Below are 72089 nucleotides of genomic sequence, written 5' to 3' on the forward strand. Positions count from 1 at the left end.
GAGGCTAATGGAAGCCCATGAGAAGCTTGGGAAAACTCACTCTAAGCTTAAAAAGGCTCACTCCTCTCTCATTGAGCAAGTCAAAGTGGAGGAAGCCAAGAAGGAGCAAGTGATCATAACATGTGATGTGGGACTAACATGTGATCTTATTGATGAATCTTTTCATGAACCCATTATTGTTGCTCCTACTAACACTTCTTGTAGCATTACTACTTTCACTTCACCCTTGAGTGATGGTCTCACTTGTGATGCCTCACTTATGGTGGAAAATGAAACCCTCAAGAAGGAGGTGAATGAGCTCACTCGTGCCTTAGGCAATGCCTATGGTGGAGAAGCCCACTTGCTAAAGTGCTTGGGTAGCCAAAGATTTTCTCTCAACAAAGAGGGATTAGGCTATACCCCAAGAAAGGCAAGGCGGCCTTTGTCACTCCCAAAGCTAGCTTTGTGAAGGGCAATGGTCGGTTTTGCAATAGATGCAAGCAAGTTGGACATATAGAGCAAAATTGCAAGACTAACAAGAACAAGCTACCTAATGTATCCTCAATCAAATTTGATTCTTGTTACATGCTTTATAAGGGTGCCAATGGTGTGAAGGCTAAGTTCATTGGTACACCAATTGTGGGCCCAAAGACGAAGGCCATTTGGATACCAAAGACCTTGGTGACTAACCTACAAGGACCCAAGCAAGTTTGGGTACCTAAAAAGAATTGATCTTCTTTTGTAGGTAAATTATAAAGACGGAGGAAGGCATTGGGTGCTTGATAGTGGGTGCACACAACACATGACCGGTGATTCAAGAATGTTCAATTCAATCAATGAAAGCAAGAGCAATGGGATTGATAGTATCACTTTTGGTGACAATGGCAAAGGCAAGGTCAAAGGGCTTGGTAAGATTGTAATATCCAATGACTTGAGCATTTCCAATGTGCTACTAATAGAGAGCTTGAACTTCAACCTATTGTCGGTAGCTCAATTGTGTGATCTTGGTTTCAAGTGCATATTTGGTGTGGATGATGTAGAGATCATAAGTGTAGATGGCTCTAACTTGATATTCAAAGGATTTATATATGAGAATCTATACTTAGTTGATTTCAATGCTAGAGAAGCTCAATTGTCAACATGTTTGATCACTAAGTCTAGCATGGGTTGGTTATGGCATAGAAGGCTTGGTCATGTTGGAATGAAACAATTGAATAAGTTGATTAAGCATGACTTAGTTAGAGGCTTGAAAGATGTCACTTTTGAGAAAGATAAGCTATGTAGTGCATGTCAAGCCGGAAAGCAAGTTGGTAACACACATCCCAAGAAGAGTATAGTGAGCACATCTAAGGCATTTGAGCTAATGCACATGGATTTGTTTGGACCAACCACATATACTAGCATTGGAGGAAATAAATATGGATTTGTGATTGTGGATGATTTCACTAGATACACATGGGTATTCTTTCTTGGTGACAAGAGTGATGTGTTTGCAACATTCAAATCTTTTGTCAAAGGTATTCACAATGAGTTTGAAACAACAATCAAGAAAGTTAGAAGTGACAATGGAAGTGAGTTCAAGAACACTAGAATTGACAAGTTATGTGATGAATTTGGAATTAGACATCAATTCTTGGCCAAGTACACTCCTCAATCAAATGGGCTAGTTGAAAGAAAGAATAGAACCTTGATTGATATGTCAAGATCAGTGTTGAGTGAGTACAATGTGAGTCATTCATTTTGGGCCGAAGCAATCAACACAGCTTGCTACTATAGCAACCGACTCTATTGTCACCCTATGATGAAAAAGACACCTTATGAGCTATTGAATGGAAGAAAGCCCAACATAGCATACTTCCAGGTTTTTGGTTGTAATTGCTATATATTGAAGAAAGGCACTAGATTAAGCAAGTTTGAAAAGAAATGTGATGAAGGTTTCTTGCTTGGCTACTCCACTACTAGCAAGGCGTATAGAGTTTGGAATTTGGCTAGTGGTATTCTTGAGGAGGTTCATGATGTGGAGTTTGATGAAACAAATGGTTCCCAAGAGGAAGATGAGAATCTAGGTGATGTAAGAGGCACTCAATTGGTCAATGCAATGAAGAACATGGACATTGGTGAGTTAAGGCCTAGAGAGGTGATTGATATTGAAGATGACAAGAATCAAGTGCTCTCTAACTCAAATATGCAATCTAGTGGTTCTCATGATCAAATCCAAGCAAGCACTAGTAATGGCAATGTGTAAGATCAACAAATGGCTAGTTCATCATCTCAACCAAGTGATCAATCCAATGCAAGCAATCAAGTGCAAGTGCTTCAACCAACCAATGTTGCAAGAGATCATCCATTGGACACTATCATTGGTGATATTTCAAGAGGTGTGCAAACAAGATCAAGATTGGCTTCATTTTGTGAGTATTTCTCATTTGTGTCATCCATTGAACCTAAGAAGATAGATGAAGCTTTGAGGGATGTTGATTGGATCAATGCTATGCATGAAGAGCTAAACAACTTCACAAGAAACCAAGTATGGGATTTAGTTGAGAGGCCTAAGGATCATAATGTGATTGGAACTAAGTGGGTCTTTTGGAACAAGCAAGATCAAGATGGGATAGTAAAAGGAACAAAGCAAGATTAGTGGCTCAAGGTTACACTCAAGTTGAAGGTCTTGACTTTGGAAAAACATATGCCTCGGTTGCAAGATTGGAAGCAATTAGGATCTTGCTAGATTATGCTTGTGTCCACAATATCAAGTTGTATCAAATGGATGTGAAGAGTGCATTTCTCAATGGGTACATCAATGAGCTTGTGTATGTTGAGCAACCTCCTAGTTTTGAAGATGAGAAGAAACCCAACCATGTCTACAAGTTGAGAAAGGCTTTATATGGATTGAAACAAGCACCTAGAGCATGGTATGAGAGATTGAGGGATTTCCTACTCTCTAAGGGATTCAAGATGGGAAAGGTTGACACCACTCTCTTCACCAAGAAAGCTTGGGAATGACTTGTTTGTAATGCAAATCTATGTTGATGATATCATCTTTGGGTCAACAAATCAAGAATTTTGTGAGGAGTTTGGCAAGATGATGGCAAGTGAGTTTGAGATGTCCATGATTGGAGAGCTTAGTTACTTCCTTGGTCTTCAAATCAAGCAAATGAAGAATGGCACATTTGTAAGTCAAGGCAAGTATATCAAGGACATGCTCAAGAAGTTTGAAATGGATGAGAGTAAAGCTATTAGTACACCAATGGGGACAAGTGGAAGCTTGGATAGTGATGCTAGTGGCAACATGGTGGATCAAAAGATGTATCGGTCTATGATTGGAAGCCTACTCTATGTGATCCGCATCAAGACCCGATGTGATGTTTAGTGTATGCATGTGTGCTAGATTTCAAGCCTCACCAAGAGAAAGTCATTTGAAGGCAACAAAGAGAATATTGAGGTACTTGAAGCATACACAACATGTTGGATTATGGTATCCCAAAGGAGCAAGATTTGAGTTGATTGGATATTCGGATTCTGATTATGCGGGATGCAAAGTTGAGAGAAAGAGCACATCGGGCACATGTCAACTATTGGGAAGATCACTTGTATCTTGGTCATCAAAGAAGCAAAATAGTGTAGCACTTTCAACCGCCGAAGCAGGAGTACATTTCGGCCGGTAGTTGTTGTGCTCAATTACTTTGGATGAAGGCTACTTTGAGTGACTTTGGAATCAAGTTCAAGCAAGTGCCATTGCTATGTGACAATGAAAGTGCCTGTAAAGCTCACCAACAACCCGGTTCAACACTCAAGAACAAAGCATATAGATGTCCATCATCATTTCATAAGAGATCACCAACAAAAAGGGGACATTTGCATAGAGAGTGTGGGCACCGAAGATCAACTTGCCGACATATTCACCAAGCCACTTGATGAGAAGAGGTTTTGCAAGCTAAGGAATGAATTGAACATACTTGACTTCTCCAATATGTGTTGATGCACCCCCATTATATGACATGCCTCTCCTTCGAGCAATCCAAGGTAAAAGTTGATTGGCATGGCATACATCCTTGCTAAGGACATGATTAGTGCATCTAGACATATTTCACATTTGAATAGGCTCATTCATGAAAATCAAATGAATTTGATGCTTGTATGGTACCACTATTGCTTGTATGTTTGAAATGATCTAGTGGTAGCATATGACATGTTTGTGGGCTTGTAAACCTAGTGTTTGATTTAGAAAATGAGCTATAAGTGTTTAACTCAACATGGTACAAGATAACCCTTATTTGGAGGTGTGAAGAAGCTTGTCCTTGGATCAAACCGAGTTAAATATCTTTTGCAAGTAATCTAGATTGAACCAAATTGGGAAAATAATCCTCATTTCACATGGTCTCACCCCAACATATCTATAATTTGAGGCCACCTTTTGTAGCAAATTGTTGACATTATTCATCCTACCCTATCTATACTTTAAGCCTTTGTGGTCATTGATGACAAAGGGGGAGAAATAGTGTACAAAGATAGTGAAACAAAGGAGGAGAGATAATATATGACAAAAGAAGGGGATAATTAAAATTTTGAGCATACAAATAGGGGGAGCAAGCTCATAAACTTGTATGGTGCATTTGAATGAGCATTACATATGTTTGCTTGCATGACATAAGTTTTAATTTCAAATATCCATGCTTGTGTGGTGTATGCTAGTTGTAGGTTTGAATGTTGAAATGAAAAACTAGCATGCATAGGCTAAGTAACTAGACTTATGTTCATTCTATGGAAACTAGACCCTTGTATGTAATGTTGATCTCACTGGGGTATTCTAGTTCTTGTATATGTCTAGTTACTAATGGTGCTAAGGATGGTATATTGGTGCACTCCGATTGGTATCACGCTTCAAAGGTCCATCTCTTATACCTTAGCATCATTTGGTAGAAATTGACTCCTATATTTCCTATCTAATCATATGTGCAAAGCTTACAATCCAAACTCTTAGCACATATGTAGGGGGAGCAATTGCTATCATATGGAGTTCATGAAACTTGTCCATATCCTTTACACATGGTAAATATGCTTGGGCAAGCAACATGGATTCAAATGAACTTTAATTCATATCTTTGTATAAGGGTTGTCATCAATTACCAAAAAGGGGGAGATTGAAAGCTCTAGTTTGGTTTTGGTTAATTGATGAAACCCTAAGTGCTAACCTAGTTTATCAAGATGATTATGAGATAGGTAGCACTACTCCAAGTGATGAAGCAATGGTGAAGATCATGACAATGGTGATGGCATGGTGATGGTCAAATGCTTAAACTTGGAAAAGAAGAAAGAGAAAAACAAAAGGCTCAAGGCAAAGGTATAAAATGTAGGAGCTATTTTGTTTTAGTGATCAAGACACTTGGTGATGTGATCACATTTAGGATAGATAGCTGTACTATTAGAGGAGAGTGAAACTCGTATCGAAATGCGGTTATCAAAGTGCCACTAGATGTCTAATTCATTGCATATGCATTTAGGACCTAGTGAATCACTAACACCCTTGAAATGTTTGTGAAAATTTGCTAACACATGTACACAAGGTGATACACTTGGTGGTTAGCACATTTGAGCAAGGGTGAAGAAGATAGAGGTGATGCAGCGTCGATCGTGTGACCAGACGCTGGATCTAATTGCACCGGACGCTGACTGCCTACGTCCAGTCGCGCTGACCTAGCGCACAGTACCTAGGGTTAACACACCAGACGTTGGACTGTGGTCTGGTTAAGGTGGATCGGACGCGTCCAGTCAAAGAAATACGCCTCGGGGAGCTTACTGGAAATGACCGGACGCTGGGGCTCAGCGTCCGGTCAATTTTGTCAGAGCGTCCGGTCAGCTTCGTAGCCGTTGAAATCTGACGAACAGCGTTTGAAGCTAGTGACGCGTGGCGTCCATCGGGCGACCGGACGCTGAGGGCCAGCGTCCGGTCAGTCTGACCGGAGCGTCCGGTCAGCCCGCAGTTGTGCCCAGTGAAGGGGTACAACGGCTCTAATTGTTGGGGCTTCTATTTAAGCCCCATGGCCGGCTCAAGCTCAACTCTCTTGCACATTTTCATTGACATAGCAACCTTGTGAGCTTAGCCAAAGTCCTCCCACTCATCTCCATCATTGATTCATCATCATTTGTGAGATTGGGAGAGAATCCAAGTGCATTGCTTGAGTGATTGCATCTAGAGGCACTTGGTATTCGTGTTGCGCTGCGGATTTCGCTTGTTACTCTTGGTGGTTGCCACCACCTAGATGGCTCGGTGCAGCGGTGGAGGATCGCACGAGTTGGTGATTGTTCGTGGCCGTCTCTCGGTGATTGTGAGGGGAGTTGTACCTTCCCTAGCGGAGCGCGAAAGGTAACTCTAGTAAATTGCTCGTGTCATTGAGTTACCTCACTTGTGGGTCGGTTCTTGCGGTGTCCTATCATGTGGACGAGGTTTGTGAAACACCTCTTAGCCGCCGAACCACCAAGTGTTGGTCGACACAACGGGGACGTAGCGTGTTGGCAAGCACGTGAACCTCGGGAGAAAATCGATTGTCTCTTGTCTTTGGCATTCTCCCGGTGATTGGCTATATATTCATCTTGTGATTGGTTCATTCCCCTACACGTCGGTATAATCACCCTACTCACTTATTTACATTCTTGCAAACTAGTTGATACAAGCTCTTTAGTGTAATTAGAATTGAGAGCTTGCTTTATTATTTACATTCATCTAGTTGAGCTCTTTAGAGTAGCAAGGTTGAGAGCTCTTAGTGAGTAATTACATAGCAAGTTTGTGTGCCTAAGTAATCATTGCAACTAGAATTGTTGGATAGGTGGCTTGCAACCCTTGTAGAGCTAGAGCAAGTTTGCATTACGCTATTTGTCATACTAATCAAATTGCTCTAGTTGATTTGTAGATTTTTAAATAGGCTATTCACCCCCCCTCTAGCCATATTAGGACCTTTCACCGTTGTCACACGAAGGAGGACAATCAAGTTCTACAAGATACAATGGAATCAACAATCAGAAGAAGAAGCTACTTGGAATTCGAAGATTTCTTGCTAGAACAGTTTTCGGAGTTTCTTGCGTCGATATAGAATAATGTTAGTTGTGTTTTGTCTTTACAAACTATGTTTTGTAAAGGGACCTTAGCTATTTTATGGTTAGGTTTTGAATGTTTTGGCTTGACACATTTCCTTTTCCATTACTTTATCCTAGGACTTTTAAATCTCGAGACAGATTTCTTTTAGGGGGAAAGATTGTAACACCTCTGGTGTTTTAAACCCTAAAAGATGCCATGTCATCATATGCATTGCACATCATTTATGTGTTAGTGAAAACTTTGATATGCATTCACTAAAACAAGTTTATTTTATGATTATATGTGTTGACTTGTATGGATGGACCAAGTTCAAAACCTTAGCATTGAATTAGAATTTCCGAAACCCTAATTTCCAGCATTTAATATTACACTAGAAAACCTAATTCAAATCTAAGCACATTTTGGCATTGAGCCTAAAAGGAAAACTGTAGAGCTTGTCAATGTGTACAAAGTGGTTATTAGAGTTTTCAAAGTTGTTATGTAAAATTTGGAGTAATTTGAAAGGGGATAAATTTCTTTAAAGTGTCCCCTTTTGATTTCAAACTTGCATTTTCAAATCTAGACAGAATTTGGGTATGGCTATTAAAGCAAAGTTGTAGAACTTTGAAATTGGAACAACTTTTGTTTTTGGATATTTTTGAGTTACCTTACAAATTTGAGAGTAATTTGAGAAATGAAGCGAGTAGTGGCAATTCAGTAAATAGTTGGAACAGTGAAAGCAAGCAGACACCTCACTGCCGGCGAGCTTCCACTGGCTTCTACGCGCGCCCGCGGATGACACCTCTAGCTTCGATGTTTCTGTGCTATCAAGCGCACCTTTCACTGCTGCTCTTCGCGCGTCGATAAGACTAGAAGTGCTCTCCCATCGCTCTTTCCTCTTCCTCTGTTTTTCCTATCGCGTCGCCGTTGCTCCGTCGAGATCGCGCCGAAGTCACAGAGCTTCCCCAGCCTCAATTAGCATGTCACTTGCTCCGTATATACCTTGCGAACCCAGTAGCGACCAGTCTTAGACATCGAAGATCATCGAGAGACGCTGCGCGCCGTCTTTCTTCTTCGCGACCGGCCGCCAACGCTGTCGACCTTGTCTCTCCGTGGCCAGCCCTCTATGGTGCGTCTCTGCTCTTGCTAAGCATAGCTCCTTCTTCTCCATGTTGCCATGGTGCTCTATGGCCTTTTAGTTGATCTATTCATCCGTTACAGACGCCGGGACGCCCCCGTCGACGCCAGAACACCACCGTGTCTGAATTAATTGCCGTCAAGCTTCTCTGTTGCTCCTCGGTCATCCTTCAGCTCGAGCGAGTTTTGGGGTGAGCTACTGAGTCCTCCCAAGCCTTTAGTTTAATCGCTGATGGTCTTACTTCGCTGGCATAACGCAGTCGCGCCCGTCGTGGCCGCCATGGCCGACGTCGAGCTTGGTTTGAGCCTTTACTGATTCAATTAATGCCACCAATGGGTGCGCCTTGCCGTGGAGATCACGCCGGTACCTCGGTCGTGCGGAAGGAGACCTCGCAATGCGAGAAATTGCTGGTCAGAGGGCCTTGCCGCTGTGGCCAGTGCGGGCTGACCGGTGGGGTCACCCCTGTCAGTGACCGTTATTTGAAAATGATTTTTTCCTATTTTGCAAAATGTTTAAATAGTGCTATGATTTGTTTATTTTGGTAGAATTAAATAGAGCTCCAAAAATTATGAAAATTTTTGTGTGACCTCTCTAAGATGTAAAATATTTAGGAAAATTTAACCTGTACTTTGCCGTACATTTTGAATGTGATAAAAATGCTCAAATTAATTAATAAATGGGATTCCATGATTTTTCTAGGCTTAAATATTTATCCCAAAATTATGAAAATTGTTTTGCCACTAGTTATCATGTGATGAGCCTCACAAAAAGTTTTGAGCTCATTTGGAGAAAGTTGATTTATTTCATAATTTTGAATTAATTGTTTAATTCAATAAAAAAAATATTAACTCTTAATGACTTAGGTTTTGTTTGAATTGGGGATTGAGTGATGACCTTGGGTCATTAGCATAAAATGATCCTTGTTCTAAAGTAAGTGTTTGAGTTTATGAAAAGGTTTAGTCAGTTGTAGGTCTTTGCAACTGTACCGCGAAGGAAATTGTATTCAAGTTATTAACCTTTGCATCCATCATCAAGCATCATGTTTTATATCTCGCCATCATTTTTAAACATGGCATTATTACTACGTGTGTGAATGAAAGTGAGAACATGGTAGTCAACCAAGTTATTAAGGAAGTTAATCCACCTGTAGAGGTCGGGTTTGATATCTGTGGAAGGCAAGCCCTGGATGCATTTAAACCTACCTTGTGTTTTACAAATTTATATCGCTTTTGCTTTTAAATATTGCATTAAGTGATTAGGAGTTGGGTGGAAACCTAATTGGTGTATTACCAACCTTGCTTTTCCATATCAACCTTGTTACCAGTTTCAATTCGGGAATGACTACTTATGCTTAGCCATGCTTAAAAGTCGGGTGATTACCTGTCACCTGCGAGATATAAATGGATTTTTGATACGGCTGGTTATTTATGTTATCATGAGATATAATCTTGTGCGGTAATAAATCTAGACCAGACAGACTCGGTGTATGAGAGCCACAAGACATGGATGTCTTGTGAGCGGGTTCTTTCCGCCTGTGTCGGTTAAGAACCGTCCATTGTTGAATTGCATGAGGTGAGACTTTGTAGTACTAGCCATATACTCCGGTAAGCCTTAACTTGGCTATTCGATTACGAGAATGGCTACTCACGCACTAGGAGTGGAGAGATGGTGAGAGTAGCGTGTACCCACATGGCAATGGGCTAGATTGGTGGAGTACTATATTCTCGGGTGTCATGGACCCATTCTTATTTTAGAGGATCTGACGGTAGGTTGGTATATGTAGGTCAGGGACCTGCATATGTCGTGTGGTTGGGAATCCCCAGCTGGGTTATAATTGGTTCAAATCGTCGTTGCTCCTCGGTTATGGAGACTCAACTCACTGTTCATCATCGTAGTTAATAAATGAAACTTGAGGAAGATTTGAGAAAGGGGTTGATATTAAGTTCATGATCTCAATACGGATCATGGCAGATTCATATAGGATCTTGATAAGGGTTATATGTTGAAAGAAAGAATCTTATGATAGAGCTTTTACGCAAAAGAACTTTGATTCTTGCTAAAGCCTTTCCTTGAATCCCCGAGCCTGCATTCTTGAGTTTTCTCTATTTATACGTCGGTTTAGTCTTGTTGAGTACTTTTGTACTCAGGGTTCTTTAACTCTTGTTGTAGGTGAGCCTCATGGGTAGGTCTGCCTTGGACCGTGCTGCATGACGGTTGTTCAAATCGAAGATGACAAGTAAATGTGTGGCCCTTGGGCAGGGCACCTTATTGGTGTTTTGTTTTTTATGTTACTAAGCTACTCCACTACTATGGTTTGTAATAATAATCGTACTTAGTTTGTGAAACAACTATTTTGTAACTAAGTTATTGTAAGACTTCCGCTATTTTACTCTGATGTATATTAATGAATAAACTGTTGTAATACTACAATGACTCTGTAATGGATCCTGCTCGGAAGAAATTGTGGATGATTCAGGGTTCCCGAGGACACCCGACAGGCTTCTTAAGTTTCCGAGAACATATGTATAGTCGTCAGAGGTCATTGGACAGTGATAGGTGCATATGGGCCCTATATTTAGGAGGTTCTGCCACAAACTTTGATTAAATATATATTCAAATATATTAATATTTATGGTACACAATTAGTTTCATTGGAAAGATCCTTGAATCTAGTTTTTTATAAATTTATTTGGAGGTATAAATATTGCACATATTTTCTACAAATCGAGTCAAACTTACTTCGAGGTACAAATATTACACACACTAACGATGACAGTTATTTTAGGACAGAGAGAGTACCTAAAAATGATGAATAATGAATTAATGGATGAACTGAAAATGGCTTCGAGTCCAAGGAATGATGTGGGGCAGAGGCGAGAGGGATATCCAAGCGCTGCGCCAATAGGAACGAACGAAGCCGCGGGCAAACGGGACTCTATCCACCATGCCTCCCTACATATATGTCATCGATAGTTGCCATGTGTTCATTCTCACAAATCCAACAATGCATGGTGGTGGTGGAAAGCAGCGGTGTGGGAGGCCATGATCAGAGCATGCGGAGTCTGTGAGGAACTCTTCTAGGCATGCCGTTGGATCTGTGAGACTGAACATATAGCAGCTATTTATAGCATATATGCAGGGAGACACGATGCATACAGTTTCTACCCAATTTTTTTCCGAGCAAACAGGCCTGGCCGTGGCGACCTAGATAAGCTTTTGCATGCGTGGCTGCGTGGACGCTCTTGTGGGGGCCACGTGGTGGCTAGCTCGCGGCCAGCCGTCCGGCTGGCATGTCTAGCGGCCTGGTCGGGTGGAGTGGCGCGCAAGCTACCCCCGTGTTAGCTGGCTCACACAGCAGAGTCCCCTACACCCTACCACATTGTTGCTACTATTGGGTGCACGCCAATCTACTACGTAGTGTACACAACTTGCGGCTTGCGAGTGTTACCGTTAATGGACGCGTTTAGTTCCGCTAAGGCCTTGTTTGGCAACTCTGGAATCATTCTCCACCATTATTCATTCCAAGACAGGATTAAGTAGTTCCATCCATGTCACTCAAACCAGGTGGAAGATTGAATCTAGACCTACGATGGTGCGGCTCTGTTCTAGGCCAAAAGGGAGGGGGAAAGACCAGGATCGAGCAAATTTCGTTATGGGCCAGACCTAACCGAACGACCATTCCACTTCTAACCCGATTTCGAACCGAGCCAGATCATTCCAGGTGGAACAGGCCACCTTCTAGGCCGTTCCTATCGAAATGAATGAGGCCTAAATGTAACGCAATCCGGTAACTTACGGGATTAGATGGCAATACAGCACTTGGTTCGGCATGGCCCATTATAAGATACCATGTAATCAGATAACTATCCGTTCATTTGTGAAACCACCCCTCCCCGACCATCGTCTGCATGCATGTAGGGTTATTACCTTTGCCAAGTGCAACCAACCAAAATCAAAAAATCACTAGTCCCCACCACTCCCTCCATCATCTATTACCATTTCTGTTAACATTACTGGCCAGGGAACCAAATGCCATCTTCGGTCGGATCAAGGAGTCTGTCCTCGGATGTAAGTAGAGGTAGCTTGGCATATTAGCATAGCTATAGCTAGAGCACAAACCATTATAATTAGACTATATTCTATTGGAATGCAGGATCTAAAATGTAGGAATAGGGAAAAAAGGCATGATTAAAGCTGCATAAACCTCATAGTCTTATGTAATTTCAAAAGTGCAGAAATTTTTTGGATTGAAACCTTTGGACACAAAATAGAAAAAAAACATGGGAATTTCTAGAGAAAATATGGACACAAAGTAAAATTTCATGAGGGATGACCCCAAGCTAGTTTTTCTCCAAAATCCTTAGGTTCCCTTCGGAACAAATGATTAATGAGGAGAACTATGTAGGATTTTGGCCTGTTATAAAATACCTAAAAGGATCAAGATGTCTAAGAGGAGGGGGGGTGAATTGGGCTAATTCTAAAATTCTTTGCAATAATTAAACCTACACTTAGCCCACTCATCCCTGGTGCCTAGAATGTGTTCCTATTGATCTAACCACACAAAAGTTTTGCTCCTTAGGTTCCAATCCTACTCTAGCATGGCAATTCTAAAGAATGTAAAGGCAAGAAATGAATTGCTCAAATGTAAATGCTTAAAGTAAAGAGAGGAGAAGGAACACGCGATGTTTTGCCGAGGTATCGGAGAGTCGCTACTCTCCACTAGTCCTCGTTGGGAGCACCCACGCAAGGGTGTAGCTCCCCCTTGATCCGCACAAGGATCAAGTGCTCTCTATGGGCTGATTCTTTGACACTCCGTCGTGGTGAATCACCCCACAACCACTCATAACATGAGTTGGGTCATCCATAAGCTTCATCGAATGATCAACCAAACTCTCGATCACCACTAAGCCATCTAGGGTGATGGCGCTCACCAAGAGTAACAAGCACAAACTCTCACTTGACCACAACAAGTCCTAGTGAGAACGGTGGATGCACACTTTCTACTCTCCTTGCACAAATGAAGCCTTAATCTGGATTCTCAAATCTCAATCACCTCACTAGGCTCTTGCTCTCCTTTGCACTCTCAAGGGTGTTTCATAGCTGAACAAATGGGCAAGAGTCCTCCCTTGGATGAATAGATGAAGTATTTATACCCCCCTCATTCAAAATGAACCGTTAGGAGGTTAAGTCAGCACTCTATGGGGTGATGGATGTTCTGGTCAAGGTGACTAGACGCTCTGATCAATTATCCCTACCACAGAGCCGTTAAGTTGTGACCGACTCTCACCTACGTCCGATCAACACTAACTAGACGCGTCCAGTCATAAAAACTGCTCTCTGGAACCTTACTGATGTTGACCGGACACGGGAACCCAGAGTCTGGTCACTTCGCTATTTAGCATCTGGTCAGTAACCGGATCCTAACCAGTGTTCGATCAGCACTGATAGGACACGTCTGATCAGAAAACTCCCTCTTTGGAACCTCACTGGAGTTGACCAGACTCTGGCACCCAGCGTTCGGTCACTTTTCACTCAGCGTCTGATCACAACCAAACGGCTCCAGTTGATCAAATGAACTGACCAGACTCACCCTTCAGCGTTCGGTCACAATTAGACCAGCGTTCGGTCAGTCATTTGACCCTCCATTCACTTCCAACTCGAAATCATATGTGAATGAAGTTTACTCTAATGGATCTTAGGGCTACTCCTGAGCTACCTGGTGCTAGATTTGACAAGTGTACACCATAGCTAACCCACTAGACTCACCTAGGTCAAGCTACTAGTCCATACCCCCCTTGATAGTATGGCCAAAGGAAAAACAAAGTCCTAAACTACTCTAAGTATCTCTTCAACACCAAACGACACTTAGAACTAGTCCATCCTTAACCTTGTCGTCCATCCTTTGAAAACTAAAATGATTTCCATTGTAGGGGCATGACAACCATGATTGCCCAATCAATTGTCATTGCCATGACCTAACTTAATTACCTCTATAAAATACACATTAGTCATAGTAATCTTGTATTATCATTAATCACCGAAACCCATCTAGGGGCCTAGATGCTTTCAATCTCCCCCTTTTTGGTGATTGATGACAATACAACCTCGAGTATGTGTAAGAGATGAGGGTTTTCAACATGCTTGGTTCATATAAGCTTTTGACAATAAGAGCAAAGGAGTTAAACATGTTTATATGACCCAAGCCAACATGGTGTACTCAATAGATATGAAATACGCATGAGTACAAGAAATAAAGCTCATTTGAATTGGAGTAAAACATAGAAGCAAAGCAAATGAGCATAATGAAGTGACATGACATATATATGGATCGAAGTAGATAGCACACATGTCACATATCACATAAGTATCACAATCACACATATGTAGTTCAATGCATGAAAGTAAACGTGAATGCATAATAATGTATCACACATAAAAAGCCAAAAGTAATCAATCATAAGCTCCCCCTAGATATAGCGCTCTCCCTAGATCTAACATACTCAATCCCTCTCCCCCTTTGGCATCAAACACCAAAACCTAAGGGTCGGTCGGTGGGGCAGGAGCAGACAAGTCGGGCGCTGAGGTGCGGTGAGTGATCTGAAATTGTGTAGCATCATCCTCTGATCCAGAGCTCTAAGCTGTTTGACCCTCTGTCATAGAAAGTGAAGCTGAAGCGGTCTAGGTCTACTCTAGGACTGGCGTGGCCTATGAGTTTGGAGGTATCACTATAGTAGGTGGCTCTGATGATGCAACAGATGATGGGAGCGTCTCTGTAGTCCCAGTAACTGGAGCAATGGTGGGAGGTATAGGTACTTGCAACTTAGGCGGTGTAGGCTGCCCTATAAGCTCACTGAAAGTGGCATCGAAGCTCCTGGAAACTAGGGTGTTAGTCATAAGCACTGAGGAGCTCTGAGCCAGAGTGAAGCCCATAACAATAGGTGTGAAGTGAGGACCCTAGGCTATCACTGGCGAACAAACCACTAGGACACCTACTCTATAGGTAAAGCAAACTGAGTAGTTGGCTATCCCTGACTCTGAAGCCCACTGGGCTATATAGCTAGAGTCACTGAAGTGGTGGCAGGCTGGCCGATCTGAGGTGTAGACTATGTCGGTACAACCCCAATAACAGTGATGACATGCTACATAAAACCAAGTAGCTATTACTGGATCAGGAGCTGGTGCTACTGTATGGCCTGCTGCTGTCTCTAGAACTCATCCTATCTAGCCTGAACCTATGCTAGTGTAGCTATGATCTCCTAGGCCTAGTGTGCCTAATCCGCTCAAGAATAGCTAGAAGAGCAGGGTCTGTCTACAGTGGCTATGGAGCTAAGTTGGAGCCACTGGCCTCTCTGTCATGTGGTCGAGGAGGCATTTGAGGAATAGCCTGATAATCATCATTAGAACTGTCACTAGGGTCGCTCTCGACCACACCCTCCTGCTGAGCATCTAGCTTCTCCTCCTCTGTCGCTACAATGCCCCTGATAATCTCATCCTGCTGGGCTACAGTCTCTGGCACCTCTGGGCGATGGCTTGATTGACTAGGTGTCCTCGCACTACTATGACGAGGCATCTAGGTCATGTTGTACGGAGGAAACTCAGTAGTAGCACCATTATATTCTGCCATCATCTCTAGAGACTTCACTATAACTGCCTTGCGAATCAGGAATGTGATCCAGTGAGCATAGGGCAATTATCGGTGACCTCTGAACCCCTTTGCAAGAGTGTCCTCCATCTCTAAAAGAATGACATCCCAAATATCAAATATTGTCTGCTACACTAGAGAGTTCACCAACCATAACTGGATGCAAGTCAATCCCTCATGGTAACCCGTCCTCGAAAGTAGGGTCATCCTCATGATAGCATCAAGAAGGCGAACTATAGGAGTAAGGTCCCATAGTGTCTTGCTTGACCCCTCGCCAAATGGCCCTGTGAAGCAAGGTGGGACTAGATCTGTAGGAGGCACAAGACCACCATGAGGGCATTTGGGAGGCTCTGTCTGACCATAGCAAACCTCATGATGGTGAATGGGTGACTCTGGAATCATGAGAATCTCTCTAACCCTCGAGCTCTATAGGTTGTAGTCATGGGCTCTAAATGCGAAGTATATGAATCTATGCCCCAGGTCAATCTAAAGTGAAGAGTAGAACTCATAGACCCATGATGGAACATATCAGCTAGTCTGTCCAAGTAGGTCTATCAACCCTGGTAGATATGGGAGGTGAGTGCAAATTTGCTCGCCTACTGCTACTACAAGTGACTCAATAGAACACACTCTCTGTGATCCAAAAAGCAACTCCACTGTTTAGATATGCATGATAGAAATCCTCCTATAGTGGTGTATAGAAGTGCTCAGAAGCACGCTCATCTCGCCTCAGTGGAAACCACTCCTCAAACTACACAAAATAGAGCTGCTACACGTCGGTATAATCACCCTACTCACTTATTTACATTCTTGCAAACTAGTTGATACAAGCTCTTTAGTGTAATTAGAATTGAGAGCTTGCTTTATTATTTACATTCATCTAGTTGAGCTTTTTAGAGTAGCAAGGTTGAGAGCTCTTAGTGAGTAATTACATAGCAAGTTTGTGTGCCTAAGTAATAATTACAACTAGAATTGTTGGATAGGTGGCTTGCAACTCTTGTAGAGCTAGAGCAAGTTTGCATTACGCTATTTGTCATACTAATCAAATTGCTCTAGTTGTTTTGTAGATTTTTAAATAGGCTATTCACCCCCCCTCTAGCCATATTAGGACCTTTCAAGTGGTATCAGAGCCATGGTCACTGTTTGATTAAAGGCTTAACAACCTCGGTGTCAAATTATGGCTCAAGTTGTGTTCAACCATGTGGGGGGCAAACCATAGTTCTTTGATGACACATGCTATGATTATTGGAAGAGAAAGATGAGGATGTATCTTGGTTCAATCAATGATCAAGTATGGGAAGTGACCGAGAATGATTATGCTATCATCGATCCCAACAATCCCAGCAACCAAGACAAGACTAACAAGCAATGCAACACAATGGCTCTCAACACCATATACAATGCCATTGATTCCAAGGTGTTTGAGCAAATCAAGGATTGTGAAAGAGCTAATGAGGTGTGGACAAGATTGGAGGAAACTTATGATGGCACACCGGAGGTGAAGAGTGTCAAGTTGTATATTCTCAAGGACAAGTTGACAAGCTTCAAGATGAAAGATGATGAGAGCATTCTTGAAATGTTCCATCGGTTACAAGTAATTGTGAATGACTTGAAGGCTTTGGAAGAAGAGATCAAGAATGATGATGTCTCTCACTAGTTCTTGATGTGCCTACCTCCAAGGTTTGAAATGTTGAGGTTGCTCATCATTAGAGGAGGATTGAAGGAGATCACCCCTAACCAAGTACTAGGTGATGTCATGACACAAGAGACATACCATGTGGAAAGGGAGGGAGATGACAAGGAAGACAAGAAGGAAGAAGAAGACAAGAAGAAGAAAAGCATAGCATTCAAGGCTAGCTCCTCATCATACAAGAACAAGGGCAAGTCCAAGAAAGAATCAAGTGATGATGAGGATCTTAGTGATATTGATGATGAAGCTATGGCTCTCTTTGTTCGCAAGATGGGCAAGTTCATGAAGAAGGGCTATAGTTCAAGAAAGAGAAGAGATCACACTAAGAGCAAAGAATATGTGAGAAGATGCTATAATTGCAAGAGCCCTGATCATGTTGTAGCAAATTGTCCTTACAATAGTGACAATGATGAGGATGAGAAGAAGAAGCACAACAAGGATAAGAAAGAAAAGAAGGAGAAGAAGGAAAAGAAGATGACCTTCCAAAAGAAGAAGAAAGGTGGAGGCTATGTGGTCACATGGGATAGTGATGGCTCTTCAGATGTTGATAGCTCTAGTGATGATGACAAGAAACATCTCAAGAGAGCATTAGCAAGCATCACCATCAACAAGAAGCTATCCATCTTCGACACTCTATCGACATGCCTCATGGCAAAGCCTACCAAGGTAAAATATGATGAGAGTGATGATGAATGTGAAAGTGATTCTTGTAGGGATGATGATGATGATGAGGAGTACACCAAGGAGGAGCTCTTGGACATGTGTGAGCAAGTGCACGCTTGCAATGAAATGAAGAGAAAGGAGTGCAAAGAATTGCGTAAGAAACTAAAATCTCTTGAGCAATCCTTTGATGAGCTCAATGCTACTCATAAGAGGCTAATGGAAGCCCATGAGAAGCTTGGGAAAACTCACTCTAAGCTTAAAAAGGCTCACTCCTCTCTCATTGAGCAAGTCAAAGTGGAGGAAGCCAAGAAGGAGCAAGTGATCATAACATGTGATGTGGGACTAACATGTGATCTTATTGATGAATCTTTTCATGAACCCATTATTGTTGCTCCTACTAACACTTCTTGTAGCATTACTACTTTCACTTCACCCTTGAGTGATGGTCTCACTTGTGATGCCTCACTTATGGTGGAAAATGAAACCCTCAAGAAGGAGGTGAATGAGCTCACTCGTGCCTTAGGCAATGCCTATGGTGGAGAAGCCCACTTGCTAAAGTGCTTGGGTAGCCAAAGATTTTCTCTCAACAAAGAGGGATTAGGCTATACCCCAAGAAAGGCAAGGCGGCCTTTGTCACTCCCAAAGCTAGCTTTGTGAAGGGCAATGGTCGGTTTTGCAATAGATGCAAGCAAGTTGGACATATAGAGCAAAATTGCAAGACTAACAAGAACAAGCTACCTAATGTATCCTCAATCAAATTTGATTCTTGTTACATGCTTTATAAGGGTGCCAATGGTGTGAAGGCTAAGTTCATTGGTACACCAATTGTGGGCCCAAAGACGAAGGCCATTTGGATACCAAAGACCTTGGTGACTAACCTACAAGGACCCAAGCAAGTTTGGGTACCTAAAAAGAATTGATCTTCTTTTGTAGGTAAATTATAAAGACGGAGGAAGGCATTGGGTGCTTGATAGTGGGTGCACACAACACATGACCGGTGATTCAAGAATGTTCAATTCAATCAATGAAAGCAAGAGCAATGGGATTGATAGTATCACATTTTGGTGACAATGGCAAAGGCAAGGTCAAAGGGCTTGGTAAGATTGTAATATCCAATGACTTGAGCATTTCCAATGTGCTACTAATAGAGAGCTTGAACTTCAACCTATTGTCGGTAGCTCAATTGTGTGATCTTGGTTTCAAGTGCATATTTGGTGTGGATGATGTAGAGATCATAAGTGTAGATGGCTCTAACTTGATATTCAAAGGATTTATATATGAGAATCTATACTTAGTTGATTTCAATGCTAGAGAAGCTCAATTGTCAACATGTTTGATCACTAAGTCTAGCATGGGTTGGTTATGGCATAGAAGGCTTGGTCATGTTGGAATGAAACAATTGAATAAGTTGATTAAGCATGACTTAGTTAGAGGCTTGAAAGATGTCACTTTTGAGAAAGATAAGCTATGTAGTGCATGTCAAGCCGGAAAGCAAGTTGGTAACACACATCCCAAGAAGAGTATAGTGAGCACATCTAAGGCATTTGAGCTAATGCACATGGATTTGTTTGGACCAACCACATATACTAGCATTGGAGGAAATAAATATGGATTTGTGATTGTGGATGATTTCACTAGATACACATGGGTATTCTTTCTTGGTGACAAGAGTGATGTGTTTGCAACATTCAAATCTTTTGTCAAAGGTATTCACAATGAGTTTGAAACAACAATCAAGAAAGTTAGAAGTGACAATGGAAGTGAGTTCAAGAACACTAGAATTGACAAGTTATGTGATGAATTTGGAATTAGACATCAATTCTTGGCCAAGTACACTCCTCAATCAAATGGGCTAGTTGAAAGAAAGAATAGAACCTTGATTGATATGTCAAGATCAGTGTTGAGTGAGTACAATGTGAGTCATTCATTTTGGGCCGAAGCAATCAACACAGCTTGCTACTATAGCAACCGACTCTATTGTCACCCTATGATGAAAAAGACACCTTATGAGCTATTGAATGGAAGAAAGCCCAACATAGCATACTTCCAGGTTTTTGGTTGTAATTGCTATATATTGAAGAAAGGCACTAGATTAAGCAAGTTTGAAAAGAAATGTGATGAAGGTTTCTTGCTTGGCTACTCCACTACTAGCAAGGCGTATAGAGTTTGGAATTTGGCTAGTGGTATTCTTGAGGAGGTTCATGATGTGGAGTTTGATGAAACAAATGGTTCCCAAGAGGAAGATGAGAATCTAGGTGATGTAAGAGGCACTCAATTGGTCAATGCAATGAAGAACATGGACATTGGTGAGTTAAGGCCTAGAGAGGTGATTGATATTGAAGATGACAAGAATCAAGTGCTCTCTAACTCAAATATGCAATCTAGTGGTTCTCATGATCAAATCCAAGCAAGCACTAGTAATGGCAATGTGTAAGATCAACAAATGGCTAGTTCATCATCTCAACCAAGTGATCAATCCAATGCAAGCAATCAAGTGCAAGTGCTTCAACCAACCAATGTTGCAAGAGATCATCCATTGGACACTATCATTGGTGATATTTCAAGAGGTGTGCAAACAAGATCAAGATTGGCTTCATTTTGTGAGTATTTCTCATTTGTGTCATCCATTGAACCTAAGAAGATAGATGAAGCTTTGAGGGATGTTGATTGGATCAATGCTATGCATGAAGAGCTAAACAACTTCACAAGAAACCAAGTATGGGATTTAGTTGAGAGGCCTAAGGATCATAATGTGATTGGAACTAAGTGGGTCTTTTGGAACAAGCAAGATCAAGATGGGATAGTAAAAAGGAACAAAGCAAGATTAGTGGCTCAAGGTTACACTCAAGTTGAAGGTCTTGACTTTGGAAAAACATATGCCTCGGTTGCAAGATTGGAAGCAATTAGGATCTTGCTAGATTATGCTTGTGTCCACAATATCAAGTTGTATCAAATGGATGTGAAGAGTGCATTTCTCAATGGGTACATCAATGAGCTTGTGTATGTTGAGCAACCTCCTAGTTTTGAAGATGAGAAGAAACCCAACCATGTCTACAAGTTGAGAAAGGCTTTATATGGATTGAAACAAGCACCTAGAGCATGGTATGAGAGATTGAGGGATTTCCTACTCTCTAAGGGATTCAAGATGGGAAAGGTTGACACCACTCTCTTCACCAAAAAGCTTGGGAATGACTTGTTTGTAATGCAAATCTATGTTGATGATATCATCTTTGGGTCAACAAATCAAGAATTTTGTGAGGAGTTTGGCAAGATGATGGCAAGTGAGTTTGAGATGTCCATGATTGGAGAGCTTAGTTACTTCCTTGGTCTCAAATCAAGCAAATGAAGAATGGCACATTTGTAAATCAAGGCAAGTATATCAAGGACATGCTCAAGAAGTTTGAAATGGATGAGAGTAAAGCTATTAGTACACCAATGGGGACAAGTGGAAGCTTGGATCGTGATGCTAGTGGCAACATGGTCGATTAAAAGATGTATCGGTCCATGATTGGAAGCCTACTCTATGTGATCGCATCAAGACCCGATGTGATGTTTAGTGTATGCATATGTGCTAGATTTCAAGCCTCACCAAGAGAAAGTCATTTGAAGGCAACAAAGAGAATATTAAGGTACTTGAAGCATACACAACGTGTTGGATTATGGTATCCCAAAGGAGCAAGATTTGAGTTGATTGGATATTTGGATTCTAATTATGCGGGATGCAAAGTTGAGAGAAAGAGCACATCGGGCACATGTCAACTATTGGGAACATCACTTGTATCTTGGTCATCAAAGAAGCAAAATAGTGTAGCACTTTCAACCGCCAAAGCAGAGTACATTTCTGCCGATAGTTGTTGTGCTCAATTACTTTGGATGAAGGCTACTTTGAGTGACTTTAAAATCAAGTTCAAGCAAGTGCCATTGCTATGTGACAATGAAAGTGCTGTAAAGCTCACCAACAACCCGGTTCAACACTCAAGAACAAAGCATATAGATGTCCATCATCATTTCATAAGAGATTACCAACAAAAAGGGGACATTTGCATAGAGAGTGTGGACATCGAAGATCAACTTGCCGACATATTCACCAAGCCACTTGATGAGAAGAGGTTTTGCAAGCTAAGGAATGAATTGAACATACTTGACTTCTCCAATACGTGTTGATGCACCCCCATTATATGACATGCCTCTCCTTTGAGCAATCCAAGGTAAAAGTTGATTGGCATGGCATACATCCTTGCTAAGGACATGATTAGTGCATCTAGACATATTTCACATTTGAATAGGCTCATTCATGAAAATCAAATGAATTTGATGCTTGTATGGTACCACTATTGCTTGTATGTTTAAAATGATCTAGTGGTAGCATATGACATGTTTGTAGGCTTGTAAACCTAGTGTTTGATTTAGAAAATGAGCTATAAGTGTTTAACTCAACATGGTACAAGATAACCCTTATTTGGAGGTATGAAGAAACTTGTCCTTGGATCAAACCGAGTTAAATAACTTTTGCAAGTACTCTAGATTGAACAAATTGGGAAAATAATCCTCATTTCACATGGTCTCACCCCAACATATCTATAATTTGAGGCCACCTTTTGCGCAAATTGTTGACATTATTCCTCCTACCCTATCTATACTTTAAGCCTTTGTGGTCATTGATGACAAAGGGGGAGAAATAGTGTACAAAGATAGTGAAACAAAGGAGGAGAGATAATATATGACAAAAGAAGGGGATTAATTAAAATTTTGAGCATACAAATAGGGGGAGCAAGCTCATAAACTTGTATGGTGCATTTGAATGAGCATTACATATGTTTGCTTGCATGACATAAGTTTTAATTTCAAATTTCCATGCTTGTGTGGTGTATGCTATTTGTAGGTTTGAATGTTGAAATGAAAAACTAGCATGCATAGGCTAAGTAACTAGACTTACGTTCATTCTATGGAAACTAGACCCTTGTATGTAATGTTGATCTCACGGGGTATTCTAGTTCTTGTATATGTCTAGTTACTAATGGTGCTAAGGATGGTATATTGGTGCACTCCAATTGGTATCATGCTTCAAAGGTCCATCTCTTATACCTTAGCATCATTTGGTAGAAATTGACTCCTATATTTCCTATCTAATCATATGTGCAAAGCTTCAATCCAAACTCTTAGCACATATGTAGGGGGAGCAATTGCTATCATATGGAGTTCATGAAACTTGTCCATATCCTTTACACATGGTAAATATGCTTGGGCAAGCAACATGGATTCAAATGAACTTTAATTCATATCTTTGTATAAGGGTTGTCATCAATTACCAAAAAGGGAAAGATTGAAAGCTCTAGTTTGGTTTTGGTTAATTGATGAAACCCTAAGTGCTAACCTAGTTTATCAAGATGATTATGAGATAGGTAGCACTACTCCAAGTGATGAAGCAATGGTGAAGATCATGACAATGGTGATGGCATGGTGATGGTCAAATGCTTAAACTTGGAAAAGAAGAAAGAGAAAAACAAAAGGCTCAAGGCAATGGTATAAAATGTAGGAGCTATTTTGTTTTAGTGATCAAGACACTTGGTGAGTGTGATCACATTTAGGATAGATAGCTGTACTATTAAGAGGAGTGAAACTCGTATCGAAATGCGGTTATCAAAGTGCCACTAGATGTTCTAATTCATTGCATATGCATTTAGGACCTAGTGAATCACTAACACCCTTGAAAATGTTTGTGAAAATTTGCTAACACATGTACACAAGGTGATACACTTGGTGGTTAGCACATTTGAGCAAGGGTGAAGAAGATAGAGGTGATGCCAGCGTCGATCGTGTGACCAGACGCTGGATCTAATTGCACCGGACGCTGACTGCCTACGTCCAGTCGCGCTGACCTAGCAGCACAGTACCTAGGGTTAACCACCAGACGTTGGACTGTGTCTGGTTAAGGTGGATCGGACGCGTCCAGTCAAAGAAATACGCCTCGGGGAGCTTACTGGAAATGACCGGACGCTGGGGCTTCAGCGTCCGGTCAATTTTGTCAGAGCGTCCGGTCAGCTTCGTAGCCGTTGAAATCTGACAAACAACGTTTGAAGCTAGTGACGCGTGGCATCCATCGGGCGACCGGACGCTGAGTTCCAGCGTTCGGTCATTCTGACCGGAGCGTCCGGTCAGCCCACGTTGTGCCCAGTGAAGGGGTACAACGGCTCTAATTGTTGGGGCTTCTATTTAAAGCCCCATGGCCGGCTCAAGCTCAATCCTCTTGCACATTTTCATTGACATAGCAACCTTGTGAGCTTAGCCAAAGCACTCCCACTCATGTCCATCATTGATCCATCATCATTGTGAGATTGGGAGAGAATTCAAGTGCATTGCTTAAGTGATTGCATCTAGAGGCACTTGGTATTCGTGTTGCGCTATAGATTTTGCTTGTTACTCTTGGTGGTTGCCACCACCTAGATGGCTCGGTGCAGCGGTGGAGGATTAGCATGAGTTGGTGATTGTTCATGGCCGTCTCTGGTGATTGTGAGGGGAGTTGTACCTTCCCCAGCGGAGCGCTAAAAGGTAACTCTAGTAAATTGCTCATGTCATTGAGTTACCTCACTTGTGGGTCGGTTCTTGTGGTGTCCTATCATGTGGACGAGGTTTGTGAAACACCGCTTAGCCGCCGAACCACCAAGTGTTGGTTGACACAACGAGGATGTAGCGTGTTGGCAAGCACGTGAACCTCGGGAGAAAATCGATTGTCTCTTATCTTTAGCATTCTCTCGGTGATTGGCTATATATTCATCTTGTGATTGGTTCATCCCCTACACGTCGGTATAATCACCCTACTCACTTATTTACATTCTTGCAAACTAGTTGATACAAGCTCTTTAGTGTAATTAGAATTGAGAGCTTGCTTTATTATTTACATTCATCTAGTTGAGCTTTTTAGAGTAGCAAGGTTGAGAGCTCTTAGTGAGTAATTACATAGCAAGTTTGTGTGCCTAAGTAATCATTGCAACTAGAATTGTTGGATAGGTGGCTTGCAACCCTTGTAGAGCTAGAGCAAGTTTGCATTACGCTATTTGTCATACTAATCAAATTGCTCTAGTTGATTTGTAGATTTTTAAATAGGCTATTCACCCCCCCCTCTAGCCATATTAGGACCTTTCACCGTGTCACACGAAGGAGGACAATCAAGTTCTACAAGATACAATGGAATCAACAATCAGAAGAAGAAGCTACTTTGGAATTCGAAGATTTCTTGCTAGAACAGTTTTCGGAGTTTCTTGCGTCGATATAGAATAATGTTAGTTGTGTTTTGTCTTTACAAACTATGTTTTGTAAAGGGACCTTAGCTATTTTATGGTTAGGTTTTGAATGTTTTTGCTTGACACATTTCCTTTTCCATTACTTTATCCTAGGACTTTTAAATCTCGAGACAAGATTTCTTTTAGGGGGGAAAGATTGTAACACCTCTGGTGTTTTAAACCCTAAAAGATGCCATGTCATCATATGCATTGCACATCATTTATGTGTTAGTGAAAACTTTGATATGCATTCACTAAAACAAGTTTATTTTATGATTATATGTGTTGACTTGTATGGATGGACCAAGTTCAAAACCTTAGCATTGAATTAGAATTTCCGAAAACCCTAATTTCCAGCATTTAATATTACACTAGAAAACCTAATTCAAAATCTAAGCACATTTTGGCATTGAGCCTAAAAGGAAAACTGTAGAGCTTGTCAATGTGTACAAAGTTGGTTATTAGAGTTTTCAAAGTTGTTATGTAAAATTTGGAGTAATTTGAAAGGGGATAAATTCTTAAAGTGTCCCCTTTTGATTTCAAACTTGCATTTTCAAATCTAGACAGAATTTGGGTATGGCTATTAAAGCAAAGTTGTAGAACTTTGAAATTGGAACAACTTTTGTTTTTGGATATTTTTGAGTTACCTTACAAATTTGAGAGTAATTTGAGAAATGAAGCGAGTGGCAATTCAGTAAATAGTTGGAACAGTGCAAGCAAGCAGACACCTCACTGCCGGCGAGCTTCCACTGGCTTCTACGCGCGCCCGCGGATGACACCTCTAGCTTCGATGTTTCTGTGCTATCAAGCGCACCTTTCACTGCTGCTCTTCGCGCGTCGATAAGACTAGAAGTGCTCTCCCATCGCTCTTTCCTCTTCCTCTGTTTTTCCTATCGCGTCGCCGTTGCTCCGTCGAGATCGCGCCGAAGTCACAGAGCTTCCCCAGCCTCAATTTAGCATGTCACTGCTCCGTATATACCTTGCGAACCCAGTCGACCAGTCTTAGACATCGAAGATCATCGAGAGACGCTGCGCGCCGTCTTTCTTCTTCGCGACCGGCCGCAACGCTGTCGACCTTGTCTCTCCGTGGCCAGCCCTCTATGGTGCGTCTCTGCTCTTGCTAAGCATAGCTCCTTCTTCTCCATGTTGCCATGGTGCTCTATGGCCTTTTAGTTGATCTATTCATCCGTTACAGACGCCGGGACGCCCCCGTCGACGCCAGAACACCACCGTGTCTGACTTAATTGCCGTCAAGCTTCTCTGTTGCTCCTCCGGTTCATCCTTCAGCTCGAGCGAGTTTGGGGTGAGCTACTGAGTCCTCCCAAGCCTTTAGTTTAATCGCTGATGGTCTTACTTCGCTGGCATAACGCAGTCGCGCCGTCGTGGCCGCCATGGCCGACGTCGAGCTTGGTTTGAGCCTTTACTGATTCAATTAATGCCACCAATGGGTGCGCCTTGCCGTGGAGATCACGCCGGTACCTCGGTCGTGGCCGGAGACCTCGCCAATGGCGAGAAATTGCTGGTCAGAGGGCCTTGCCGCTGTGGCCAGTGCGGGCTGACCGGTGGGGTCACCCTGTCAGTGACCGTTTATTTGAAAATGATTTTTTTCCTATTTTGCAAAAATGTTTAAATAGTGCTATGATTTGTTTATTTTGTGTAGAATTAAATAGAGCTCCAAAAATTATGAAAATTTTTGTGTGACCTCTCTAAGATGTAAAATATTTAGGAAAAATTTAACTGTTACTTTGCAGTACATTTTGAATGTGATAAAAATTGCTCAAATTAATTAATAAATGGGATTCCATGATTTTTCTAGGCTTAAATATTTATCCAAAAATTATGAAAATTGTTTTGCCACTTAGTTATCATGTGATGAGCCTTCACAAAAAGTTTGAGCTCATTTGGAGAAAGTTGATTTATTTCATAATTTTGAATTAATTGTTTAATTAATAAAAAAAATATTAACTCTTAATGACTTAGGTTTTGTTTGAATTGGGGATTGAGTGATGACCTTGGGTCATTAGCATAAAATGATCCTTGGTTCTTAAAGTAAGTGTTTGAGTTTATGAAAAGGTTTAGTCAGTTGTAGGTTTGCAACTGTACCGCGAAGGAAAATTGTATTCAAGTTATTAACCTTTGCATCCATCATCAAGCATCATGTTTTATATCTCGCATCATTTTAAACATGGCATTATTACTACGTGTAGTGAATGAAAGTGAGAACATGGTAGTCAACCAAGTTATTAAGGAAGTTAATCCACCTGTAGAGGTCGGGTTTGATATCTGTGGAAGGCAAGCCCTGGATGCATTTAAACCTACCTTGTGTTTTACAAATTTATATCGCTTTTGCTTTTAAATATTGCATTAAGTGATTAGGAGTTGGGTGGAAACCTAATTGGTGTATTACCAACCTTGCTTTTCCATATCAACCTTGTTACCAGTTTCAATTCGGGAATGACTACTTATGCTTAGCCATGCTTAAAAGTCGGGTGATTACCTGTCACCTGCGAGATATAAATGGATTTTTGATACGGCTGGTTATTTATGTTATCATGAGATATAATCTTGTGCGGTAATAAATCTAGACCAGACAGACTCGGTGTATGAGAGCCACAAGACATGGATGTCTTGTGAGCGGGTTCTTTCCGCCTGTGTCGGTTAAGAACCGTCCATTGTTGAATTGCATGAGGTGAGACTTTGTAGTACTAGCCATATACTCCGGTAAGCCTTAACTTGGCTATTCGATTACGAGAATGGCTACTCACGCACTAGGAGTGGAGAGATGGTGAGAGTAGCGTGTACCCACATGGCAATGGGCTAGATTGGTGGAGTACTATATTCTCGGGTGTCATGGACCCATTCTTATTTTAGAGGATCTGACGGTAGGTTGGTATATGTAGGTCAGGGACCTGCATATGTCGTGTGGTTGGGAATCCCCAGCTGGGTTATAATTGGTTCAAATCGTCGTTGCTCCTCGGTTATGGAGACTCAACTCACTGTTCATCATCGTAGTTAATAAATGAAACTTGAGGAAGATTTGAGAAAGGGGTTGATATTAAGTTCATGATCTCAATACGGATCATGGCAGATTCATATAGGATCTTGATAAGGGTTATATGTTGAAAGAAAGAATCTTATGATAGAGCTTTTACGCAAAAGAACTTTGATTCTTGCTAAAGCCTTTCCTTGAATCCCCGAGCCTGCATTCTTGAGTTTTCTCTATTTATACGTCGGTTTAGTCTTGTTGAGTACTTTTGTACTCAGGGTTCTTTAACTCTTGTTGTAGGTGAGCCTCATGGGTAGGTCTGCCTTGGACCGTGCTGCATGACGGTTGTTCAAATCGAAGATGACAAGTAAATGTGTGGCCCTTGGGCAGGGCACCTTATTGTGTGTTTTGTTTTATGTTACTAAGCTACTCCACTACTATGGTTTGTAATAATAATCGTACTTAGTTTGTGAAACAACTATTTTGTAACTAAGTTATTGTAAGACTTCCGCTATTTTACTCTGATGTATATTAATGAATAAACTGTTGTAATACTACAATGACTCTGTAATGGATCCTGCTCGGAAGAAATTGTGGATGATTCAGGGTTCCCGAGGACACCCGACAGGCTTCTTAAGTTTCCGAGAACATATGTATAGTCGTCAGAGGTCATTGGACAGTGATAGGTGCATATGGGCCCTATAATTTAGGAGGTTCTGCCACAAACTTTGATTAAATATATATTCAAATATATTAATATTTATGGTACACAATTAGTTTCATTGGAAAGATCCTTGAATCTAGTTTTTTATAAATTTATTTGGAGGTATAAATATTGCACATATTTTCTACAAATCGAGTCAAACTTACTTCGAGGTACAAATATTACACACACTAACGATGACAGTTATTTTAGGACAGAGAGAGTACCTAAAAATGATGAATAATGAATTAATGGATGAACTGAAAATGGCTTCGAGTCCAAGGAATGATGTGGGGCAGAGGCGAGAGGGATATCCAAGCGCTGCGCCAATAGGAACGAACGAAGCCGCGGGCAAACGGGACTCTATCCACCATGCCTCCCTACATATATGTCATCGATAGTTGCCATGTGTTCATTCTCACAAATCCAACAATGCATGGTGGTGGTGGAAAGCAGCGGTGTGGGAGGCCATGATCAGAGCATGCGGAGTCTGTGAGGAACTCTTCTAGGCATGCCGTTGGATCTGTGAGACTGAACATATAGCAGCTATTTATAGCATATATGCAGGGAGACACGATGCATACAGTTTCTACCCAATTTTTTTCCGAGCAAACAGGCCTGGCCGTGGCGACCTAGATAAGCTTTTGCATGCGTGCTGCGTGGACGCTCTTGTGGGGGCCACGTGGTGGCTAGCTCGCGGCCAGCCGTCCGGCTGGCATGTCTAGCGGCCTGGTCGGGTGGAGTGGCGCGCAAGCTACCCCCGTGTTAGCTGGCTCACACAGCAGAGTCCCCTACACCCTACCACATTGTTGCTACTATTGGGTGCACGCCAATCTACTACGTAGTGTACACAACTTGCGGCTTGCGAGTGTTACCGTTAATGGACGCGTTTAGTTCCGCTAAGGCCTTGTTTGGCAACTCTGGAATCATTCTCCACCATTATTCATTCCAAGACAGGATTAAGTAGTTCCATCCATGTCACTCAAACCAGGTGGAAGATTGAATCTAGACCTACGATGGTGCGGCTCTGTTCTAGGCCAAAAGGGAGGGGGAAAGACCAGGATCGAGCAAATTTCGTTATGGGCCAGACCTAACCGAACGACCATTCCACTTCTAACCCGATTTCGAACCGAGCCAGATCATTCCAGGTGGAACAGGCCACCTTCTAGGCCGTTCCTATCGAAATGAATGAGGCCTAAATGTAACGCAATCCGGTAACTTACGGGATTAGATGGCAATACAGCCACTTGGTTCGGCATGGCCCATTATAAGATACCATGTAATCAGATAACTATCCGTTCATTTGTGAAACCACCCCTCCCCGACCATCGTCTGCATGCATGTAGGGTTATTACCTTTGCCAAGTGCAACCAACCAAAATCAAAAAATCACTAGTCCCCACCACTCCCTCCATCATCTATTACCATTTCTGTTAACATTACTGGCCAGGAAACCAAATGCCATCTTCGGGTCGGATCAAGGAGTCTGTCCTCGGATGTAAGTAGCGGTAGCTTGGCCATATTAGCATAGCTATAGCTAGAGCACAAACCCATTATAATTAGACTATATTCTATTTGGAATGCAGGATCTAAAATGTAGGAATAGGGAAAAAAGGCATGATTAAAGCTGCATAAACCTCATAGTCTTATGTAATTTCAAAAATGCAGAAATTTTTTGATTTAAACCTTTGGACACAAAATAGAAAAAAATCATGGGAATTTCTAGAGAAATATAGACACAAAGTAAAATTTTCATGAGGGATGACCCCAAGCTAGTTTTTCTCCAAAATCCTTAGGTTCCCTTCGGAACAAATGATTAATGGAGGAACTATGTAGGATTTTGGCCCGTTATAAAATACCTAAAAGGATCAAGATGTCTAAGAGGAGGGGGTGAATTGGGCTAATTCTAAAATTCTTTACAATAATTAAACCCTACACTTAGCCCACTTCATCCCTGGAGCCTAGAATGTGTTCCTATTGATCTACCACACAAAAGTTTTGCTCCTTAGGTTCCAATCCTACTCTAGCATGGCAATTCTAAGAATGTAAAGGCAAGAAATGAATTGCTCAAATGTAAATGCTTAAAGTAAAGAGAGGAGAAGGAATACAGCGATGTTTTGCCGAGGTATCGGAGAGTCGCTACTCTCCACTAGTCCTCGTTGGAGCACCCACGCAAGGGTGTAGCTCCCCCTTAATCCGCACAAGGATCAAGTGCTCTCTATGGACTGATTCTTTGACACTCCGTCGTGGTGAATCACCCACAACCACTCACAACATGAGTTGGGTCATCCATAAGCTTCATCGAATGATCACCAAACTCTCGATCACCACCAAGCCATCTAGGTGATGGCGCTCACCAAGAGTAACAAGCACAAACTCTCACTTGACCACAACAAGTCTAGTGAGAACGGTGGATGCACACTTTCTACTCTCCTTGCACTAATGAGGCCTTAATCTTGGATTCTCAAATCTCAATCACCTCACTAGGCTCTTGCTCTCCTTTGCACTCTCAAGGGTGTTTCATAGCTGAACAAATGGGCAAGAGTCCTCCCTTGGATGAATAGATGAAGTATTTATACCCCCTCATTCAAAACGAACCGTTAGGAGGTTAAGTCAGCACTCTATGGGGTGATCGGATGTTCTGGTCAAGGTGACCAGACGCTCCGATCAATTATCCCTACCACAGAGCCGTTAAGTTGTGATCAGACTCTGACCTACGTCTGATCAGCACTGACTGGACATGTCCAGTCATAAAAACAGCTCTCTAGAACCTTACTGATGTTGACCAGACGCAAGCACCCAGAGTCTGGTCACTTCGCTGTTCAACATCTGGTCAGTAACCGGATCCTAACCAGTGTTCGGTCAGCACTGATAGGACACGTCTGATCAGAAAACTCCCTCTTTGGAACCTCACTGGAGTTGACCAGACTTTGGCACCCAGCGTTTGGTCACTTTTCACTCAGCGTCCGATCGCAACCAAACGGCTCTAGTTGATCAAATGAACTGACCAGACTCACCCTTCAGCGTTCGGTCACAACTAGACCAGCGTTCGGTTAGTCATTTGACCCTCCATTCACTTCCAACTCGAAATCATATGTGAATGAAGTTTACTCTAATGGATCTTAGGGCTACTCCTAAGCTACCTAGTGCTAGATTTGACAAGTCTACACCACAGCTAACCCACTAGACTCACCTAGGTCAAGCTACTAGTCCATACCCCCCTTAATAGTATGGCCAAAGGAAAAACAAAGTCCTAAACTACTCTAAGTGTCTCTTCAACACCAAACAACACTTAGAACTAGTCCATTCTTAACCTTGTCGTCCATCCTTTGAAAACCAAAACGATTTCCATTGTAGGGGCATGACAACCATGATTGCCCAATCAATTGCCATTGTCATGACCTAACTTAATTACCTCTACAAAATACACGTTAGTCATAGTAATCTCGTATTGTCATTAATCACCGAAACCCAACTAAGGGCCTAGATGCTTTCAATCTCCCCCTTTTTGGTGATTGATGACAATACAACCTCGAGTATGTGTAAGAGATGAAGTTTTCAACATGCTTAGTTCATATAAGCTTTTGACAATTAGAGCAAAGGAGTTAAACATGTTTATATGACCCAAGCCAACATGGTGTACTCAATAGATATGAAATACGCATGAGTACAAGAAATAAAGCTCATTTGAATTGGAGTAAAACATAGAAGCAAAGCAAATGAGCATAATGAAGTGACATGACATATATATAGATCGAAGTAGATAGCACACATGTCACATATCACATAAGTATCACAATCACACGTATGAAGTTCAATGCATGAAAGTAAACATGAATGCATAATAATGTATCACACATAAAAAGCCAAAAGTAATCAATCATAAGCTCCCCCTAGATATAGCGCTCTCCCTAGATCTAACATACTCGATCCCTCTCCCCCTTTGGCGTCAAACACCAAAACCTAAGGGTCGGTCGGTGGGGCAGGAGCAGACGAGTCGGGCGTTGAGGTGCGGTGAGCGATCTGAAATTGTGTAGCATCATCCTCTGATCCGGAGCTCTGAGCTGTTTGACCCTCTGTCATAGAAAGTGAAGCTGAAGCAGTCTAGGTCTGCTCTAGGACTGGCATGGCCTGTGAGTTTGGAGGTATCACTGTAGTAGGTGGCTCTGATGATGCAATAGATGATGGGAGCGTCTCTGTAGTCCTAGTAACTGGAGCAATGGTGGGAGGTATAGGTACTCGCAACTTAGGCAGTGTAGGCTGCCCTATAAGCTCACTGAAAGTGGCATCGAGGCTCCTAGAAACTAGGGTGTTAGTCATAAGCACTGAGGAGCTCTAAGCCAGAGTGAAGCCCATAACAATAGGTGTGAAGTGAGGACCCTAGGCTATCACTGGTGAAGCAAACCACTGGGACACCTACTCTATAGGTAAAGCAAATTGAGTAGTTGGCTATCCTTGACTCTGAAGCCCACTGGGCTATATAGCTAGAGTCACTGAAGTGGTGGCAGGCTGGCCGATCTGAGGTGTAGACTATGTCGGTGCAACCCCAATAATAGTGATGACATGCTGCATAAAACCAAGTAGCTATTGCTAGATCAGGAGCTGGTGCTGCTGTATGGCCTGCTGCTATCTCTAGAACTCATCCTATCTAGCCTGAACCTGTGCTAGGGTAGCTATGATCTCCTAGGCCTGGTGTGCCTGATCTGCTCAAGAATAGCTAGAAGAGCGTGGTCTGTCTACAGTGGCTATGGAGCTAAGTTGGAGCCACTGGCCTCTCTATCATGTGGTCGAGGAGGCATATGAGGAATAGCCTGATAATCATCATTAGAACTATCACTAGGGTCGCTCTCGACCACACCCTCCTGCTAAGCATCTAGCTTCTCCACCTCTGTCGCTGCAATGCCCCTGATAATCTCATCCTGCTGGGCTACAGTCTCTGGCACCTCTGGGTGATGGCTTGATTGACTAGGTGTCCTCGCACTACTATGACGGAGCATCTAGGTCATGTTGTATGGAGGAAACTCAGTAGTAGCACCATTATACTCTGCCATCATCTCTAGAGACTTCACTATAACTGCCTTGCGAATCAGGAATGTGATCCAGTGAGCATAGGGCAATTATCGGTGACCTCTGAACCCCTTTGCAAGAGTGTCCTCCATCTCTAAAAGAATGACATCCCAAATATCAAATATTGTCTGCTACACCAGAGAGTTCACCAACCATGACTGGATGCGAGTCAATCCCTCATGCTAACCCATCCTCGAAAGTAGGGTCATCCTCATGATAGCATCAAGAATGCGAACTATAGGAGTAAGGTCCCATAGTGTCTTGCTCGACCCCTCGCCAAATGGCCCTATGAAGCAAGGTGGGACTAGATCTGTAGGAGGCACAAGACCACCATGAGGGCATTTGGGAGGCTCTGTCTGACCATAGCAAACCTCGTGAAGGTGAATGGGTGACTCTGGAATCATGAGAATCTCTCTAACCCTCAAGCTCTATAGGTTGTAGTCATGGGCTTTGAATGCGAAGTATATGAATCTATGCCCCGGGTCAATCCAAAGTGAAGAGTAGAACTCACAGACCCATGATGGAACATATCAGCTAGTCTGTCCAAGTAGGTCTGTCAACCCTAGTAGATATGGGAGGTGAGTGCGGATTTGCTCGCCTACTGCTGCTACAAGTGACTCAATAGAACACACTCTCTGTGATCCAAAAAGCAACTCCACTATTTAGATATGCATGATAGAAATCCTCCTATAGTGGTGTATAGAAGTGCTCAGAAGCACGCTCATCTCGCCTCGGTGGAAACCACTCCTCAAACTACACAAAATAGAGCTGCTACACCCTGCTTGGCTATGGCTGCCCTCAAGTCAAGGTGAGTCACCGAAGGCAGACCCTATGGTCTAGGAGGCAGACGAGAACCCCTCCTTTGTGTCTCAGGCCTCGGTGTCACCTAAGCATGAGTACGACTAGAGCGTCATAACTGTGGCTGAGGTGCCTACTTTGTCTCCTCGATCTGCTCTGTCTACTTAGCCTGCTGAGTATCCTCTGACTGCACTGGTGGCTATGCCTACTACTGTGTCTCCTCCTGAGGCTGACTCTCCTCTATAGCGACACGCCATCCTCCAAGCATGACAGTCCTAGCTGGACTACCATGAAGACTCTAAACCCTCTCGACGGTGGCCCTCTGAGCTGGTGAAAGCTGATCTACAATACGAAAACCACTCCAAGCCCCTCCTCTCTCTACACGCTCTGTGGCCACTACCACTGCTGCTACTCTCTCAGTATCAGCATCTACAAACTTACGCTTCTTTGTCGTAGTCTTCTTTGCCTTGCTTTTCACCTCAGCAGACAAGCGAGACGGAGGCCTCGGATCCTCATCACCAGGACCACCTCTGGCATTCTTGACTCATGCCATTGCTAGAGCTAAAATAAACTGCTGCCACAGACAAGAATCAACTGTCACTAACACTCACGAGGCATGGCCCCGAGTTCACTAATAACTACAAAGAGAACCACAAAAGCACCGACTCGCTGCACGATAGAATAGATAGGATATATGAATAATTACAAAATACATCTAGAGATGCGAAACCCTAAGAAGCAAGCAATGGATACGAAATTAGAGGCGATGGCTTGCTACCTAACAAATTTAGACGACCCAATGATGAATCAGCAGAGGAACGGATCACGGGGCACCACTAGAATCAGTAATCGAACATCTAGGGTTAGGGTTTGTGATGCGAAGTGGTGCTGTGGCCGAGCAATGCAATGTAGATGCGGTGGATGGGTCAACTTGGCATGGCTAGGGCATGGCGAGGTAGATGTGCTTGCATGGTGGCAATAGGGAATAGGCATGTGGTGCTGCTGCGTGGCGCGGTGGCGTGGAGCAAGGCATGGCGTGGGTGAGACAGCGTGGTGACTAGGGCTGGTGATGCGGGCATGGCGCGAGCAGTGCACGGTGGCGTGAAGCAAGGTGTGGCGTGGGCATGGATGCGAGTAGGCGGCGTGGGCCAATGGCGCGGGCAAGTGGAGACACGGCGGCACAGGTGTGAAAACTATTTATGGTGGCCCCCACGCGACGGATAAGGAAAGAAGTATTAGATCCACCCATTTTCTATTGATCAGACGCTCCGGTGGCAACAATCGGACGCTACCACCCAGAGTTTGGTCGACTACAGAGAGGTCCAAATCCCCTCAAGTCACGATCAGACAAGTCTGGTTACCCTTGACCGAATGCAGCCAGAGTCCGGTCGGTCCTGTGTTCATCTTCTTCGCTTGACTAGACGTAGGGACACCATCTGACCAGACACAGGAAAGGTACTGTTTTAGTGTCCGATCACTCCTTTGTGCTTTCTATTCACCTCCTGTGGACTGACCGGACGTTGGAATCTAGAGTCCGGTGCAGTGTTCGGTCGCCCTTTTTCAGCAAATCATCAATGTTCCTTTACGCTGCCTGTTCCCAATCAAGTCCCAACTTCAATAAGACCTAAATAAACACCAATTGGGACTAATGTGAGTGACCTCTCTCAAACCCTCAAAATTTTCAAAATATTTTGCCTTAGGCTATACTTCTTTTTAAGAAAATAGGCAATAAAAGGGTAATCAAAAGGAAACGACAAAACAACACACATGCATATGCAATGTAATACTTGAAAGTAATTATAGTTGCTTGTCAAGTTTGATCCAAGGTTAAGCTTCTTCACATGTTTTTTGGTGGTTATCTTAACCATGTTAGACAAGCCCTAAATGCATTACCAAAAATTAAACATGTTGTATATTACAATGCAATGCAAGGGACAACACAAGCTCATTTTCTAGCGAAGTTACTAAAATTAAGCACATTGAGCTCATTCCTCAACCGACAAAATATAGCCTCATCTAGTGGTTTAGTGAAGATATCCGCCAATTGATCCTCGGTCCTTACACCTTCTAATGATATATCATTCTTAGCAACATGATCTCTAAGAAAGTGATGACGGATATCTATGTGCTTAGTGCTAGAATGCTGAACCGGATTATTAGCAAGCTTTACCATGCTCTTATTGTCACACAAAAGAGGCACTTTTTCTAGAACTACACCATAGTCTAGCAAAGTTTGCTTCATGTAAAGTATTTGTGCACAACAAGCACCCGTGGCAATGTATTCCGCTTCTACGGTGGACAAAGCCACACTATTTTGCTTCTTGGAGGACCAAGACACTAGTGATCTACCAAGCAAATGGCACCCTCCGGATGTGCTTTTTCTATCAATTTTGCAACCGGCATAATCCAAATCGGAATAGCCAACTAGTTGAAATCTAGCTCCTTTGGGATACCAAAGGCCAATGCTTGGTGTGTGCTTAAGGTACCTAAGGATTCTTTTAATGGCAACCAAATGAGCTTCCTTAGGATTAGCTTGAAATCTAGCACACCTACACACACTAAACATGATGTCGGGCCTAGATGCGGTCAAATATAACAAGCTACCAATCATAGAGCGGTAGATAGTATGATCAACCATTTTACCTCCCTCGTCTACATCGAAATGTCCATTAGATAACATTGGTGTCTTGATTGGCTTACATTCATCCATATTGAACCTCTTAAGAAGATCATTTGTATATTTCTCTTGAGAGATGAAAATCTCTTCTCTCATTTGCTTGACTTGAAAACCAAGAAAGAATGTAAGCTCTCCAATCATTGACATCTCAAACTCATTCAACACCAATTCACCAAACTCTTTGCAATAATCTTTATTTGATGATCCAAAGATGATATCATCAACATATACTTAACAAATGAAGATATCTTCATCAAGCTTTTTGGTGAATAGTGTGGTATCGACCTTCCCAATGGTGAAGCACTTCTCAATGAGGAAATCTCGAAGGCGCTCATACCAAGCTCTTGGGGCTTGCTTAAGCCCATATAGCGCCTTGGACAACCTATAAATATGATTAGGATATCTAGGGTCTTCAAACCCGAGAGGTTGATCAACATAGACTAGTTCATTTATGAAGCCATTTAAAAATGCACTTTTAACATCCATTTGATATAATTTCATTTCATAATGGGATGCATATGCAAGGAGGATACGAATGGCTTCAAGTCTTGCAACCGGTGCAAAGGTCTCTCCAAAATCCAACCCTTTAACTTGAGAGAACCCCTTTGCAACTAGTCTTACCTTGTTCCTCACTACAATGCCTTGATCATCTTGCTTGTTGCAAAACACCCACTTTGTTCCAATGACTCTTCCACTTTGTGGTCGCTCTTCAAGAGTCCAAACTTCATTACAAGTGAAGTTGTTCAACTTTTCATGCATGGCATTAATCCAATCCAAATCTTGAAGAGCTTCTTCTACATTCTTAGGTTCAACACAAGAGACAAAAGAGTGATGTTCAATGAATGAAGCAAGTTTTTTAGATTGAGTCATTACACCCTTTGAAGGACTCTCTATGATGAGATCTTGTGGATGAGCTTGTAGTAGAGGTGAATTTCTTCTATCAACCACTTGAGGGGGAGGTTGTGGAGCATCAACATCTTGAGATTGTGCCACCATTTGATCATGAGAGATATGAGTATCTTCATTTTCTACTCTCCCATCTTTATCACCATCTTATGGCACATTTGATGAAGAAGGTGGATCAATCACTTGTACATCATCTTCGTCATCTTTTGGCTTGATGTCACCAACTGGAATGTTCTTCATAGCCTCTCTCAATGGTTCATCACCTATATCATCAAGATTCTCATGTGCTCCTTGGGAGCCATTAGATTCATCAAATTCCACATCATATGTTTCTTCAACCAAGCCGGCAGCATGATTAAATACTCTATATGTTTTAGACTTTGATGAGTAACCAACAAGAAAGCCAATATCACAATGTCTTTGAAACTTCCCTAGGTGTTGCCGCTTCTTGTAGATGTAGTATTTGCAACCAAACACCCAGAAGAATGAGATATCCAGCTTCTTCCCATTGAGCAACTCATAAGGTGTCTTGCCGAGAAACTTTTGAAGGAATAGGCGGCTGGATGCATAACATGCGGTGTTGATAGCTTCCGCCCATAGAGCTTTGGGTGTGTTGTAATCATCAAGCATTGTTCTTGCAAGAGTGATAAGTGTCCAGTTCTTTCTCTCTACTACACCATTTTGTTGAGGAGTGTATGTTGTGGAGACCTCATGCTTGATTCCAACTTCATCATAATAAGTTTCAATGTTTGTGCTGTCAAACTCTTTTCCATTGTCACTCCTTATCTTCTTGAGCTTCACTTCAAACTCATTTTGTGCTCTCTTGGCAAACTTCTTAAAATATGAAGCAACCACGGTCTTGTCATGAAGGAAGAACACCCATGTATATCTAGAGTAGTCATCAATAATCACAAGACAATAAAGATTTTCTCCCAAACTCTTGTAAGTTATTGGTCCAAATAAGTCCATGTGAAGGAGCTCTAGCACTCTTGTTGTTGACATGAACGCTTTTGTAGGATGAGTGTTTGCAACTTGCTTGCCGGCTGGACATGCACTACAAAGCTTGTCCTTCTCAAATTTCACATCCTTCAACCCTCTCACTAATTCATTCTTCATAAGCTTCTTGAGTGAGCTCATCCCAACATGAGCAAGTCTTCTATGCCATAGCCACCCAAGTGATGTTTTGGTGAATAGGCATATCTTCAAGTTAGCATCTTTGGAGATGAAATCCACTAGATATAGGTTGTTGTATCTAAATCCCTTGAATATAACTTGATCATCATCTTTCTTAGATACAACCACTTCCTTCTCGGTAAACAAGCATTAAAAGCCAAGATCACACAATTGACCAACGGATAACAAGTTGAAGCTCAAAGAAGCAACATATAGCACATTTGAGATTGAATGATCATTTGATATTGCCACTTTGCCCAATCCTTTAACTTTGCCCTTTGAATTATCAACAAATGTAATTCTTTCTTGACCATCAACTTCTTCATCTAGTGAGGTGAACATACGAGGATCACCGGTCATATATTGAGTGCAACCACTATCAATTACCCAATGACTTCCACCGGTCTTGTAGTTCACCTACATACAAGAGATCAAGCTTGTTTAGGGACCCAAACTTATTGAGGGCCCTTGACTTTCTCAACAAGTGACTTTGCAACCCAAATTTTCTTAGGCCTATTCTTGTTGGGAGGTCCTAAGAACATAACTTTCATTTTTCCACTAGAGTCCTTTCTAAGCATGTAATGAGTATTGAAAGCAAAAGGTCTAGCATGCTTAGGCAAGGGTTGTGGTGGTGGAGTTTGACACTCATGGGTAAAGTGACCTTCTTGTCCACACTCAAAACACCTCTTTGGCTTTGGCTTTGACTTGTGTTGTTGTTGGTGTTGAGCTTGAGACTTCTTCTCTTGATGTGCCAAATACCTAATTCCACTTCTATCCACTTTGAATATGTTGACCTCTTGTAAACTTGCTCAAGCCGGTCTTGAAATGTTCTTTTTCCAACTTGAGCTTCTTGTTCTCTTCTTTGAGTTCTTCATGATTTTTCTCCATCTTAAGTTTCTTGTTCTCTTCCTTAAGCTTCTTATTCTCAAGAGCTAGATCACTATCATGGTCAAGGTTCTCTATCACAATGGTATTGGTGGTTGATAGATTTTCAAGATCTTTCTTGAGCTTCTCATTGTCATTCTTGATCTTGACATACTCATCATAGTTATTGGACTCAACCACTTGCTTGCCTTTACTACTAGAACCTTGCTCAATGCTCTCAATAATCAAATCATCACATGATATAGCTATATCAATCTTAACAACATGGTTAGTAGCATCATGTGGCTCATTGGATAATAGCTCATGAGAAACAACAAGATTATCATGATTGATCTTGAGATTTGTATATTCTTCTTTTAGCATATTGTAGCTAGTGATGAGCTCATTATGTATCCTCTCAAGTTTATTATGTTTTTCTTTAAGCTCCTTCTTAGAAGATTTGAGCTCCTTTAGTTTGGATGACATAGCTTCATTTTCTTCTCTAAGCTCAACACTAGCTTTTTCCGCTAAGTCACATTTAGCTAAAAGTGAATCATTCTTAAGTTTTAGCTTTTCACTTTTAGCTCTTGTCTTTCTAATAATTTTAGTATATTGGTTAAGCAACTTGACAAGATCATCATAAGAAGGTGATTTAAATTCATCATCACTATCACTTTCATCATTGCTAGCATGATCATCACCACTAATATCATCATCATTTGATACCTTTCGTTCACCCTTGGCCATAAGGCATAGGTGTGTAGAGGATGATGGCGGTGGTGTCGGTGAAGATGATGATGAGTCAATCACAATAGCGGCCACCTTCTTGTTCTCGCTATCATCATCGGATGAGCAACTTGATGAATCAATATTCGTGAGCCAATCACCGATGATGTATGCCTTGTCATTTTTCTTCTTCTTGTGGAAATCCTTCTTCTTGCCATCCTTCTTCTTATATGGCTTGTTTTTTTCTTCTCATCATCATCTTCATTGCTTGAGTCATGTTTCTTGCCCTTGTACTTCTTCTTGTATTTGTCTTTCTTTGGCTTGGGGCATTGATGTGCTAGATGACCAAGTTCTCCACAATTATAGCAATCCATCTCGGAGATTGGCTTCCTTCTATTGCTAGTGAAGAACTTCTTCTTTTTGTCATCAAACTTGACACCGTTCTTGTTGAGCTTCTTAAGAATCTTGGCGGTTCTTCTCTTGACTATGAAAGCAAGACTTGCATCATCAATTTCATCATCACTTGAGCTCTCATATTCAACTCTTGCTTTGCCCTTCTCTTGACTAGCCTTGAATGCCAAGTCTTTCTTCTTGGTGGAAGAAGAGTCATCTTGTGGTGTGATGTGCATATACATCTCATGTGCATTGATCTTTCCCAATATTTGAGTTGGTGTAGCGGTGGAAAGATCACCTTGATGAAGCATGGTCACAATGTGCCTATATTTGTCAATGGGGAGGACACTCAAGATTTTCTTACAACATCGGATGGTTGCATTTGTGTGAGTCCAAGCCTATTGACTTCCTCTACAACGACATTCAAGCGTGAGTATATTTCATTAGCACTTTCTTTCGGAAGCATCTCAAATTAATTAAGCTTTTTCATAACTAGATGATAGCATTCCTCATGCTCACTCTTTGTTCCCTCATGGAGCGCACAAATGTCTGACCATAGTGCATGGGCGTCCTTGTGGTTCCGCACACGGTTAAACACATCTTTGCAAAGGCCTCTAAAGATGGTGTTTCTAGCCTTTGCATTTCATTTCTCATAATTGACTTCATTGCCTTGAAGGTGTGCAGGATCCTTAGGTTTTGGGAAACCTTGAGAGGCGGCTCTAAGAATTCCAATATCTAGAGCTTCTAAGTAAGCCTCCATGCAGATTTTCCAATAAGAAAAATCATCTCCCTCAAAGATAGGAGGAGGTCCATCCTCGTGGGAAATCTTTCTCTAGACGGTTAGTCCTAATTTAGTGAGCATGAGGCTCTGATACCAATTGAAAGGATCAAGATGCCCAAGAGGGGGGGTGAATTGGGCTAATTCTAAAAATCTTTGCAATAATTAAACCCTAAACTTAGCCCACTTCACCCCTGGTGCCTAGAATGTGTTCCTATTGATCTACCGCACAAAAGTTTTGCACCCTAGGTTCCAATCCTACTCTATCATGGCAATTCTAAGAATGTAAAGACAAGAAATAAATTGCTCAAATGTAAATGCTTAAAGTAAAGAGAGGAGAAGGAACATGGCGATATTTTGCCAAGGTATCGGAGAGTCGCCACTCCCCACTAGTCCTCGTTGGAGTACCCGTGCAAGGGTGTAGCTCCCCCTTGATCCGCGTAAGGATCAAGTGCTCTCTATGGGCTGATTCTTTGACACTTCGTCATGGTGAATCACCCACAACCGCTCACAACTTGAGTTGGGTCATCCACAAGCTCCGTCGGATGATCACCAAACTCTCGATCACCACCAAGCCATCTAGGTGATGGCGATCACCAAGAGTAATAAGCACTAACTCTCACTTGACCACAACAAGCCTAATGAGAAGGGTGGATGCACACTTGCTACTCTCCTTGCACTAATGAGGCCTTAATCTTGGATTCTCAAATCTCAATCACCTCACTAGGCTCTTGTTCTCCTTTGCACTCTCAAGGGTGTTTCATAGCTGAACAAATGGGCAAGAGGCCTCCCTTGGATGAATAGAGAAAGTACTTATACCCCCCCATTCAAAACGAACCATTAGGAGGTTGAGTCAGCACTCTACGGGGTGACCGGATGCTCCGGTCAGTTATCCCCGCCATAGAGCCGTTAAGTTGTGATCGGACTCTAACCTATGTCCGGTCATGAAACTGCTCTCTAGAACCTTACTGATGTTGACTGGACGTTGGCACCTAGAGTCTAGTCACTTCGCTATTCAGCGTCCGGTCGGTAACTAGATCCTGACCAGCGTCCAATCAGCACTGACCGAACACGTTCGATCAGGAAACTCCCTCTCTGGAACCTCTCTGGAGTTGACCAGACTCTAGCACCCAATGCTCGGTCACTTTTCACTCAGTGTCCGGTCGCAACAAGATGGCTCCAGTTGATCAAATGAACTGACCGAACTCACCCTTTAGTGTCCAGTCACAACCAGACCAGCGTCCGGTCAGTCATTTGACCCTCCATTCACTTCTAACTCGAAATCATATGTGAATGAAGTTTGCTCCAATTGATCTTAGGGCTACTCCTGAGCTACCTAGTGCTAGATTTGATAAGTGTGCACCACACCTAACCCCCTAGACTCACCTAGGTCAAGCTACTAGTCCATACCCCCCTTAATAGTATGGCCAAAGGAAAAACAAAGTCCTAAACTACTCTAAGTGTCTCTTCAACACAAAGCAACACTTAGAACTAGTCTATCCTTAACCTTGTCGTCCATCCTTTGAAAACTGAAATGATTTCCATCGTAGAGGCATAACAACCATGATTGCCCAATCAATTGTCATTACCATTACCTAATTTAATTGCCTCTACAAAACACACGTTAGTCATAGTAATCTCGTATTGTCATTAATCACCAAAACCCAACTAGGGGCCTAGATGCTTTCAATACCGCGTAATCAGATAACTATCCATTCATTTGTGATACCGCCCCTCCCCGACCATCATCTACATGCATGCAGGGTTATTACCTTTACCAAGTTACCAAAACCAGGAAATCACTGGTCCCCACCACTCCCTTGTCATCTGTTACCATTTCTGTTAACATTACCGACAAGGAAACCAAATGCCATCTGCTGGCATGACACGTTGTGCCTCTTGGGCCATGCCTCTCCGGGCCATGGGCCTGGCCTTCGGCCTAGGCATGGCACCGTGGGCCATTTTCTGGGCCGGGCTATCTCGAGAAGCATGGCCAATCCAGTGTGTCGGGCCAGCCCGAGGCCCTCACAGTCGTCGCTTCCAGAGCTTGGCCTTGCTGGCATTGAGGAAGGAGGCCATGTCTATGGCGCTCCGGCATGACGGTGGGGCAAGGAAGGAGGAAGAGGAGGTGGCGACATGAGCTAGCACGGAGGAAGACGAACAGCGACAACGTCAGCTCAGGGAAGACCTCACGATGACTCAAGGAGCGGCGAGGCTCTCGACGGTGACAGCGTTCCTCGGGGAAGGGGAGGGGCGGTGGTCGTGAGGCGCGATGCGAGGGAAGGGGAGAGGGTGTCATGAGCTGGAGTCCGCGAGGGTCAACACAAGTCATGGGTGCGGCGGCTGGAGGTGGGAAATTGGGAATTAGGGTTAACAGTTAGAAGCACTTTATATATACTTGCGGGCCTTTATGGGGCCTAGACGATTTTAAGGGCCATGCCGTGCTAGCCCACGTGGCTAAGGTGCGGCCCAAGCACGACCCCTACACATCGGGCTGTGCCAGCCCAGGCCCACGCAACATCGGGCCGTGCCGTGCTCGTGTCGGGCCAAAATACCGTGCTTTGGGCCGTGCCAACGGGCCACGGGCTGCATGGCCATTTATACCATCCTCAGATGTACTCCTGTAGCGGCAATCTGGCCATATTAGCATAGCTAGAGCACAAACCCATTACCATTAGACTATATTCTGTTTGGAATGCAGGAACTAAAATGTAGGAATAGGGGAAAACGCATGATTAAAGCTGCATAAACCTCATAGTCTTATGTAATTTCAAAAATGTAGAAAAATTTTGATTGTAACCTTTGGACACAAAACAGAAAAAAATATGGGAATTTCTAGAGAAATATTGACACAAAGTAAAATTTAGGGGTGACCCCAAGCTAGTTTTTCTCCAAAATCCTTAGGTTCCCTTTGAAACAAATGATTCATGGAGGAACTATGTAGGATTCTAAACCTATAGGAAATTGTCCTATGTTGCCCTTTAAAAATGAATGATTGGTCGTCCCGAAATCCCGCAAAATTTATATGGAATGACTCAATCCATAGGAATTTTGGAGAAAAACTAAAATGAGGTCCAAGCTCGTAGGCCCCCTTTGGAACGCTTGATTTTTTCCCATTACTACGTTTTTCGTGTGAAAAATGAACTGAATCATATGAAGTTCCCGTATAATTCCTATGAAATTCATTTGTTCCACAGGAGGCCTTAGAAACTTTCTTCTGTCTATTTCTCTCTTCTAATCCTTGTGTTTCTCCTTTGTTGTATCCAAATGCTCCATTAGAGAATTCCTATGTTTCCAATTCCTGTGGGATTGCAAGTGACATGCAACTTTAATCCTGTGTTTTTCCTATTCCTGTGTTCCAAAAAGGCCCTTATAGTTTTATACATCCCATAGGATCCAAAAGAATTTCATAAGATTTTTAATCCTTGTTAGGATTGAATCTTAATTAATGTAGTGATTAGCCTAGGACCTGAACACCTAAACCTTAATTAATTAGTTAACACTTCATTTCTCACTTACCTATAAAATGAAGATGCCATAGGGGTAGGGATGAAAATGGATCGGATACGGACGGATATCACCGATATTACATTTGTTTTCATATTTCTGTCCGGATTCGGATTCGAATACGGATAGTGTCAACTATGTCGGATAGGATACGATTGGATATCGACATCATAAATATGCGATTTGAGTATTCGGATACGGATACGGTATCGGATGTTGGATATCCGGACTCGGATACGGACAGATCTCAACCCCTCTAAACGAATTCGGTTTCGAATACGGTCGGAAAATATCCGTACCGTTTTTATCCCTACATAGGGGCATGATGAAGTCCTCGTGCCTGATCGGTGTAGTAGGCATGGTGTTGGTGATAATCTTGGAGAAAAAGAAGGTGGATGCTGTAACAGGTACTTGGGTGGTGGATGGCCTATGATCTTCAGTATTATACCCGAGGAAGTTTGACCAAAAGGTTCCTGTTTAAGGCCAGTCTCAATGGGGACGTCATGGGAGTGTCATGCACATTAATTAGGGTGACACATCAGCATAGAAACACTTTTTGCATGAAATGGTGAGGAGAGAGAACAAGTTCGTTTCATGGCCACGACACTCGTCAGCTTTGTTTCCAAGCTCTCGGTAACCCCACGACACCCGCATTGAGAGGGGAGAGTTTCATCCCACATAATCAATAGATGTATATGATCCAATCATTGTACAGCAATTAAATGCTTTACTTAGTTTTGGAATTGGTGAAATGAAACGTTGCACTGTGAAGGCTAGTTTCATTCATTGTTTCATCCCGCTCAAGCTGATGTGGCGTTTTGGAAATCGTGTAGTGAAACTAAGCATTGAGACTGGCCTAACAACTCTAACTACCACTAACTTTAATAGCAATGGGTTTTTTTCTCTTATATACCTCGGGATGGATCGAGTCCAGATCATTTAGTTGGCTATTGGGCCCACGAATCATGGGAGAGGTTTAATAAAAAAACTGTTAGGCCTTAAGACTCAGTCAAGTCTTTGATAAAGCTAAGAACAATCTTAGAGCATGTTCGGCTGGTATTAAAGTCGACTGATAAGTCAGCTGAAGTTGTTTTATTGTGAGAGAAAAATACTGTAAATTCTAGCTGATAAGCCGACTGATAAGTTCAAGCGAACAAGCCCTTAGCATTCTCCATATTCATCGATAGCTAGTGGCAGACCTAGGAATGTTAAAGCGAGTATGCCACAAAAAAAATTACATGCATATGACAAAATACATCTAACAATTTAGGCCTTGTTTGGATGTTGTCGGATTCATTTCAATCCACATGTATCGGTGGGGATTGGGGTGGAATTTAGTTTAAGTTCCACTCCAATCAAATGCAACATATGTAGATTGATGTGAAATCGACTACATCCAAACAAGATCTTATTAGTCAATAAAATTTTCCCCGCCTATCTAAATGTTCCCGCCTATCTTATTGCTTGTGAGTTCCACACTTTTTGGGGCTAAAATGGAAAAAAGGGCCATGTAACCATTCTCTCTTCAGCAAGCACGTCATGCACCGCTGAACAAAGTACAAGTAGTTAATTTGTAGGAGATTAAAAATAGAAAAAAATAAAGTGCAGGTCGGTAGTATACCGAAGAATAGCACAAGTATCATAGTTAATTTGTAGAGGATAAAAAATAGATAGATTCAAATTAAAGTGCAGCTCGGGAGTGTACTGAGAAAATACGAAAATAAAGCCTACAAAGATAAAGTGCTGCGCATAATTAATAACAAATAATAAGAATCGAACCAGCAACCTCCAAATTAGAAGGCAACGTGCACAACACCAGGTAACTAGATAAACTATTTTTTATATATAATACCATGATAATTCAGTGTCCAGTGAACACTAGCTGCCCCACAGGGTATGCCATGGTCCCACCTGGCATACTCTATGGGTATGGGTCCACCTATGTTGAGAGCTTTAATAGATAATAGTCTTGATAGTTATTAGTCCCACTATCAATAGAACACTGTACAAAGATGAATAACCACATCAGAAAATAAACTAAAGGGACCAAACGTCTATAAAGCCAATCTATATATTGGTAGGACAATTGCTTATTAGACAAAACTTATAGGACGACATGAGAGTATCGTTTAGGAGCTAATCATGTTCCATGCATGGTATCAAGTTGAGCATTTATGGTATTTAGTAATAATCTCTGTCAAGTATTATTGCTTTGCCTTCAGATGTTAACACGAGGAGTCTCACCTATTTATGCAACGGGCTTTCCTGTGGTACCCTTAAATAACTGTGAACCGTCAATTTGAATGTTTTTTATTACATATTATTTCATAGGAGGTAATAATAACGCTATATTTAATTGTTTTCAATTTTAGAACAAAAGGAAGTGTCCAAATATGTTGTCTATATTTAGTAGCGAACGTTGTGTACGACATCATGATTTAATTTGTGACTTTTTTATAATGTGATCAAAGGCCTTTGCATTGGTGTAACTTTTTCAAGCAAAATAATACCAAATACGGTCTGTGCCAATTTTTATTACGCGTACTAGGTAGTACTAGACTACTAGTTTTTTCGTTACGTGTGACAACTAACGTGTTGATTGGTCTGTATGCACATAGGGCTACGCACGTGATGGGACAAACAAGGGCGCGCCCGCTCATGTCTCTACCCTGATTTGACGATTTAAGATCTTTTTTCCTTTTCTAAGTTAACTAATTAAATTAAAAATCTAAAAACCAATGGCTCAGATTTGTTTGAGGTATTACCTCGTAACAAGTAAAGGGGTACCATAGCATTGCATTCAACTCTATCTCTCCTTTCTCTTTTTCTGCCGTTCCTAAATTGAGAGCCATTGGTTATATACTGATTTTACATATATATTTTTTTTAAATATGCTCTGTTCGTTTTTCCATATCCAGATTTGTGTGCATGTGTTTTCATACGAAGAGATAGAAAGGTTTTGACTGGGTTTAGGGTGGGAATGACCGCTGCCCGCAGTCACAGGTTGAGGAATTCATAGGTGAGGGGTCTCCGAAGACCTAACCTTCATAACAAGTCTCATAGGTAATCTGAGATTCTAGGTGTACTAAAAATAAGAGATTATGTGCGTTGATTATTTGTAGTTTCTACGGTGATTCTGAATGGCTAGGTTTGTCTCAATTTGATTAACTGTTTTTCGTTCCTTTTCGATGAATAAATAAATTGATATGAGACATGTTAGTTTGAGATCATTTGTATGTCAGAGTGAGGGAGATGGGGTGAAGGCTGATTGAGTCAGATTTGGTTTTGGTGCTGCTTTGGCTTTTGGCAATGACAATCCCTGAGTGGGATTTCCATCTGTAGCAGTGCTGTAATGTGAAGTGCTAACTACTGTGTTGTACATAAACTCAGGGACTTGTCTGTTTTAGATGAGATATGAAAGGTTCAAATTGAGTCTGACTTTGAGAGATAAGAGTTTCTTGTGAGATTTATAAGCTGGTAATTGAGCATCAGAAGCTTTCAGTTGAGATGGCAGGACTTTCAGATGTTTGACACAACTCTGAAAGAGCACTTGGAAGTTAGTGATGAGAGATCTTAAAAATTTTAAAAAGGCTAATGCAACTTCAAGTTTGAATTGCAGCTTGAAAGCATCAAGTCACGCCAGTCGCCAGATGTTATGGAGTTGAAGCTGTTCTCAGTGACTCTGCTAGCATGCTTTGAATTTCACATGTATGCACCTGAAGATTCAGGCGCCAGGCTGTCGTTTTAGTGACTGCTCATTTTTTTTTATCGTTTTCTACTTGGTATAAAGTGCAATTGATGTCATCATCAAGTGGTAGTAGCAGATCCTTAAAAAGGCTTCAGTTTCATTTCTTACAGGTTTCAGTTTAAGCCTTCTTTTCCCTAACTTGGAAGTTTATAAAATCCCATAGTTCGTGCTGCTGGATCACGTTGAGTTCAACTGGAACAAGCCGATTAATGCCTGTGCATAATGCTTACATGGAGAGCAAGTCGGCTGGCATGCTGGTTTGGCCTGTTCTGAATTCACAAGAGTGCAGTCAGCAATTGTTGCACCACCAAAGCATCAGGAAGCGATCACTGAGATGCTGACCAAACAGCATGGTCGGAAAATGAAAGTATCGCCGTTCGCCGATGGAACAGAAATTCCCAGTGAACAATGCCAAGTTTCAGAACATCTCCGAAGTGACGAATTCACACCGTTAAATTGCTCAAGTTCGCTCCAAATTCAGGGGTGCTGAAATCATGGTTCTAGGCTTCTAGCAGGCAATGTTCTTCTCAGTTCTTACTCATGAAAACTAGCAATATAATTCCAATACTGAAAAGAGGTCCCTCTGCTGAAGTTCTGGCCCCATCTCAATATCGGCCCAGTAGATTATAAGGCCGACCCACCAGTCATCAACAAGCATAATGGAAAGGAAAAAAGTCCTGATCTCCCTCAATTGTTAACGTGGTCGTATTCACATCCTCCAACAAGAAAATTGGATGTGTGGCTCCTTCAATCACTAAAACTGGTTGTTTTTCCTCCTTCAATGGTTTTCAAGGTGGTTTAGTCTGACGTGGACTACGTTCATAGTTCAAGGAATCAAATAGACTTTATGGGAAGCGCTTTGGCCGAAATTCACCGAGCACGCACCCACCTTCGGCGTCGTGCCGGAGTGCCTGATGGCCGTTTGGTGCGATGTTTGCTACATGGCAATCCCATTAGCATGCAAATCTTACTTTTGCAACTAATATTTTATTGCATTTTAACATTCCAAGTTCACCTTAGTTAAGTCACTAAGTGCTTCAAAGGTCAAATATGCTAAATTCATGTATGCAAAAACCATTTTTCTGATTACCTTCAAAGTACGGTGTGGTTGACGGCGACAGACTGCCTCGTGACCTCCACGTTCAGCCACCCCGAAACCGCGACGACGACGACGGCGTCGACTGCCGCGGCCACCGCGAGCGCAAGTGTGACAACTGGAGCTCACGACTCTTCCGTAGCCTCTGGCCGGCTCCCAAGGTTGGGGAGCGTGAACGCTCCGAATCGAGGCATGGACACCGTCGACACGGGAACTCTGCTCGCGGGGACCGTCATCGGCACCGTGGAGATGGCTACGTCACTCAGACAGCAGCAACAGGGCCACCACGGAACCGGTCCCTACGTCTGCGCAGCTCCCGCCACCGACGACTGCCCCACCCGCCCCCTCTGACTGTCTGGCCGGCGGGGAGCCTGCCGCTCCTTTGAAGACCCTGGAGGCACGGCGCGACACCATGGAGCGTAGTAGGAGCCACAGCCCGGTCCGTGCATCTGGCGGCCGCAGTCGTAGCCGGGAGCGCTCCGCGCATCGCCGCAGCACCAGACGGGCGCGCTCCGACCCAACCAAGGATGTGGCCGGTGCGCCCGGACTCACCCACCCCACGCGCGCGCTGCAGATCACCCAGCCAGGAAGGCGGCCGCGACAGCAACCACAACCAGTCGCCGAAACCTCCGCAGGTGGCTGGCCTCATCGCGCAGGATCCCGTGCAGACGCGTGAGCGACGTCGCTTCATCCCCGGTCCGGTTTTTGTCTACTCCAGGCGCCGCACCAGCAACGAGCCGTCGGTGCGGCAACCTACCGAGCCCTGCAACCGGACTAAGGATGGCAACGGGATGTATCATCGGTATCGCCGGAATGTTCTCTTCCCCGCTACGGAGAATTCATCTACTCCCTATCTCCGTTAACTATCTCGGGTGTACATTCTTGCCCATCCCCGTACTCGTCAGGCATCGGTCGAGTAACAGATATCCGACGGGTACTGCATACCCGATAAACAAGGACACTTGGGGTCGCACCTTTGCAATCGAAGACGTTTATTCTTCACTCGGGTATAAGTTACGGAGTCTCGGAGATGCCGAGGAGAAGGAGCGAGGTCGCGAGGAGGACGAGCAAAGGTGGCAGAGAGGCCGAACTGAGGAAGCGAGGGGCACGAGCGCTCATGAGACAGACATGCTTGTGCTGCTGGCGGAGATGGTGAGGAAAAATTAAACTAGGGTTCCTAGAACACACAAACTATATATATGATTGTTCAGATTTGGGCCAAAATACCTATTTTGAGCTTCTTTGGGCCTAATACTCGCATGGCAGCTCAAATAGTCGGGTTCCCCAACGGATAACGGGGACGAGTAAACAGGGAACGTTCCCGTACCCGCTATACCCGTCGGGGATGGATTCTTGCTCATTTAGATGCCCGCGGATAAAGATATGATCCCATCCCTATCCCTTAATAGATCAAATACCCATCGGGTATCTGGTAGTGGGGCCCGTTGCCATCTTTAAACCGGAGGGATGCGACTCCACCTCCACCCAGCACGGAAGCAGCAGCAGCAGCCACCTTCCCCCCACCCTTGCAGATGTCTGATGGCACACCACGGCTTGTGAGGACAGCACCAAGCCTCAGCGTCGTTGCTTCCCCTACTACTATGGATGAAAACGGTACGGATATTTATTCGACCGTCCGTTCGACCGAACAAATATGAACACTTATCTGGATAGTTACTCGGATATCCGTATTTTTTTTTGATACAGATAATAAAACGGATATATTAGGCGGATATCAATTACGAATGTAATATCATCGATATCCGGCGGATATCGGATAATCCGGTTAAGTATCGGATATATCCGACCTGCATGTAACAGATATTATCCGAATATAGCCGGCCAACAAAGCAATGCGCCACCTGGTGTCATGCCCCTCATTTTATAGCTCCCTCTCTCCACGCTCTGCTCTTTGTAGCTGATGTAGGACTAAAGCTTTGCCTCACATAGTGAAGCGGTGAAGCATAGACCCAAACGCCACAGCCCTCAGGCCATGGCCACTAGACAGCCCAATAACCTTCCTGTGAAACTCTCGGCACTTTGGCAACACAGACACGGCGTCCGCACTCTGCACTCTGCACTCGCGCCGCCGGCCTGCTCCATCTCTACTGCTCTGCCGGCTGCCACCTTCAACCATTCGGCCTCCGCTGCTCGGCTGGCGCTTGCTGCCCTGCTCCATCTCTGCCCCTCGCATTCGCAACTCGCAACCCGTACGCCCTCTCCGCCGCTCGCATCTCGGGTTAATCGGATCCGCGCCGGCAACCTGTGGTGTGTTGGTCGGCGTCTGGAGGAGTGGACGCAAGAGCAAGAGGAGGAGGAATGAAGCTACCATGAAGTACTCTTGTGTGTCGTGTCGTCGTCGTCCGTTGTCTTCGGCCAGCCACTGCCACAGACCCACAGTCCACAGATCAGGTAACGCCTCTCTTCTCCTCTGCTCCAAGCCTCCAACCCATCCTAGGGTACTTAGTTAGTTACCCAGTAGGGTTTCGATTTCATAAGCTTATATGTCAGGCTCACGATTGTTGGTTTTTTCTTTGAACATGTTGGATTTAGGATGGCTGCTGCTAGTTGAAAGGTCCTTGTGTAGTTTTGGTAATTGAGTGACAACCTAGGTGGACTAATTGTGTTTATGTGAGATACACAGGTGATCAGTCCATATGTACATGTATGTGAGCAACATATGCCATGAAGGTGAAAATAGCTTAGAGATGTTGCAAAGCTCACACATGTGATGATGAAGGAGCTCATTGCAAATGAGACATGACATTGAGTCATGTGATCAAGGTGGAGAAGATCAAGACAAGACTTAGCTTGATGGACCAGTTGCAAGCGTGAAGGGCAAGTCGGAGGCTTTGGAGCGATGGACCGCGTGGCGGTGAAGCTTGAGCAAGACTTGGTGCCGATGGACGAAGGCAACGGTGAAAAGCAAGTGAGGTCAAGATCGATGAACCAATATGATCACGTACATTGGAGGAGATGCAATGTTGCTTGCTATGAGTTGATTGAATGGATAATTGATTAGTAGTCAAGTTTGAATTGATTTGTGTTGGATTAATTCATAAGATGACATTTAGTAAGTGGATTGAATGGATATATCTTATGTAAGTATTCAAACAAGTTAGTTTCAAGTTTGATTCACATTTGATGAAGTATAGCTCAATTGTTGAAATCTATCATATAATTGAGAATCTGAGCTAGCTGTGATCTTAGCCATGTTTGAGTAATCAACACTTATTGGATTGGCATAAAAATCGGTGTACATGCTCTAGACTTATGGTATAAGATGCTGTACAATTTTCATGAGCATTGGATAAGAAATGCTTCGGTTTTGGAGTAGTTCTTGTCAGCTATAGTGCAGCAGTTTTCAGCATATAGCAGTGGTAGAAGAATTGAAAACTGGTAGCAATCTAGAAGTCAAATGAAGCTAAAATTTTTATAGCTGCTAGGTACCTTAGTATTGCACACCTCCACCAAATTTAGTGGTATTTGGATTTGTACTTTGGGAGATATGCTTATTTCTTTGAAGGGTACAAAATTTGTCAGAAAAGTGATAAATGTTGGATTGATCTAGAGTCACTTTGATTGAAAGGTTCTCAAGTTGAAAACATGTTTACAAGTGTTTGAGGTACCTAAGTTTAGTTTTGAGATGATATAGAAGCATGATAAGCAAAGAGTACAAGGCTATTTGATTATGGAGTGTACTTTGCACACATTCGGTACTCAAATTGAAAGATCAAGATTAAACTCAAGATGAAGTTGAAGTTTAAGTTCTAGTGACTATTGGAAATCATTTGGTAGAAAGAAAATGACTTAAACAAGAAGAAAGAAAAGGACGTAAAGAAGGAATCAAGGTTACTCACCAAGTTAAGTCCATCACTTGGATCAATCAATCAAGTCATTTCAAGTGAGTATCAAGAATGATTCTTTGAGAGAGGTCACTTCTCCTTAGTGTAGGGGCTTGCCGCCTATGTGTAGGTGAACCAAGTGTGGTACTTGGAAGGCTAACATAGAAGTGGTGATCCGAGGAACATTTGAGATGCTTAGTTGAAGCAATCAAAAGGGTTGATCAAGAAAAGCAAGCAACACCCAAAAGAGAGCTAGTCATGATATGTCAAGTAGTATTCATTTCATATGGGTGAAGAATGAAATTCAACATGGTATCTATTGATCTTCACCAAGTTTATAATTGGACTTCACATTGCTATTGGAGTAATAAATTGGAATCTATGTGACTATCCTCTACTCCAACATAGCAAATGTATCATTGTAATGTGTATGATCATTTCATCCCTTACTAGTATGCGGTTAGTGCATATAGTACATGCTTCATAGGATCATGCATAACAAATAAAATGCTTAAATTCATAGCCTACCACTATTGTTTGAATGATTACTTGATCTAGTGGTTAGTACATGAATTTGTTCATGAGCTAGTGAACTCAAGTACTTGACTCAATTTGGATCTCTAACAAGTGACAAGTACAACATTGGCAAGATAGCCCTTGCAAGAGGTGTGAAGAAGCTTGTCATTGGTTCAAACCGGACTTAAAAGCTTAGGTAAATTAATTTAGTTCAAGTCAATCATAGAAGCTCATGATAGTGATAAGAGTACAAGCACAAGACAACAATACAAATGGATATCTAGTTTGTTTGTTTCAAATGGTATCTAGACTCAAGTATTTCATCAAGAATCTACAAGTAATGTCTAGATCAACTCACAAGTGATATCCTATAAGTGGTACTCATGAAGATAGCAAATGTTCAAAAAATGGTTCTTATTGATAAATCCAACAAGTGGTTCCATACTAGAAGATTCTTTCAAGTGATATCACATCTACACTTAATATCAATCATGCAAGAAAATGGTTCCATAAGTGATCCTCAACTTTAAGTGATCATCAAATGAAGAATGTATCCCTCACCTATAAGAGCTCAAGTGTATCAAATGGATGACCCATGCTATCACATAGGGGGAGGTGTCACACAAATTGGTATCAAGATCAAAGATCCTATGTGTGGTATCTCAAGAAGCCTTACACAAGATACAAGTGGTATGAGTTATAAGTGGTATCTACAAGTGGTGTCATTCCAACAATCAAGTGATGTCCATAAAAAATGTAAGATTCAAGCCTCAACCATCTACCCCAAATGCATACCTTTGCATCAATAAGAAGCACACCTTTTATGAAAATTGATGACAAAGGGGGAGAGATTGTACAAAGATATGAAAGCTTTGAGATTGAGATTATACAAGAGGGAGAGATAAGATATAAAAGCTCAAAGAAGTAGAGGTTGGACATGGACATGGACAAAGAGGGAGCAACATTGAAGAAAAGAGATGGATCAAAATTCTTGGACAAGAGAAGTACACAAGTAGGGGGAGCAAGCTCATGAACTTTGATTGATTGCATTTGATATGTGCATATTCATGTGCTTGCTTGCATTGCATAAGCTTTCAAATTCAATATGCATGCTTGTGTGGTGTATGCTAGTTGTAGAACTTGAATGATGATTTGATAACTAGCATGCATAGGATGATAGCTAGACACTTGGTATGTTTTCAAGTAATGCTAGTACCTTGCTTTTAATGTTGATCTCACAAGGTATCTAGTGCTTTTACTTCCAAGTGATATCTAGCTAACCATGGTGCTAAGGATGAACTTAAAGGTGCAACTTCGATTGGTACATGCTTCAAAGGTTTATTCTATACACCTTAGCATCATTTGGTAGTAATTACTCTTCCACAATTTAAATCTATGTATATGTGTGAGCTTTAAAACAAACACTCTAGCACATATGTAGGGGAAGCTAATACTACCATCTCGGGTTTGTGGTACTTGTCCAAAATTATTTACACATGGTAAAATTGCTTGGGCAAGCAACATGAATCCAAAAGAGCTTAATTTCTATATCTTTATAGAGTTGTCATCAATTACCAAAAAGGAGAGATTGAAAGGTCCTTGTGTGGTTTTAGTAATTGAGTGACAACCTAGGTGGACTAATTATGTTTATGTGAGATACACAGGTGATTAGTCCACATGTACATGTATGTGAGCAACATATGCCATGAAGGTGAAAATGGCTTGGAGATGTTGCAAACCTCACACATGTGATGATGAAGGAGCTCATTGCAAATGAGACATGACATTGAGTCATGTGATCAAGGTGGAGAAGATCAAGCCAAGACTTAGCTTGATGGACCGGTTGCAAGCGTGAAGGGCAAGTCGGAGGCTTTGGAGTGATAGACCACATGGCGGTGAAGCTTGAGCAAGACTTGGTGCCGATGGATGAAGGCAACAGTGAAAAGCAAGTGAGGTCAAGATCGATGAACCAATATGATCACGTGATGATATGAAGTGGATCATATCATTGTTGATCATGTTGGTGCATGTGTTGCATCGATATTGGAGGAGATAGAATGGAATGCGCAAGGCAAAGGTATAACCTAGGGCATTTTATTTCACCGGTCATAGGTGTATAGAGAAGTTGATAACCGGGTTTAGGATAGATGGCCATACTATCAAGAGGGGCAAACTTGTTTGCATATCAGTCATCTAGTGCTACTCGAGTGATCTAACTTTACATCATCGCTAGGATTGAGTGGCGTGGCAAGTTGAGTGGCTAATCCTTTGAAAGATGATTGTGAAAATGCTAACACACATACACATGGTGGTGTACACTTGGTGGTGTTGGCACATTTACAAAGAAGATGAAGTTAAAGTTGATGTGGATCAACTCGGCGATGGAACGGAGGTGAGAAGGGTTCAGAACTCCACCGGCGCCCTATTCCAAAAAGATAGGGTCTCACAGAGTGGACCGGACACTGGTCACATAGTGACCGGACGCTGGGTTCTAGCATCCGGTCAGTAGTGGCAGTCAGCGTGCAGGCGTCGGTCATCGACCGGAGTACTAAACGCTGGCGCTGGATGTGACTGGACGCTGGCTGTGTGTGTCCGGTCAGGGTGACGTGTGATGACGCGGGCAGAGCAGAGAAGCTAGAAGTGATCGGATGCTGATGCTGCGTCCGATCACGACCGACCGGACGTGTCCGGTCATGTCTGGTACCTTACTAGAAACGACCGGACGCTGGGGTTGCTGCGTCCGGTCAGTTCATGCTGCTGCGTCCGGTCGACAGATGACCGTTGAGATTGGGTGAACCGTATTTGAAGAAGAGGACACGTGGCGTGCATCGCACGACCGGACGCTGAGGTCCAGCGTCCGGTCGATCGGACCGGAGCGTCCGATCGTCCTGACTTTTGCCCAATGAAAGGGTAATGACTCTATTTGTTCGTGGGGTTATAAATAGAGCCATGGTCGGCCTTTGGCTGGTAGCTAAGTAGAGCTGAGCACACTAGAGCCTTGGTGGCTTGTGTGGTAGTGCTTGGGAGCCCTCCATCTCACACATACTTGATAGTGATCATCTGATTGTGTGAGTGAGCGATTCTAGTGTGATTGCATCATGAGGTTGCATCGAGTGGCACTAGGTGATCGAGTTATAAGCCGGTGGTGCTTGTTACTCTTGGAGGTTGCCACCTCCTAGACGGCTTGGTGGTGGTCTCCGTCGAAGCCCGCAAGAAGCTTGTGTGGCGCTCCGGAGAAGTACTTTGTGAGGGGCATTGTGCTCGCCCCGCGGGAGCCGTGAAGAGCAACTTTAGTAAAGCGTGTCATTGAGCTACCCTCACTTCCGGGGTAGATTCTTGCGGCGCCCGACGTGCGGGCTTAGCGGGTGATGCCAATTAGTCGCCGAACCACCAAGTGAGTGGTCGACATAACGGGGACTAGCGTGTTGGCAAACACGTGAACCTCGGGAGAAAAATCATCGTGTCAACCTTGTTCTTCCTGTTGGTTTGCATCCCCGTTACACAAGTTTGCGATTATTTTCATATACATTGAGCTTGTGTTGTTGCTTTTGTAGTTAGTTAGTTTGTGTAGCTTGCTAGTTACCTTCTTGCTTGTGTAGTATAGAAGTAGCTCCCTTGCGTGGCTAATTTGTTTTGTGTAACCTTGTTAGTCACATTGCTTAGTTTGTGTAGCTAAGTAATTGCGCTCTCTAATTTGGCATTGGTTGCCTTGTTATTGAGCATTGCTAGTGACCGTAGGTGGCTTTGTGCTTTTGCTTACTAGCATGTGTAGGAGCTCCCTTGTTGCTTAAAGTACTAGTGGCATAAGTTTGTGTGACCTTGCTCCTAGAATTGGTTAGGAGAGCTCTAGATAGCCCTACACCTTAGTTGCTTAATTAGTATCTTTGGAAGGGGCTAGAGAACATAGATAGAGGGGTGTAGTCTTGGCTAGACCGATAGTTTTAATTCCGCACTTGTTTCGGTTAGCCGACGCAATTAATTTTAGAAAGGACTATTCATCCCCCTCTAGTCCGCCATCTCGACCCTATGCTAGTGCAAATGAGAGTGTATGTGCAAGCATGGGAGCATCCCCTGCTACATGCTCCGGTTGGCACATGTGAATCAGCACCTAAGCCTCGACCTCCTGCTACTCTGGCATTGAAGGAAACAACCACGGTTGCTGGAGATGGAGGTGCTGCAAATGTTGTCATTACCGAGGAAGAGACTGGAGTAGATGGAACTTGCAGTGCGGGAGTTGAGCCTTCTACAAAGAGACAAAAGAAGACTACCTCAAAGGTTTGGAATTTTTACACCAAGCTCACAGTGACACACAAGAGAGATGATGGAACGACAGAGGTACAAGTTTGGGCGAAATGCAAGAAGTGCAGTTACAAAACTCGTGGTGAGTCCAATAAGGGAACAACAGTCCTATGGAATCATGTGAATGCAAAGCACGATGTAAAGAAAGGGCAGCAGCAACTTAAAGTTGAAAAGAGTGAAGGTAAAGATATCATTGAAACTTATAAATATGATGCTGAAGTTAGCCTGAAAAAGTTCTATCAAGCAATTGTCATGCATGAATATCCCTTTTTGATGGCTGAGCATGAGTTCTTTGTTGATTTCATCAAGTCTTTGCGCCCTAACTTTTCATTCAAGAGTCGTATAACCACTAGGAAAGAGATATTGGACATGCATTTAGCTCAAAAGAAGAAGTTATTTGACCAACTTAAAACTATATCTTGTCGGTTTTCTGCAACTATGGATATGTGGACTTCTAATCAAAACAAAGGCTATATGTGCATCACAATTCATTGGATTGATGATAACTGGCAAATGCAAAAACGGATAATTTGCCTTCCTTTTGTTAAAGGGCAACATAAAGGGACTGTACTGGCAAGTGAATTTATCAAGGGAATCATGTCTTGGAACCTAGAAAAGAGGTTATTTGCACTCACCCTAGACAATGCTTCGAACAATAATAAATGTGTGATATTAGTTGTGAAGGAGCTTAATAAACTTGCTAAGCTGTAGAAGTATCCTCCTTTGATATGTGGTGGTATTTTCTTCCATGTAAGGTGTTTATGTCACATATTAAATTTGGTTGCTCAAAATGGATTGACAGTGATTGGATCTGCAGTTAAAAATATTAGAGCTATCATTGTTATTCTGAAGAACTCTCCATTGCAGTGGGAGGAATTTGAAAAGTGTGCTGATTTTTTTTAATTTGAATAATAAATCTGGTCTTCCATTGGATGTTCCTACAAGATGGAATTCAACATATGAGATGTTGAGTCATGCTATTTATTATAGGAATGCTTTTGACAGGCTAGTGTATTTACATAAGGATAAATATAAGCATTGTGCTCCTTCAGATGATGAATGGGAGATGGCTGCATCTTTTTGCAAGTGTTTGAAGTTATTTAATGATGCTACGGTGTTGTTTTCTGGAATTCAATATCCAACAACAAACATGTTTTGGTGGAAATTCTGTGACATAAAGTTAGCAATTACAGAGTGGTGTGCAAGTGCTGATATACTTATTGCTTCTATGGCTCAGGCCATGCAAGAGAAATATGACAAGTATTGGAAAAAATCCAACATTGCCCTTGCTGTGGCATGTTTCCTCGATCCTAGGTACAAGAAAAGGCTGATAGAATATTTCTTACAAAGGATTTACAAAGACAGGGCTCCTGCTGAACTTAGTCTGATCATGGATGTTGTGAAACGATTGTTCGAAGCCTACTTGTCTAGTATACCGAGTCAAACATCGAAGGCTAGTGCACAATTTGAACCTATTGTAGCTCCAGCTCACACAGATGAGGAAAATGCTGATATTGAAGAATTTTTGTATGAGGACGAAGTGAATCGTAGTGAGGTAAGTGAGTTGGATGTATACATGGCAGAGAAACCATTTCGGTGGGTTGATCCTAGTGGTAGTGGTGCTACATTTGACATACTGTCATGGTGGAAAACTAACCAAGCGAAATATCCTATTCTCTCACGACTTGCTCGTGATGTGTTGGCTGTCCAAGTGTCTAGTGTTGCTTCAGAATCAGCTTTCAGTTGTAGTGGGCGTATTGTTAATAAATTCCGCACTCGCCTTGATCCTGAGATGGTCGAGGCACTAGTTTGTTCAAAAGATTGGGGCCTTGCATCTAAGAAAGGTAACACTGAATTGTTTATTACAACCTGTAGCTTTAACTTTATTTTTTTAACTTATGACTTTACGTGGCCATGTCATTTTCAGATCGCAACTATAAGATAGCATCAATTCTCGAAGACTTTTGTGATACTGTCAGCACTCTAGCAGATGAGGTTTGTAATTATTATTTTCAGTAAAGTATTGTTAGTATGTGATCTGCACATATTGTTTTACCTCTAGGCCCCAGGTGTTGATTTGCACTACATTTTGTAGGCTGAGACTGAGAACCAGGCTACTGAAGAAGGCAGTGGCGACGCCGAGGACCATGAGGACAGCGACTTGGATGACACATGGACGGCTGGTTGCTGCCTTTATGGCTGATGCACTCTTTTGTCTTTTGATGTGATCTCTGGATGTATATCAGTATGACACTATATGTAGTTGCACTGTGAAAAGTTATGTGGCTCTGAGAGCTTGTGACTGACTCGAGCATGTGACTAATGAACCTGTCGGGTGATGCTTGTGCTAAGTCCAATGAATTGTGTGATGTGATATGAATATGTGATATATAAAATGCCCAGTGATGCTTGCCGTCTTTTTTAATCTAAGCTGTGATTTTTTTTAAAATAATCCAAGTTGTTGCTTATATAAAATATCCGGTGATGCTTGCCATCTTTTTTAATCTAAGCTATGATTATTTTAAATAATTCAAGTTGTGCTTACGATGTGTGCCTGTGTTGTTTACTGCTACAAAAAGGAAAGACCAAAATAGACGCCAAATAATAAAAAATTAGCACTAAAATTCGATTTTTTTTTCAAACAACCTTGGATGGAGAAATGATCAAAATAAAAATTGTAGATCTCGAAAAATTATGAAACTTTGTTGTTTACAACTTTTTCATTTGAAATCATTTAGTGCTTCAAAATGCTATTTGAATTTTAATTTCGAAATGGTTAAAGAACGCCTATTTCTCTTTTTAATCTTTGGCTAAAACCTGTAACTAATTTCAAATTTGATAATTTTTTTTCTAAAATTTTATAAAATCATGTTCTATCAATTTATTTTGTTCTTATAGCTATTATTGTGTTCATCTTTTCATGTGACTGTATTCTATCTATTTGAATTTTGAATTTAAAAAAATTGCAACTTCAAACGTCATTTTTCAAACATTAAATGACTTCAGCTGAAAAAGTCATGAACATAAAAGTTGTAAAACTCATCAAGATCTACAACTTTTATTTTTGTCATTTGTTCATCCGAGATTGTGGTAGTAACATTGTTCACAAAATTTACATCTCTCTTGTAGTTTCATAAACTATAAGAGAGATGTGTGAGATTCGTGAATAATGTTACTACCACTATATCGGATGAACAAATGACTAAAATAAAAGTTGTAGATCTCAGAAATTTATGAAACTTTGTAGTTGAAAACTTTTTTATTTGAAATCATCTTGTCAAGGAAAACTACGTTTGAATTTCTCAAATTTAAAATTTGAATTTTTCAAACGACCTCAGAATCTCAGATGGAGAAACAACCAAAATGAAAGTTTTAGATCCCAAAAAGTTATGAAACTTTATTGATTACAACATTTTCATTTGAATTTGGTTAGGGCCTCAAACAATATTTTTTTTGCTTTTTTTGTTTTTTTTTTGTCTCGAATTGTGATTTTTGAAATTGGGCCAAAATATTAGGCCCAATCCTCTGTAACCCATATAAGTTCCCACTTGGCCACTTCCCAGCCACTAGCCGCTCAGTCCTCTCCCCGGTCCCCACCCCAGCCGTCACTCCCATTTGCTTGCTTCCTGTTCCTGGCCGCCGGCCACTGGTCGCCACTCCCATTTGCTTGGGACGGCTGCTTGCTTCCTGGTCACTGCCCGCTGGTTGAAGGGCCGAAGCCTGAAGGCACTTGCTAGCTTGCTTCCTGGCCGTCGGCCGTTGGTTGAAGGGCTGAAGGCGCTTGCTACTACTTGCTAGCTTGCAGGTTGCAACCACCCTCAATCACTAAGGTTGAAGCCTTGAAGGTATACTGGTCCACCCATGACCCACCAACCACCACCCTTAATCCATTTATGTTTTGCCTCGACGGATATGACCTTTACTCATTTGTTTTTTCACCTCTGTGGATTTTGAATAGCTTTTCAAATGTCAAGGCTTTGGGAACACTATACTATGTACATGGAGAGACACGAAAAAGACGGTGTCATAGAGGAACAACGTTGGGCGAAATGCAATGGGTGCAATTACAAGGCTCGTGCTGAACCTTGGCGTGGAACTATGCATTTTTGGCACCACTTGAGAAGAAGGCACCACTACAACCATGAGCTAAGCCAATTTCAGGATCCTCAGATCGGCGAAGGTGCCGCCAATGCAAATGCTGATATGGGTGAAGTTCTCAATGCAAATGACCCATGAGCCATGACTATGTCCATACCCATGACCATGAGACCCATGAAGCCATGAGCTTGGCTATTTCTACTCATGCCGCGAAGATTGGTGCTTGTATGATGTTTGATGTATGATGTATCTGTATCTTTATCTTATTTGTTGCTTTACTCTTTAGTCTTTCGGCTTAATCTAGATGGATTATGGACTCATAGAGTGGTGTAATGGTTTGCGCACCTATGATATATATATATATGCTGCTTTTACTCAATATCTGAATAGATATTTGTATCCGACCTTCTCCGAATCCGATTCATACCGTATTCGATACTCATTATTCGTATCCGTAACTGAGTCAATCCGTATTCGTATATGTATCCAAACGCTATCCGTGTCCGAATCTAAATCCGAACATCCGAACAGAAATACGAAAACAAATATAATATGAGTGACATCAGTTCGTATCCGATCCGATCCGTTTTTATCCGTACCTACTACTGATGGTGTTCAGGGCCAGCCAGATGTTGCTGTCCTAGCTGCTGCGCCCGGACTTCCACAATCTGAGCCGGAGTCCGCGACCATCGGCTTTGTCGACTCTCTGACACGACCTCCTGACCAGCCGGTGCCGCAGTTTCGCCAGAGCTCGCGCGCACAGCCACGCCGGGGGAAAAATAAGTTTCTAGCCCCTGTCCGCAAGAGCACCCGCATCGCGGCGCTGTCCTGGCCCAAAAGGAGATACACACAGCAGGGCACGCCAAGTCCTCATGAAGCGACTGGGTGTGTTGCAGGAGGAGGAGCCTTCAGACGACCTGTTGCTACGCTACTTCGCCCTCTTCAGAGGACCACTGAGCGCCATGGTTGTCAAGGCACTCACCGCCCTCTGTGGCCTGGACGACTCCGCGGCAAATGGAGTCTAATGGTGTCTAGGCTGCTGGCTTAAGGGTTCAATGTCAGTTTCCATGGCCCAGCATAATTGTCGTATCCTCAATTGGAATGTGCGCGGTCTAAACGACGTTGCGAGGCGTGACTCCGTCAGCGAGCTAGCTCGAGACACTTCAGGTTTGTCTACAGGAAACGAAACTTCAGGTGGTTGATGACAACGTTGTGAGGCGCACTTTGGGGCAGAACTTTGTGAACAATTATGGTTTCCTGCCTGCTGCTGCTTGCCGTTTCTGAGGCCTACTTTGTCCTGTCAGATATTCACCTCACCACCAACGCTATCACAGCCACAATCTCCATGAGGGCCGATGACACGAGATGGCAGGTTACCGTGGTCTACGGCCCGCAAGGGGACGAGGCGAAGCTGCAATTTCTGCAAGAACTAAAGGACATCCCCCGTCCTGCCCATGGGAGGTGGCTAATCCTGGGGGACTTTAACCTCATCTATCAAGCTGGAGATAAAAACAACACAAACCTCAATAGACGCCTAATGGGATCCTTCAAGGCGACCATAGACAACCTGCTCCTCAAAGAAATCCGGCTAAATGGGCGGCGCTTTACCTGGAGCAACGAACAGGACAACCCAACGCTTACTAGGATTGACAGGCTACTTTGCACAACTGAATGGGAGCTGCTCTTCCCCTCTTGCTTCCTACAATCACTGCCGTCCCTAATGTCGGACCACACGCCACTCCTCCTATTTGGTGTGCTGCAGCAGAACAAGAACTTGAGCTTTCGTTACGAAAACTTCTGCACAAGGATGGACGGCTTCCAAGAACTGGTCCAAGACATTTGGAGCAGGCAGGTGACCTCCACCCAACCTCTCAAGCGCTTGCACATCAAGCTGACCCGTGTTGCGAAGGGCATCAAGCGTTGGCGCAAGGAAAAAATCGGAGACACAAGACTGCAACTTGCTATCGTCAAAGAAATCCTGCTCCAACTTGAGGCTGCACAAGAATCTAGAAACCTCACTGCAGATGAGCTGGAACTGTGACGGCGACTTAAAGCCAGAAGCACGGGCTTGGCGGCCATTGAAAAAGCTAGGATCAGGCAAAATTCTAGACTCACCAATATTCGCTGCGGGGATGCCAACACAAAACTCTTTCACATTCGCGCAAGCTCAAGAGCCAGGAAGAATTATATTCAATGCCTGCACAACGATAATGGGATTGCTCACACCCATGAAGATAAAGAAAAGCTGATTGGAGATTACTTCAGCAACCACCTTGGATCGACATCTCCAAGGCCACTCACCTTTCTGTGGCCAACGCTTGGCTACACCCCCCAGGATCTCTCTTCGCTGGAGGATCCTTTCACCCAGGAAGAAATTAAAGATACTATCAACTCCTTGCCGGGAGACAAAGCGCCTGGTCCAGACGGTTTCACAGGGGCATTCTTTAAAACCTGCTGGGAAATTATCAAGGTTGATATCACAGCAGCTGTCAACACTCTTTTTGACATGAACTCACAAGGATTTGATCTACTCAACTCGGCGAACATTATTCTTTTCCCAAAGAAGCCTGGTGCCAAGCGGGTCACGGACTATAGACCTATCAGTCTCATACGCAGCGTCGCCAAACTGTTCTCTAAGCTCCTTGCAAATAGACTGGCGCCGCATCTAGACTCCTTGATATCCAAATGCCAAAGCGCATTCATCAAGAAAAGGAGCATACATGACAATTTCTTATACGTCCAGAACACTGTAAGGAATCTACACAAAACCAAGACTCCGGCCCTCTTCACGAAGCTAGATATCCAAAAAGCGTTCGACACAGTTAACTGGAGCTACTTGCTAGAGGTGTTGCAGGCATTCGGCTTTGGACCCCGTTGGCGTGAATGGATAGCGATCCTATTTCGTACAACAACATCCAGAGCGCTGCTCAATGGTACCCTGGGCCCAAAGTTTAGTCATGCTAGGGGAGTACGTCAGGGCGACCCGCTCTCGTTCATGCTCTTCATTCTAGCAATGGATCCGCTGCAACGGTTACTAGACATGGCCACAGGCCACAATGTCCTCACGGGTCTGCCTCTTGCAATAAAATGGAGAAATTCCATGTACGCCGACGACGCATCAATCTTCATTAGCCCCCAAAAAGAAGACACTGAGGCCATCAAAATTATTCTGGAAGCCTTTGGGAAGGCATCGGGGCTGCACATAAACATGGACAAAAGCTCATTCCACCCGATCAGATGCGAGAATATCGATCTTGATCATGTCCTCTTGGCCTTCTCAAGGACTAGGGGAAACTTCCCTTGTCGCTACCTAGGACTCCAGCTGCACGCCGCTCCAAAAAATCCATGTCCTGCCACTCATAGAACGCATCGGCCATAGACTCCCAGGTTGGAAGCGCAAGCTCCTTAACAAAGCCGGGCGCCTAACATTGGTCACCTTGGTGCTCTCGTAGTCTCGTCCATGCCTATATACCACCTTACTGTTTTTCCCTTAGCCATCTGGACCAAGAAACAGATCGACAAAATCTGCAGGTCCTTCCTCTAGAATGGAGAGGAGAACGCAAATGGGGGGCACTGCCTTGTCAATTGGCCAACAGTTTTCAAACCAAAGGACCTTGGTGGTTTGGGAGTGTCTGACTTGGACAAATTTGGGAGAGCGCTGCGCCTGCGATGGCTATGGCAAGATTGGGTGGATGACTCCAAGCCATGGGCTGGGATGAATTGCCTTGCAAGCCTGCTGATAGATTGCTTTTCAATGCCTCGACCATCGCCACTGTTGGAAATAGAGCGAAAGCACAGTTCTGACACAACAATTGGCTAGATGGGGAAGCCCCTAGAAATCTAGCGCCGCATCTCTTTGAGCTAGTCAGAAGAAAAAATAGATCGGTCCAACAGGAGCTTCAAAATAACAAATAGATTCGCTCCCTCCAAGACAAGATCACAACGGCCACCCAAATGGAGGAGTTTGTATCCATCTGGCTCAGAATTCAGAACATCCATTTACAGCCACACATGCAAAATTCCATCGCTTGGAAATGGACCCTCGATGATGTATACTTCACCCGGTCAGCATACCGCATCCAGTTCCAAGGGAGTTCTTGGCAATTTTGGCCGGAACTAATTTGGAAAGCGCACTCGGAGAACAAATGCAAGCTCTTCGCTTGGATTCTCATACAAAATAAAATCCTAACAGCCAACAACTTGCAGCTAAGAAATTGGCCACACTAGGAGCATTGTGTCATGTGTAATGGCCCTTTAGAGTCTGGCCTCCATTTGTGCTTGTTGTGCCCCCTCACTAAAGAAATCTGGGGCTTCATCTTAACCTGGGAGCATTATGATGCTGACCTCATATGCTCGTAGACCCAGCCGGTTGAAATCGGCGCTTGGTGGGAATAAGTGGCTGCCAAGATTCCAAAGCAAAGGTGGCGACACTTCAACGGGTCGTAATCTACACGTTCTAGAACATTTGGAAGGAAAGGAATAGGAGGATTTTCCAGAATAGCTCCATGTACGCAAGGCAAGTGGCCTCTAGAGCCAAAGAAGACATCAAACTACACGAGAGGGTGTTTAATAACAATTTCAGTTAGTCCCACTTTTGCCGGTGCTCCCCTAGCGGAGAAAATGAGTTCGTTGTGTGCCCTTTGGGGCACTCATGCCTTTGGCTTTTCTGTACATAAACTCTTTTTCCTATCTTAATTGAGAGGCAGAGCTCCTGCCATGTTTTCAAAAAAAAGTAAATGGTCCCATAGTTTGAGGTCCATCTCATCATGTTTCTTTAAACACCATGACTACCTTCAAAGTTACCAAATCATATTCTTATTAGCATAACAACATAAGGGGATGAATTGTTTACATATTTGCATATTATGTTCCCTCAAATAGAAGGTTTGCACCATTTTTTAATTATACCTTAAATGTCTTGACTTGCTAATATATAATGATCAGTGGCGAATCTAGGATTTTGTCTCAGGGTATGCCGCCAAAAAAATTCATATACAATTCGGTAAATCCATTTCAGCAATTCGGTAATAACAATAAAATTGACAACATGATTCGGTATATATGCACTAAATAACACAATAAGGCTTAAATTCATGGATTAAGTTCAAATCATCCACTGAGTATAGTATAAATAGTTCAAAAGCCATATCAATAATTAGAATAAGGCATAAAAGAGAACCATAGACTTACAATGCTATTTTTGTGACTATTTTATTCGACGTTTTCGAAGAGACATAAATGTATTGATTATATCATCTCCATCAACTTCAAAGAAAATATCCCGCTCAATGAAAGTGATTAGACAATCATCCAAAATACTATCTCCCATCTTATTTCTTAACTTTGTTTTCACAAAAACCATTACAGAAAATTCCCTTCCAACACTTGCCATTGCCACAGGTAGAAGCAATACCAATTTGAGGAGGTCATAAACCATATCGTATACTTTGTGCCTCTTTGTTTCAATAAGCTTAATCGAGAGATCAACAATATTGTCTAGACCTTTGAAGCTATCATCATGTCTCATGTCATCAATATAATTATCTAGCTGCAACTCAAGTTTGAGCAAATTATTATTTGAGAACTCCTTTGGGTAGAACTCAGCTAGTCTACGTAGCTTTTGTGCATCAAAAGAAGCAAATGACTTGAAAGGACTGAAGGCCGACATACAAGACAACAACTCCATATTAATCTCATCAAACCGATTATCAAGTTCTTGACTTATTTGATCAATGACACCAATATATACTTCTCTTCTAAAGTGGTCATCATTGGTTTGCTTTTGGGCACGACCTTTCCTTGCTGATTTTCCATAAGGAACATAATCACCATCCATAGCAGGAACTTCAACACCATGTTTATCGCAAAATGAAGTGACCTTCTCAAGAAAATTATCCCAGCCATCAGACCTCAATTCTTGCATTCTTTTCTTTGCCACATTAACAAGTGATATTGCATTAAGAATATCTTGGTCCCTTCTTTGCAAACACTCAGATAACTCATTTGTATATCCAAGAATAATATACATTAAGTGTGCAAAGAAAACAAACTCAAAGTTCTCAAATGCTCCGGTCACAAAATGTATTTTGGTCCAATCATCCTTATATGCAGGATCATCCCCAAGATCAACCAGTACATCATGGATTGCTTCATACATAGTAATGATGCTGCATACAGTTTTGTAATGAGATCCCTATCGAGTATCTCCAGGCCTAGGCAAACCCATCTCTTGATGTAATCTAGTTCCAGATTCAATTTCACCACAGTCAAGTGCTTTCTTGACATTCTCAAGCCTAGCATTTCTAAGCATGTCATGACGCTTACAGGAAACTCCAACAATATTCAACAAGATAGATATTTGATCAAAAAAAGTCTTGCAATCAGTATTTCCCTTGGCAACAACAACAAGAACCAATTGAAGTTGATAAGCAAAACAATGAATATAATAAGCAGAAGGTGATTCTTGCATGATCAATGTTTTCAACCCTTTAATATCTCCTTTCATGTTGCTAGCCCCATCATATCCTTGACCATGGATTTGAGTCATAGTCAAGCCATGACTAACAAGTAAAGCTTCAATTGCATCCTTAAGTGATAAAGAGGTAGTATCATCTACATGAACAACTCCAATAAAATACTCACATGGCCTTCCCAATTTATCTACATAACGCAAGCAAAGAGCTAGTTGTTCTTTATGTGATATATCACTAGACTCATCAGTTAAAATTGCATAGGGCTCATCACTAAGTTCTTCAATTATTTTCTTTCTAGTTTCTAGGGCACAACAGTGAATAATTTACTTTTGTATGTCTGAGGTAGTTAAGGTACAGTTACCTGGAGCATTGTCCAAAACATACTTCTTCACTATTTCCGGCAAGAAATTTCAAAAGTTCAATGAAGTTCCCTCTGTTGCTAGATTCTTCACTTTCATCATGTCCATGAAACGCCAACCCTTGATGCAAAAGAAACTTGATACACCTAAGTGAATAAGTCAAAATTTTCTTATAAAGACAAAGATCCTCGTCACTCCACTTCTCAATATTATAATCAATTGCTACCTTGGGATTTGTAAAGCCAATGTATCTCTCTTGAGCTGCAATATGTGCCTTAGAACCCATATGTTTGCGAAGTGCTTTCTCTTCTATATTCCAATTCTTCTAGCCATCAACAGTAAATGTGTCTGACCCAGTACCCTTCTTGAACAAATAGCATATGAAGCAAAACACAGCATCCTTCTTAATACTATACTCAAGCCAATCATTATTATACATCCAACAATAGTTGAATCCCCGATCCCTATCTGAAATCTTTCTTTTTGGAAAATCATGTGCAAAAGGTTTGAATGGACCTTTAATAATACATGCTCTTCGAATTGCATCTTGATCATTAACAGGATATTTTAGAATAGGATGTCTTTCACCTGGATCATGTGGAAGGCGATTGGTGTCATAAACTCGTGGCAGTGAAGACGGTTGTGGCAGTGGCATAGGATTTATAATTTCCTCAACTACTCTCTCATGAATCTGCTCTTCCACCACAGGTTCAATCGGATCAGGATAAGAAGTAGCAGCAGCTGCTGCTGCCTTCTTCTTTGTTGCATGCTTCTGAAAAAGTGATGCAATGTCCCTGTTTCTCTTCATAACTACATAAATATTACAAAGAACACAATGCCAAATAATTAAATAAATTGCGCTTGCATGATTGAACTCTCACATGCGATTATGGATCACTCACATGATATGAGTACTGAACAAAAGATCAATCAAGATCGACTCTGATGTTGAGAAAAATCCTCCACCTCGCCGCGTGATAGATGATTCTATAATTTTAGCGCTAAGCAATTAGCAATTAAAGTACACATGAATTTTTTTTAAAAGCCGAAGAACAAAGATTGAATCTCACCAGAACAATTGTGATCACAAATTCACCTAGATGCCGCCGGTGGCCAGTGCCGCCATAGCCCGTAGGGCAGCGCTTAGGCCAAACAGGACATGAGGTCGGAGGTCACGAGGACGACAATGACGGCACTAGGCACTGGCCGTGGGCGACAGCTGACGCGTGAAGATCTGTATGACCATATTACGGTATTAGCATCGGCGTACTGGCGTAGGGCAGGGCAAAGACACGAAGTCGAACCACCTCGATCCACAATTCTGTATTGGCCTGTCCCGGGATTTGTCTCCGTCGCTGGACCGCCTGGGTGCTTAGGCCTGATGCTCGCTCGTGATCTCGTGGAGATGTGGAGTCACGGCCTACCTCTCTCTCGCGGCCGCTAGCACGCTCAGGCTCAGCTGTCAGGGACTCAGGTATGCAGCAAATACGTATATATACTTGCTCTCATGCTGGAATTGCAGGGTATGCCGGTGCATACCCGGCATACCCTGTAGCTCCACCACTGATAATGATAGAGACTCTTTTTATATCCAATACTCTTTTTTTACTATAC

The 72089-nt window shown here is 42.6% G+C and overlaps 2 protein-coding genes and 1 pseudogene across 2 annotated transcripts; 2 read left to right on the forward strand and 1 right to left on the reverse strand.

The window, feature by feature from the left end:
* Positions 1 to 17089: 17089 nt before the first annotated feature.
* On the forward strand, positions 17090 to 17488 carry LOC136460495 (uncharacterized). Its single transcript, XM_066460163.1, has one exon. It carries the CDS (start codon positions 17090 to 17092, stop codon positions 17486 to 17488), a length of 399 nt encoding a protein of 132 aa, XP_066316260.1.
* Positions 17489 to 51412: 33924 nt separating this feature from the next.
* LOC136460496 (uncharacterized) lies at positions 51413 to 59774 on the forward strand (annotated as a pseudogene).
* Positions 59775 to 68849: 9075 nt separating this feature from the next.
* LOC136460499 (uncharacterized) lies at positions 68850 to 69800 on the reverse strand. Its single transcript, XM_066460164.1, has one exon. The coding sequence runs from the start codon at positions 69798 to 69800 to the stop codon at positions 68850 to 68852; it is 951 nt and encodes a 316-aa protein (XP_066316261.1).
* Between the last annotated feature and the right edge of the window lie 2289 nt (positions 69801 to 72089).

This window comes from Miscanthus floridulus, chromosome 6 (assembly GCF_019320115.1).
Source record: "Miscanthus floridulus cultivar M001 chromosome 6, ASM1932011v1, whole genome shotgun sequence".
NCBI classification, from domain to species: domain Eukaryota; kingdom Viridiplantae; phylum Streptophyta; class Magnoliopsida; order Poales; family Poaceae; genus Miscanthus; species Miscanthus floridulus.

Bases quoted from the DNA above. Each gene is read 5' to 3' on its own strand.
- LOC136460495 (XM_066460163.1), top strand. From the start codon at position 17,090: ATGAGGATGTATCTTGGTTCAATCAATGATCAAGTATGGGAAGTGACC.
- LOC136460499 (XM_066460164.1), bottom strand. From the start codon at position 69,800: ATGTATGAAGCAATCCATGATGTACTGGTTGATCTTGGGGATGATCCT.